Source organism: Polyodon spathula, chromosome 7 (assembly GCF_017654505.1).
Source record: "Polyodon spathula isolate WHYD16114869_AA chromosome 7, ASM1765450v1, whole genome shotgun sequence".
Classification (NCBI taxonomy): Eukaryota; Metazoa; Chordata; class Actinopteri; order Acipenseriformes; family Polyodontidae; genus Polyodon; species Polyodon spathula.
Window position 1 is genome coordinate 11,105,494 of NC_054540.1, and position 72,089 is coordinate 11,177,582.

The 72,089-nt window shown below is 36.9% G+C and overlaps 3 protein-coding genes across 5 annotated transcripts in view; 1 reads left to right on the forward strand and 2 right to left on the reverse strand.

Moving 5' to 3' along the window:
• The first annotated feature begins 13,244 nt into the window (after positions 1-13,244).
• On the forward strand, positions 13,245-36,842 carry LOC121318146. 2 transcript variants are annotated; one of them, XM_041254511.1, is made up of 11 exons: positions 13,245-13,453; positions 14,137-14,226; positions 24,239-24,323; positions 25,851-25,912; positions 26,236-26,427; positions 26,643-26,725; positions 28,146-28,258; positions 29,196-31,231; positions 33,338-33,413; positions 34,566-34,612; positions 34,854-36,842. In XM_041254511.1, the coding sequence occupies exons 1-8, from the start codon at positions 13,352-13,354 to the stop codon at positions 29,453-29,455; spliced, it is 987 nt and encodes a 328-aa protein (XP_041110445.1). In that variant the 5' UTR covers positions 13,245-13,351; the 3' UTR covers positions 29,456-31,231; positions 33,338-33,413; positions 34,566-34,612; positions 34,854-36,842. The 2 variants fall into 2 exon arrangements, with proteins under 2 accessions (XP_041110445.1, XP_041110446.1); XM_041254512.1 differs by lacking the exon at positions 26,236-26,427.
• An 8,304-nt stretch (positions 36,843-45,146) lies between these two features.
• Positions 45,147-57,608, reverse strand: LOC121318147 (transmembrane protein 168-like). Its single transcript, XM_041254513.1, has 5 exons — positions 57,562-57,608; positions 54,983-56,244; positions 51,580-51,722; positions 49,787-50,061; positions 45,147-46,730 (listed from the first exon to the last, which is right to left on the reverse strand). The coding sequence occupies exons 2-5, from the start codon at positions 56,117-56,119 to the stop codon at positions 46,183-46,185; spliced, it is 2,103 nt and encodes a 700-aa protein (XP_041110447.1). The 5' UTR covers positions 56,120-56,244; positions 57,562-57,608; the 3' UTR covers positions 45,147-46,182.
• A 2,862-nt stretch (positions 57,609-60,470) lies between these two features.
• The window catches only part of LOC121318148 (S-adenosylmethionine sensor upstream of mTORC1-like), a 58,518-nt gene continuing 46,899 nt past the window's right edge, over positions 60,471-72,089 (reverse strand). For both annotated transcript variants that reach the window (XM_041254515.1, XM_041254516.1), the window contains 2 exons: positions 67,595-67,709; positions 60,471-63,527 (listed from right to left, as the gene is read on the reverse strand). In XM_041254515.1, coding sequence (XP_041110449.1) covers positions 62,898-63,527; positions 67,595-67,709 — 745 coding nt within the window. In that variant the 3' untranslated portion in view covers positions 60,471-62,897. The remainder of the gene's footprint in view (positions 63,528-67,594; positions 67,710-72,089) is intronic.

A 72,089-nucleotide genomic window follows, 5' to 3' on the forward strand; every position in this document is an offset into this window, starting at 1 on the left:
CAATTGAGGAGAATTCTCCATCAGTGGAAAAAAACCAATGAAATACTGGTACTATATAAAGATAATGGAGAACTGTCTGACATAAATTCTCCTATAGATGAAATGCTCTAAGATAGCATTGCATAGTTATTCTTACTCCATCAGTACAGTGACCAGATATTTCAATGACATATACAATAAACTTGAAATACTGAGGACAGTGAATTAGAGGTGGTCTTACACTGTAAATTTACCATCATGGCCTTACTGCAAATTACCAAATTAATGAATTGTGAATTGAAATATCAAGGGAGGACAATATTACATTGTTCAAACAAACATTTAGTTAGTGTTCTACAGTATGGCAAACCATTGGCCTGTATCTGTAGCGCTCTCTCTCCCTTTTTCTCTCTCTCTCTCTCTCTCTCTCTCTCTCTCTCTCTCTAGAATCTATCGTATCTGTAGCGCTCTCTATCCCTTTTCTCTCGCTCTCTCTCTCTCATCCTCTCTCTCCTCCTCTCTCTCTCTCTCTCTCTCTCTCTCTATCTATATATATATCTAATCTATCTATCTATATATTATATATATATATATATATATAGGCAGATGCAGACACAATCATAAATAAGTACACAAACAGATAGTGCCAAGGCAGCGATGATTGGGAGCTATTAGGAAGGAATTACTGGCCAGTCTATAAAATGTATCTATTTTGTACCTGTTGAGAGACCATTTATTTGTGTAATAGTTGGAAGTTGTATTTTTTCAGTACTAGCAAACACATGTTGCAGATTTATAGGTTTAATATTTTCTACAGGGAGTTCTCAAGGAAAAGAATGTGCGCGCTAGATCAATATAAACAGATGCATTTGGATTACTCCGTTTACACAGCATTGTCCACACTGCTGTTGATACCTGTCTGTTAATGTCTACAAATAAACTATATTAATAGGACACAGGAGATAACATTGCATTGGTGCAGTAAAGCTGTCAATTAAAATATCAGCATTTATTGCAGGAGTCTGTACTGACAGAATGCAAACAGTTAAAATAAAAGGCTATGTTTGGGATATGGTCAAGAGAGCCCTGGGGCTTGATTCTTGCTTCACTGCACTTCTTATTATACATAAATTGTCTTCTGAGCATTTGTAATAAAAACTGAAATACATCTCTACGCTGATGATAGTGTTCTTTTATTTCAGTTTGAAAGGCACCGGCTGCAAAGTAGTCTGCTAACTAAATATATTGGTGTCCTAGAATAGCCAATTATCTCCTCTACATATATGCAAACAATATTCCTAACCAAAATGTAATGATCAAGCCATGTCACTAGTGCAGTTATCACCACTGCACTTGTCTGAGAAACGTTATTGTTCGTGGAAGCTGTTGGTGAAATGTCGTGTGCATGGGAGGGTGCTTTGGAAAACGTGCCATCCCACATCATTTCATATCAAGCCTCCCCTTTTCAAACAACAATTTGATAAAATCTTCTCCACCAAGCAGCTACACAAACAGAAATGTTTTGGAACTAGAGCTGTGGTTCAGTGTTTTATTTATTGTTTTTATTTATCAAGCTTCTGAATAATCTCAGTCTCACAGGTAAAAAAAAAAAAGTATGTGAACTGGAAGAGCAAATCACTTTGAACAGTTTTAATGACAATTATTTTTTTTTTCAATTGAGATGCCTTTTTGAAGACCTGGTGCTGCAGTAGTTTGGTTTGGGGCACAATTACTGCTTCATAGTATAGCGTGCATGGGAGTAGGGGTCAGGACTGGTAGGTGACGCAATCTAAAGACATAAGCCTGATATTTTCCTTTAATGTTACATATATTATGATCATTTCAGTTACAGAGTGATATTGCTGCCTAAAGGATTTGCATTTGTATTACAGATAAGAATGCTGTTATAAGGATTTTTTTCGGAATAGCTTTATTGAAATTCCTGTTTTTAACTTACTTCCATATGACTTGCTAGTGGTATATTTGTTTTACATGGTTTTCACAGTTCTAATCTGTCCCTCAACAGGATTTGTATGTGTCTCTCCTACAGAGAACAAATAAAGAGTCTTTCACCTCAAGAAATAGCATCTGATTATTGAGGCATAGCTACAGTACATTGGACACATTTTAGGATCCATTTTGCTTTAGGTTTAGGCATAGGGTTAGGGTTAGTGTGACAGGGTAAGGTTAGTTTTAGGGTTAGGGTTAAGGTCAGTGTGACAGGGTAGGGTTATGTTTAGGTTTAGGGTTAGGGTTAGTGTGATAGAGTAAGGTTAGGTTTAGGTTTAGGTTTAGGGTTAGGGTTAGGGTCAAGGTTTTGGGATAGGTTTAGTCTGACAGGGTGGCGTCACAGCCCAGGCTGGTTACCTAGAGACAGAAAGATGTAGTTTTAAAGCGCTGTTGCACACACACAAAATAAACACGGCACAACGGCCAAAATAAAAAGTTCAAACAAAACAAAACAAAACAAAACAAATAATACAGGCTGGGCATTTCCCTTCAATATAAAGTTTGTAACCTGTACAAAATCGTAGTATAAACAAACAAACAAGTCTGATTCCTTTTATACATGTTGCCACTCCCCAGTTAGCAACAATTACCTAACTGGGGAATGGCCATACCTGTGATTGCTGACAGGGATAGATTTAACCCCATCCCTGCCAACCTTGCCTTCACATACACACTATTTACAGCAGCAGGGCGCCTATTCTGCCACAGTTAGGTTTAGGGTTAGGATTACGGTTATTAATCTGATGTTACGAGTTCTTATTAATAAGGATTAATATTTCATTGGAAAAAAATAAAATAAATAATGGGACCTATTAGTTTTTCGTGTAATAAATAATGTATTTGGTTTCATAAACATCTTAGTTACATGTTCTTATAACACCTTTATATGTGCATTATTGATTGTTTATGTATTAAACTAAATTGTTATTACATTATCTACATGTTGGCAAGGTAGCTGTAATTAAATGCCCATTTTGTTCATGGCCAGTTATAAGCAGACAGTTTTCTGCTACAATGGGTGTCTGCGGTGCTGGAGAGAATTTGTTACACTGTTCAAGCCATTCTAAGTTGCTGCCTGGATGTTGCCTTTGGTTTTGTTTAACAAAGTGACTCATCATAAAAGATAAACATACAGTGATATAAAAAGCGAAACGTAGAGAACATGCTAAATTCAACATCTGCTTTAGATTTGAACCGTCAATTGCATCAATAATAATTGTCTTCATACTTAAAAAAACAACAGAACTAACAGAACAAAACAGAAGTCTATTTTTTTCAGTAACAATTGTTGTATTACTAGTTTTTGTGACTATTTGTCAAAAATACAATAAATAAGTATACCTGCAAATATATGCACTGCTTTAGTGTTATATTTATTTACAGGGTAAACACAATGAAAGCAATTACCCACACATTGAATCTGTTGTCCGGTGGAAATACTACCATTTAGAATCATGAAAATAGAACTCTCAGATGTCATACTCTGTGGAGTTCTAAAATACGCTTTTGTTCAATCACAGCCTTCTTTATATTCATAAAACAGCAGCTTTCCATTTTTCAGTTTGTTGTCAGATACCAAAGGAACAAAACTGGATTCATGTCTTTGAAGTTGCTGATTATACAAGCAGTATTGTGGAAACTAGTATCAATATGAATACTAACATGAATTTATTTTATACTTAAAGGGACAAGCCAAATTTTGAAAATGCTTTTCTGATAATCTTACTCAGTTTCAAGCCACAAGTCATATTCTGAAGAACTGTTCACCTCTCAAAAGGTACTTATTGTAGTATATATTTAGGACTAACATGATTCAGTGTTTATTTTTTACAAGTTCCCAGAATACTGGGATAAATCACTTGTTACACTTACTCCTTTTACCGGAACTTATTAGCTTTGAGACAACATGGGTTCTTCCTTAAAACATCACGCAACCTGTTAATTGTGCAACATGTTTCAGCAGTGTTTCAGTGTACTCTTTATATCAGCTGAATTGAACTGTGGCTGACCGAGAGGCCAGTTTAGATGTTAAGATCTGCCTTCTCGACATGTTTAACTGCTTATAGACAATCAGAAAGAACCAAACTGATTTAGTCCACAGTAAGTCTTTCTGATTTGCTAAGTACAGATCAATACATTGCACTGAAGAAAATAAAAATAGATTTTAGTGTGTTTTGATGAAACAAAGCTTTACAGCAGAGTGACTTTTAAAAAAAAAAAAATTGTAAAAAGCATTATTTTATTGTGATATTGTTCAAGCCCTAGCTTCATCTCCGGCTAGTACAGTTCAGTTTTCCATCCGTCCTTTCAAACAGAGACAAGACAATGAGATTGTGAATAAGGAATACATTTATTTATTGAACAGTGGTATGAATGGCAACAAGCACATATCAATAGGGATTAATTAAGAATGTGGGATAGTAAAGAACTGATGTCAAAGGGTCTCACCTCAGACCTCACAAATGTCTCAAGACCAGAGATGCAAGGAGACAAGGAAGAGTCTAACCCAGTCAGGTCTAGTCCCTAAATAACAACTTTAGTTTTGCATAATCTTTCATGACAGGTTACCTGAACTATGGTATAATGCAGTTGAGGTATGAACGTGGATCCTTTTCAAGTAGAGTGAAAGAAACAGGCACAGAAACACAAACAACTTCACCAGGAGAACATACATGTAAGTTTATAAAAAATCTTCAACATACCAATAAGATCGATTTATATAAGCAGTTTAGACATTGTCCTGCATGTTTAGCTGTAATGTTGTTATAATTACAGTATGCTATCAGATTGTGGTCCTAGGCTGTAATTTTCCAAGCTCATACTGTACATTACTCAGGGTAAACATGTTCAAAATTATAATTTTGACTATGACTGTTTTAGCTTCAATAATAGCACTATGTAACACAATTTTTGTTCCTGGGTAGTAAGTGTTATTTCCTAATTGCTTATGCCTCAAAAGTACAGAAAATGGTTATTATTCCCCACAAACTTTGCTTTTGTGACCAGGACAGTGATATTTCAAAATATCACTATTTCCAATGGGAAAACGAGCAAATGTGTGTCTTTTCATTCACATAAAGTCAGAAAAAAACAGCATATGAATCCAAATTAACATGTATTTATACTAAAGTAATACAAAAATGACTACAAAAGATTTAGAAGTGAGTAGTTTTTCTAGATTTACGATTATTTGTTACACGGTGTAATGTGTGTTAACTGCATAAGAGCCAAGATGGTTTCTCAAACACGAATCCTATATTATATTAGCATATCCATATATAGATATATATATATCTATATATATATATAGATATATATACTACACACACACACACACACACACACACACACACACACAATACAAGCAGAAATGGGTTATTAATTCATTTTTATGAGAGCCCAACATTTAGAATCAGGTTTTTATGAAGGAAAAAATAAACTGCATTGCACAAAAGCAGAGCAATCAGGCCTGAAGGAACATAAGGACTGTAATAGATAAAGGGAGAGGAGAGTTTCTTGTCACAGTTCTTAGACGTACAGAAATAAAAAGGTGATGGAGCTTCATATTGAAAAAGGAAACAAAGTAAGAACATTAACATAGCTATGAGGAGTGAAATGAATGAGCCTAGCGTTTGCATGCAAAGTCAATAGATTGCCAGAATTAAACAGCTTTTCTTTTTCAGAGGGTTATCTACGCAGTGCCCTCCCTGTAATGTTTGATATTATCAGCTTGTGAATGAACTACACAATTAAAATCAACACAATTAGAATAGTATTATTGCTTTTCAACTTCTTGATCATCAGTTAGTCAATTAACACCTGGTCACCTGCTGCACATTATGATTGAGGGAGGGAAGTCTAACATCTCAGCCGTGCCATATCTAGCACATACTTTGTTTACAAAAAAAATTGTTTAGTTTTGTTTGTTTAGTTTTTAAACCAACAAACCATATTTATACTATAAACCACCACCAAATATATTTTAATTTACAGGGCAGGCCTCAGCTCTGCCACAATAATATATTACAATACTGTGGTATGACAGCAAGTACCATGTGTTACATACATCCTGAAGACATTAAAGAGATATGAAGACATTACCAATCTGCATACTCTGATATTATCAAAATATGTAGGTACACAAGAGTGTTTTAAGCAAGTAGCATTACAATTGGATAAGCAGTTCTCTATGCTTATCCCAGCAGTCTGACCGAGGGAGACAGCCACCAACCACCTACAGATTATGATATCATTTGTGCTAAATAAGGTTCTTAGCCAGTTTCATTGCATTGATCAGTTGGTTATCCTGATTTTTTTTGCAAAACTAAAATATAATACATACAGTATATACGCCCACCATCCCATAAATTACAGCAATATTACAGTAGAGTCTCAAAGCACTGGTTCGGTATATTTATTACTAAAAGCTGTTTGATTCCAGTGTAAAGCAGCCTCATGCTACAAACAAGCCTGTTCCATGTTAACCTACTGAGCAAAGCCTTATCATAATCAGCTCAGTAAACTCAGTAAGCTCCTGTATAACTCTTTGTCTTGAACAAACATTTTGAAAAGATAAGGAACAGTTTCCATTTTTTACATGCTGTTCTTACAGCTGTTTACCATATTTCAAGCTTTCAAAAGTCTTTAGTTCAGCCAAATGCTTTGAACTGCCAGCTTCCAACAGAGATTAGCCTTTATCTTGAAACTCCTGCATTGGATAAAAAAGCTAGATAAAATAGTAAGTGTTTTACCCTGTTGATAGGCAAATTAAGAGTTAATTGCAAAAGTGTGTCTATAGTAAGCGGAACCTGTCCTGCACAGGGTTTCCACCCTATAGGTTAAAACATATTTGACTTTGGCTCTGGATATTTAGCTGCACAGGGTGGGTAAAGTTCTCTTCCTTGGCGTTCTATGGCTTAAATAAACCACATATAAGAAATATGTTTTAAATCAGCTGGATTGATTGGCCAATGAATTTTTAATTTTTAATTTCCTATAGTTTTTATTGTAAAGCACCCTGGGATGCTCCACCTGAACTATATAAAAGCAAATAGTATTTTGTATTGTATTGAACCAATCACAATTACAGAGTCGTAAAAAATCCAGTACAGTCATGCTGTGTACAGATGTCATTGCGTGCATGGAACATTTGCCATAGTACCGAAGTTAAAAACAACATTTCTTTATGATTAATAGCAGTTCTTGAGTACAATCTTCATTTTCAGGAAACTAACAGTATACTGTACTTAAATGCTGTTTTAAAAAGCTAGTTTTGATTAATTAAAAAAGTGGGTTTTTTTTACAATCATTTACATTTTAATGTGCTTATAAAACAAATAGTCGAAAGAGTCTAATAATTCACTTGCTCAATCAGATTGTATGAATGGATTATATGGATTTAGGAATGTAAGATTAGATTAACATTGATGTGCTTTATCGATACTCTTACCTTCACTGATAGAGGCATTTCCCCCGTGGTATGCTTTCAATATATCCCTCTGATTAACCACCTGCAAAGTATTTCTGTGCTTAATTATTGTACAAAGACCTTTCTTTTGACTATGAAAGTAAATTATGGTCGCTGCACTGTTCAGTGCTTAACTAATTAGACTAGATGTTTTACACAGTAATTCAAAACTGTAGCTGTCTTGCCCTTTTCAAATCTTAAAATTGTCCTGTACTGATTTGCAATTACTGTGCATACAGTCTCTGAATTGTATTTCAATCAGAAGATAAGCATACACAATTACAATTCAAGTTTGCAGAAACTTAGTGATTCAGATTTCAGGGAAAAAAAATTATAACATTATTCTGAAATACTGTAGGTATGACATTGAAACATATCACTAAAAATATGTTCATGAATCAAATGCTAAAAAGCATCATTTAGCATTGCAAGAACTGCAGCAAATAAATATCCATGACATTTTAGTTTTTTACAGCACATGTTAATTTTTCAGATGGTGTTCAGTCCTTTTCCTTATACCCTTTGTATCCAGTGTGACCCTTGTGATACTGTGCTCCTCTATGTCTTCATCTAAATCCATAGAAATGCTTGCCTTAGTTCACTGTCAGCCTAATAACTGCCCCCCTCCATCTGCAAAAATGCCTCCTCAAATAGATCCCCATTGACTGTACTGTGTATTTCTGTTCCTTTCTGATGCTTTCTAATCCCCAAACTCATAAAGGGCATATCTGGGCCTGGTTTGCCTGCAGTCATTACCTGTTCCAAGTCACTAAGCCACTCATTCACTAAATATGCCAACCACTAAATCCCATCACTGAGACAAGTGACCTTTAACTGTGCACCCTTGACGACCCAAAAGCTCATCAGAGTACGGATCACTGCAGCCTAAAAGGCAGATTCAAAAACTCATCATGTTATTGTGTTGAAGAGAGTCAGTCATTAAATGCACTAGAGTGCTGAGTGCCCATGCCAGCTGTCCTGATCAACCTCAAACACATAAGTGATTGCTCTTCCTTCTTTAGCCGATGTAACTAATTGCTTATGAAAAATCTCCTGATAGATTATATTAAAATAAACTCTTTGAGCATGTTGAGGTCTGGCTTAGGGTTATTCAGGAATCACTGCATTGTCATTTCCACTGCTCTGCCATTCCAGACACAACGTAGTAAATTGAGGTCACAATATGCCATATTTTCAAAGAGTTTACCCCAGACTTTAAAAAAACGATCAAACAATTTAAGAACGTTTAGAAACCATGAATTACAATATTACAGTATTAAATAGGGTTTGGCTCTAATTTGCTATAATTAACAATCTTTTTGCCTTTAAAGAAAAAGACTCCCCAAAGTGTCTTAATAATTAATCTGGTTTGTGAAGCAGGCAGGGAAATTTCATATCCATTTTTTTTTTTTTGTTCTGGAAACTATATTTAATTATATTACTTAATTAAATTTTATTCTTAGTTCCATCTCTTTAGCAATGCAGGCACAGTTAGTGAATGGCAATATTAAAATGTATCAATGGGCTTTCCATTGTTTTTCAACAGTGTCAAAATGCTGAACCATGCTAATGTGAAACTGTCTCTTGATAACCAGCAGTCTTTGTAAGATCAAGGCCCTCGTTGGCTGCTACTAAAAGCTTTCCGAATATGATTGCCTCCTTTTGAGAACAGAAACAATTGCCACTTAACCTTGGAGAATGGCTCTGTGAATAATGAAAGTGAGGATTCTATGTCGGATTTGGCTTTACCTTTTAAGGGTGTGTGGAATGGAAAGAGAGAGAGAGAGAGAGAGAGAGAGAGAGAGAGAGAGAGAGAGAGAGAGAGAGAGAGAGAGAGAGATGAGCACAAAAAGTGAACATGAAGGTCAATATCTGACATAATTAAATCAACTGGATACAGGTCTGTATTGACATTGTGGCACTAAAATGTAATAAAATAGTTTATGTCATATTATGGAAGTAGTAACCAGGCCTTTAAAGTTAGTTATATTCGACTAAACTTGTCTGACTTACAATGTAGTTAAATGATTATTTGATTTTTGTTATGTTAGACCAAGATAATATTAAAGGATAATGAATTAATTTGATTCATTATCATCTACCTCCCACTCTTATGGTATAGGGAGAGATAACACAGGAATTTCAACAGATCCCTGCTTTCATCATGCAGCTATCCCAATATTCAATAATAAAACTACTGATCAGAGCAGGATAGCATATTGTTAATACAGTTTGTTCCACTGAGCTGATTTCAACTACGTCAGATATACAGTAATATAGAGGACATTCACAAACATGTTAAAAGTCTGTCTTTACAGAATTTTGAAGTTGCAGGCTTTGAAAATGTGAATATTTTGAGATTCAAACCGTTTCTGTTTTTTTATTTATTTATTTATTTACTTTTGATATTGTGTTTGGCTCAGCTGCAGTATTATGGCTGTATTTAGATGGATGTATATGAACGTTAGGTTACTTACCGTAATCCTGATTCCCTGAACGAGAAGACGGCCACCAACAACATTCTATATGGGATATGCCTACCTATTGGTAGGTATTTCCTGAGATCTCTTGAGATTTCCTGAGAATATTCCCTTTCAATTCGAAGGCGACCACCAAAAACATTGCGTATGGGTAATGTATACCAGAGTCATCGCAATGAAGAAGGAACGGCCGCATACGAGGGACTGTGACAGGATGGCCTGTGTGGTGACGTCAGGCCAGAAGCAGGAACTGAAACAAATACTGCAGGTAGGGTACAAAGGCATTTGCGCCGTACTTATTTTCAAAAATAACAAAAGAAATGGTTTAAACAAAGCAAACATTTGCTCGCCAAGCAAAACAAAAACAAGTCTTGCACACTCGATAAACCTTGTAGGTCAGGCTGGGCAGTAGCCTTCTCTGGTCCTACGTTCTTTTCTTTTTTATTTTAATTTTAATTCTCCTCTCTTGTTCCTCCTCTCAAACACTTCACCCTTGTGCAGAGAGCGACAAGCTTTTATATGAGTGATCGAAGGATTAACTAACTATCAATTATCATTAATCCCTTGGTCACATTCTTCATGAATTTACTAAATTATACTGGCAGAGGGCGAGCTGCCAAACTCACCTCTGCCAGAACACACACATGGTTTTCGCCGTCATAAATATAAATACAAAATAATAACTGCAAAGGGGCGGAGGCGTACCCGTTATAAAATAAACAAACAAGATTTAACAGCAGGGCTTTTCCCTGCCCCCTTTCCATGTGCAGGGCTCCTTGTCCTATCACAGGGACGCATCAGAGCCGCTTAACCCTATTTTAGCAGTGAGAGCGTGCAACCTCAAGGACCCTCATGCAAATTGAAGGCAAGGAAGGATCTAACACATTCAAGTGGTAGAACCTGGAGAATATATGCGGCGTAGCCCAGCTAGCCGCTGTATATATATCGAACAGTGATGCCCTTCTGAAGAAGATCCAAGATGTAGTCAACCCTCTACATCCAAGTCCGCAACAGTCGTTGCTTTGAGAGGGGTTGTCCTAGGGTCCGTATACCGTGACAGACAAAGAGCTGGTCAGTATGACACAGCACTATTGTCCTATACACATAACAACTCAATGCCCGCACCAGGCAGAGGAAATTCAATCTCCTATCCTCCTCCGAAGCAAACAGAGGTGGATGGAAAGACTCCAATTCCACAGACTGATTTGTGTGGAAGGCTGTAATCACCTTGGAGAGGAAAGCAGGGTTTGTACGTAGTGAATTGATGGAGTGTATAGGCTCAAACAGGGCCTTCGTGAGAGCCTCGAGTACAACATCAAGGCTCCATTCGGGGAGAACGGCCTTTTAGAAACTGGGTAGATGGGATGAGCATCATGGCTGCCGCTAGCGAGTGCACCAAGCACTGTGCGCACTAATTGGCCCACCTTGCACAAAGTTGCATGTGCACCAGAGTGCTATGCTCACCGAGTACACCAAACAGTGTGCGCCCCAAGCGTACCAAGTGTGTGCACCAAGCTCCGTGAGCACCGAATGCACCGATCACCGTGCTCACCGAGTGGACCTAGCACTGCGTGCACAGAGTGCCGCGTGCACCAAACAACGAGTGCTATACTCACTGGGGTGCTTATGCATAGAAATACACCAAGCACTGATCACCATGTGCACCGAGTGCACCGAGGTAACGTAAGCATCAAGTGCACTAAGCACTGAGTGCACCGTGTGCTGTGTGCCGAGTACCATGTGCACCAAGCACCGTGTGCACCAGGGTAACGTATGCACCAAGGAGCTATACCAAAGCCGCGGTGGGTGAATCTGTGGACGGAGTACCATAAACAATAAACAATAATAGTGGGAACACTGCTGTTGTTGTTGTTCGATTTTTTTATTTTTTTTTTTAAGGCCCAACGCACCAAGGTGGGAGGGCCGAGGTGGCCAGCGCAGTCTACTCTACTGCTAGGCTAGTAAAAATACAGCACCATGGAGGACAAGGCCTGCAGTTGATTTTTCTCTTTTAGTAGCTGTAGCACAACACAGAGAGTTCCGCGGGTGCACTGCAGATGTGCCAGCAAGGTATTTTGTCAACAACAATATATATTTTATATATATATTAACTGCTAAGAGCAGCCAACAGAGTCGCTAAACAGTGGGGGTAAGGCGAAGTCTAGCCCGTTAGCGTGTTTCCACATGAGTGAAGGCTTGAAAAGACAACAACACTCTCTCCTTTATCAATACTGCACAGGCAGCTGACTCACGTACCACAGATAGAAAGCAGCAGCCTGCAATGCGTGTGCGTGCAGGTTGCTGAGGAAATATAGAAAGAAAAAAGGTTGAATCAGGAGTCACTGATTCTGTGAAAGCGGCAAGCCAGCTTTTAGCCTGAAAGGCAAGGGAACTGCAGGATACAGTAGATACCACACAGAGGGTCTTACTTTACTGCCTTGAGAGGTAAAAAGAGAAAAGGCTTCCCCGGTATGATGGTTTTAATCCCGCAGAGCTCGGAAAATACCTACCAATAGGCAGGCATATCCCATACGTAATGTTGTTGGTGGCTGTCTTCGAATTGAAAGGGATCTATTCTTCACATGTCGCTGCAGTGCTTAAGTCTGCTATCGTTTTTCATTTATACTTTTTATATTGTCTGATAGACATAGAAAACGAAACTTAGTTTATATTTACCAGTACTGTAGGTGTTGTTGACATTTGTGGCTTGTGTAACAAGCAGGTCTGTAGCATACAGTACATCCCCAGAGACTGTTAACTGTAGATTTTACTGTTGTGTTGTAAGCTATAGGTTTGCTGATTTTCACTGCTTGAACTTATATATATATATATATATATATATATATATATATATATATAGATCAAGTCGTAACAAAGTATTTTGATAGTGAGAGTAAACAGTCCCCGTCGACACTTGTCAGGGGCAGCTGTGATGAAGGGTCGGAAAATGAGTCCTGTCTGTAGGCGTCATTATTGAGAAATAGCACCATGATATTTAAAAAACACACACCGGAGTAACTCTTTTTAATTCTCCCTCGCATAACAAACAAACAAACAAACAAACAAACAAAAATCCTAATTCCAAACATTAAACTTTTTCATGTTATGTTTTTTGCTATCTTGTGGATAATTAAAGCCAAGTTCAATCTAATTTACATTCTGTCTAGTGTTGCTATGTAGCACAACAGCTACAGTGTAATCATTAACTGACAGTAGACAGTGATAATTTATTGAACTGGCAAGCTATACGACTTCTTTGGAAACAAACGTGACATAGAAAGTGTAAACAACTGGGAGTGCTTTTACATACTGTGCGTTTCTGTGTGGGTGTACGGTCCACCACAAGAAAAGCTGTAGGGTATTAATCAGATACATATTTATATTTCTATGAGAACAAGCAGCAGCAGTGATCACAATGACTCCAATTAAAATATCTGAAGTTGTGGAGATTCAGGAAAAGGCCCAGTGCTTTCTACAACAAGCTATAGCAAACGAACGTTCCCGATGGTGGAAGAAGGTATGTTCATGTAGAGACTGCATTATAGCATAGATTTCATGTGTTTTGGTAGTGGCAAAGAATGACAGAGCTACTTAAAAATCATAGCTGAAAAATAAACTATTGAGGTTTTGAAAGCTAATGTTTGCTAATGTCAGTTAATAGACTGTCTCAACTCTTCAAATATATAAAAAAATGTGATAGTTGTATTTAGCCAGTCTATAAATGCAATGCAAAATCCTATTTCAAATTTTTTAAATGTATTATTTCCTTTTTATTTTGTTTGAGGGAACCAGAGTCAGAGTTCACAGATTGTGTAGGCGTTTGAATGTATGAATTCATGTTTGTGTTTTCTTTGCTTCAAGCATTGCAATGTAGATGTGTACAGTAGAAAAATAAATACCGTATTGCTTTGAATTACCACCGCCCTTGAATAAGCGTTGTGCTCATATATCAGATTTGTAATAGACGCCTTCCTCGAATAATTGCAGCTCTCAATAATGGAACATGTAAAAGAAACATGTAAAAAACACAGTATGTCAAAGCATTACAATTAGAAACAAAAGTAATTCAATACATTTGAATAAAAAGAGTACAATTACCCACTGGAGCATACTGGTATTTTACTATAAAGTAAAGTTTATGGAATACCATAAGTTTTTTAAATGTACAATAATATGTTTTTCTTCTGCTCCTTATAACAGGTTGTAGGTAATTATTCTGACTTGTTTAAATTACTCGACAGAAGAAGTCTCCCAGTTACTTTTAAGCCTGGGCCACACTATGCACAACTGGTAAGAACATATACTGATTTATGTGTAATCATATATAGATATAGAGAGGGTATATTACAAGCATTACAAGACCTTTATTTAATGTGTGTAAACCTTTAGGTTGAGTTTCGGGGGGCACTGGTGAGTCGCATCTCTCTTTCCCCTTTCTTTAATCTCCCTGTCAATCACTCCCCTTCTTCTATATAAGTCTCCCGTTTCCACGTCTGCTGTCTCTAGCATTTGTTTGTTTTTCGTACAAGCCAGTAGGCTACCAGTCTATTCTTAGTCTCAGTCTACTTTAAAAAAAGTAAAAAAAAAAAAAATAATATATATATATATATATATATATATATATATATATATATATATATATATATATATATATATATATATATATATATATATATATATATATAATTTTAAAGCCCAAATCTTTTTTTCCCCCCCTTGCTCTTCATGGTGGATGACCACGTTAGGGTGACGGTCGATAAAGCCAAGTTATTTCGTACAATCAAGCATGGATATTCCACCCAATATCTCTCCTCTACTGGATTTCGGAGACAACCCGAGTCCCTCATGGTTTCCAGCCATCTCTTCTACTCTGGTTCCAACTGCAGCTACCACCATTCCTCAACCCCGCCGTGGTAAGAGATCTGCTCCGTTTAATCTATCGCCAAGCTGCCTCTTCTTCAAAAACTGGCCAACCAACAAGTTACTTAAATCATTGTTCGATCTCGGAATATCCATACAAGTATGATCCGACAGGAAATCAATGTTTCTCCTCCTGTGCAAGTCCCAGTGAGCAAATCCAGTCTTTCCTATCCCGGCAGCGTCAATAGCCCGTCCCTCCTCTTCCAAGGTGCTGCCCCACTCAGCGGCACAGTCCATCGCATCTATAGCCGTTCTAGCCACTGCAGCTGTTCCAGCTCTACAGCCCCCTACCCAATTCCTTTAATCCAGCACGAGGCTCCAGTTACTTTCTCTGTTCAATCCAGCCCAAATATCTCTCTCTCCCATAGCCTTCTCATGGAATGGATCAGCCTGCAGTTGAGCCTGCAGCAGTAGATGAGTTCAAGCCTGCAGCAGCAGAGAAATATGCAGCCAGCCTATCCATGCTCCACAGAGATTTTCAGACATCAGCCTTTTGCAGCCTCTCACCATGTCTGTTTCATCTCTCTCTTCCCGTCTTCAATCCATCAAGTCATCCAGGCCCCGTTCTCCCAGCTACCAATCCTGAGGCCCCTCATTACAACTTGGCCATAGCTGCCGCCGCTTCCTCATCTTTTCAGCCTTTTTCTTCCTTCAGACACCACTCCATCTCCTCTCATCTCTGTTGCTTAATCACCAAGGTAAGGATATCAACCTTGTATCCATCCTCATTGCAGCCTCCGAGTACCTCGACCATCAGGTAGTGGATTGCAACGACCTCTCCGTCACTCTTAAGTCTAGCGATACCACAGAGAGTTTGTCATCACCTTTTCAACATACTTGGATGTACTGTGCACAGCCTACCCTCACAGACCACAGACACCAGGAACTGGATCAATATCTCCTGTACGTTTCCGAGCTGTCCGTCAGATACTTGGGTACCATACTTTCTGATTATCATAAAGCTTTCCTTGGCAAAGCAGCCGCAATCCTAGAAGCCGACAATGTCATCATCAACTGGGCCACTCTGGATATGGATTAATTCAATCGGATTTTTAGCGGGCTGAAAGCCGACACCTGAGGGATCTGTGCATCGACAGCCCACTCTTCATCTCTGTGCCCCAGAGCAGCTCTCGCACCCTGCTGCTTTCTTCTCTACCCTCTACCGGTCACATTTCTTTCATCAATCCTGTCTACAGCTTAGCACCCCCATCGCTCCTAGGATAAATACGGCTGCTCTATTAAATTCTCAGGTGGCAGGCAGATCTGCAATAATTTCAATACTGGAACCTGCCTGGTCAAAGGCTGCCGCTATCTCCACATATGCAGCTTTAGCCCCAACACCCACTTCCAGTCCATCTGTCCCATGTTCCGCAAATAGCGGCCCTCCTTTCACTTTCCTTTTTGCTTTAGTTGAAGCTCTCAAATTATAGATCTGTCCACCCTGAGAGGCTGTTACATCAGCAGCATTAATTTACTGATCCCACGTGATGAGTTCTCAATTCATTATATCACTCTTTCAGGCGTTATTAAATCCATCAAGCAGGCAGGTCAATGAGCGTGGCTAACCAAAGTGGATATTTTGGACAGGTTCAAGGTGATGCCCATCCATCCCTCCCTCCGTCACTTATTTGTTGTCTGCTGGAACAGAGGATTCTATTTCGCCACCCAGCTCGCCTTCGGTTGCCGCGGCAGTCCAAAGATCTTCAATACCCTATCTGAAGCGTTATGTTGGATACTGCTAAACTCCTATCACGCTCCTTTAGTTCTCCACCTTCTCGACGACTTCCTTCTCATCAGCCCTCCTTCACATCCATCCGCCCAAGCCATAAACATACTCTGCTCGCTCTTCTCTTTGGTCAGCGTCCCACTCTCTGCTGTAAAACAATCAGCCCTGTTACATCTCTAGAGTTCCTGGGAATCACACTAGATACCATCACGTTCGAAGCACGCCTACCCCCTTCAAAACTGGATTGCATCTGTACCCTCATCAACATTTTTCAGTCATCACGGTCCATCTCAAAGTGGAAGCTACTCTCTCTGCAGGGCCACTTCAATTATGCCCTCCGCATCGCCTCCTCATGCTATCCATCTCTGCAACATTATTACTAGGCATTGGTTCACCTCTAATCTCTCCTCCCTCATCACCAAGGCAGGCCTGCCCTCCCAGTTCTACACACGCCATTCCTTTAGAACCGGAGCAGTGACGTCTGCAGCAAGAGCCGGACTCAGCCTCTCAGTGGGGGCACCCTCTCCTCCCGGTCCACCAGAGGTTTCCTCCTAAACGAAGGGCTTTTTTCCACTCCAAAATGCGGACGGCTTTCCTTTAGGTCATCAATACTAACCAGGTAATTTCAGACCTGTAAGCCTGACTTCTATTATATGCAAACTTATGGAAACTGTAATAAGATCCAAAATGGAAAATTACCTATATGGTAACAGGGTCCTGGGAGACAGTCAACATGGTTTTAGGAAAGGGAGATCGTGTCTAACTAACTTGCTTGATTTTTTTGAGGATGCAACATCGATAATGGATAATTGCAAAGCATATGACATGGTTTATTTAGATTTCCAGAAAGCTTTTGACAAAGTCCCGCACCAAAGATTAATTCTCAAACTGAACGCAGTTGGGATTCAAGGAAACACATGTACATGGATTAGGGAGTGGTAAACATGTAGAAAACAGAAAGTACTTATTAGAGGAAAAACCTCAGAATGGAGTGTGGTAACCAGTGGTGTACCACAGGGATCAGTATTAGGTCCTCTGCTATTCCTAATCTACATTAATGATTTAGATTCTGGTATAGTAAGCAAACTTGTTAAATTTGCAGATGACACAAAAGTAGGAGGAGTGGCAAACACCGTTGCAGCAGCAAAGGTCATTCAAAATGATCTAGACAAGATTCAGAACTGGGCAGACACATGGCAAATGACATTTAATAAAGAAAAGTGTAAGGTACTGCATGCAGGAAATAAAAATGTACATTATAAATATCATATGGGAGATACTGAAATTGGAGAAGGAATCTATGAAAAAGACCTAGGAGTTTTTGTTGACTCAGAAATGTCTTCATCTAGACAATGTGGGGAAGCTATAAAAAAGGCTAACAAGATGCTTGGATACATTGTGAAAAGAGTTGAATTTAAATCAAGGGAAGTAATGTTAAAACTGTACAATGCACTAGTAAGACCTCATCTTGAATATTGTGTTCAGTTCTGGTCACCTCGCTATAAAAAAGATATTGCTGCTCTAGAAAGAGTGCAAAGAAGAGCAACCAGAATTATTCCGGGCTTAAAAGGCATGTCATATGCAGACAGGCTAAAAGAATTGAATCTGTTCAGTCTTGAACAAAGAAGACTACGTGGCGACCTAATTCAAGCATTCAAAATTCTAAAAGGTATTGACAGTGTCGACCCAAGGGACTTTTTCAGCCTGAAAAAAGCAACAAGGACCAGGGGTCACAAATGGAGATTAGACAAAGGGGCATTCAGAACAGAAAATAGGAGGCACTTTTTTACACAGAGAATTGTGAGGGTCTGGAATCAACTCCCCAGTAATGTTGTTGAAGCTGACACCCTGGGATCCTTCAAGAAGCTGCTTGATGAGATTCTGGGATCAATAAGCTACTAACAACCAAACGAACAAGGTGGGCCGAATGGCCTCCTCTCGTTTGTAAACTTTCTTATGTTCTTATGTTCTTATGTTCTCTCTTTGTCTAGTTTGTTTTTTCCTCACTTAAGTCTATGTTGTGCAATGGCTGCAGTCTTTTCTTTTCTGCCCTGAGCAGACTGACTGGTCTCCTTAAATACCCTGCACCTCATTCTAATTTACAATGATAGTCAGGTGCAGTTAATAGTTAGCAATAAAACAATAATGAACAAAAACAATTAACTCATGTTTTAGGCAGGGAGGATATTAACCCCATCCCTGTAGTACCACTCATGGGGACATACATATATATATATATATATTATATATATATATATATATATATATATATATATATCATATATATATATATATATATATATATAAAAGTTTGTCAACCCCTTAGGATTTTCACATATTTCATATATTTCAAAGCTAAAATGTTCTTAGATCTTTATCTAAGTCCTAATAATAGATAAATTTAACCTGATTAAACAAATGACACAAAAACATGATAATTTTCAACATTTATTTGTCCACAAATTATTCAACATTCAATATCCATGTTTGAAAAAGTAGGTGAACCTTTAGATTCAGTAACTGGTGGCACCCCCTTGAGCAGCAATGACTTCAACTAAGAGTTTCCTGTAACTTTGGTCAGTCTCTCACATTGGTTTTGAGGAATTTTGGCCCATTCCTCCTTACAGAACTGCTTCAACTCTGTAACATTTGAGGGCTTCCTTGCATGGACAGCTCGCTTCAGGTCCTGCCACAACATCTTGCTACATGACCCACTTTTGGTTCAGCTTCAGCTCACGGACGGATGGCCTGACACTCTCCTCTAGAATCTTCTGAATCAATGCAGAATTTATGGTTGTGTCAATGATGTCAAGCCTTCCAGGTCCTGAGGCAGCAAAACAGCCCCAAACCATCACACTCCCACCACCATGCTTGACAGTTGGGATGAGGTTCTTTTGGTTTTCACCAAACATAACGTTTCTCATTGAGGCCAATCAGAGAACATTATTCCAGAAGTTTTGTGGATCATCTAAGTGCTGTTTGGCGAGCTTCAGATGGGCAGCAGTGTTCTTTTTAGAGAGCAGTGATTTCCTCCTGGCTATCCTTCCATGAACACCATTCTTGTTCTGTCTTTTTCTGATAGTTGAGTCATGAACACTGACATTAGCCAAGATGAGAGCAACCTGCAGATCTTTGGATGTTACTCTGGGGTTCTTTGTGACTTCCTTGATGATTTTCCAGCTTGTTCTTGGTTTGTTATATAGGGTGGGGCCCCCCAAACTCACCCCTGAAGATCTACCTAATTATTTAAACACCTGATTCTAATTATCCCCTTAATTGAGCTGCTAAAACCTGGGGTTCACTTACTTTTTTACATACCCTGAATCTTAGTTACTCATTGTTTCTTTAATTCATACATCATTTAGTTTCAAAAGACATGGAATTGGTTAATATAAACCCTATTGGATATTTAAGAAAATACTCAAAAAAAGATTCAAGAAGGCGATCATGGTAAAACTATGGAATTTCCATAATTATCATTGGGGTTCACAAACTTCACTGAAGCCCATCTGTGTGTGTATATGTTTGATGTGGAGTATATAGCCAGTCTAGCACAATACCTTGTAAGATTTCCAGATGAATTCTGACATTGTGCTGTTTCTTGAGAGTCCATACATCTGGACTGCAGTCGTGTGTCTGTCCCCTGTCCCCCGTCCCCCCAGCGCCAATGTTTATCCTAGTAGAGCATTTATTTTTTCAAAGACTTTTATAACTGCAGTTAATCCCAGCAATATTACTAAACAACGCTTGTGCATAATAAATGAATAAAAAATCCTTCATTGGCTATTAAATGCAACAGCGTTTTAAAGTGCTTTCCACAGGAATGTGTTTCTCTTACAAAATTACAGAGGCATTAAAAAGGATAAATGACTGCCACCTCCAGTGACTGGCCTGCACTATATCCTCATTACTCGAGTCATTTACATGCATCCATGGTTACTGTGTAAATATTAGATATCAAGTTGCAATTACTATGTCTCAGTTTGGTTTACCACTGCCATAATATGTCACTTCTAAACGTATTATTGTATTTTTCATGGCATACAGTTTTGTATATTTAAGCACACTGTGGAGTGTTAATATTAACCTATACCCTGCATGCTACAGCACTGGGGATTCATCCTGGATTGCATCAACTGTCTATATGTGGTTATCCTGGGATTGACACTAAAAATAATTACTGTTGTTGATGCAAAGTAGTTTAAATCTCTGGTTTACTAAATGTAAAGGTTGAGCAAATCGACCCCTTAATCAGCTCCACAATATAGTAGCGATGACACACGCCTGCAACCACACATGAAGCCCTGTCAGCAAAACTGGTTCACACTGAACTGACAAAACTTGAATGTATTTTAAATGTTCCCAATTCAGTCCTTGGTCAGACTAAAATTAAGATTTCTTAATGAATTTCAATCTTTTCAGGTCATCTACTCTTCATTTACTTTCTCTAATCCCTTTGTGGCATGATAAATCCAATTCCAAAAGCTGTAGTTTGAGCTGAACAAAAGGCCTAATCTTTATGCCAATGCTTTATATAATACAAACAACACTCACCTATTTTTATATATCAAATATTAATTAATTAATCCATGTCCTTTGTTTGGTACATCAACAGCTGTATGAGTGCTCTTTCCATTCGGGGATGGCTATGCAAAGTCTGAATCAACACAAAGAAGCTGTTCAGCAGTACACCAAAGCAATCCAAAGTGTATCAGTACGTTTCATATACTATATATATAGTATATTATATATATATATCGATAATATATATCTATATATATATATATAATATTATATATAAATGACTTGGAATTACTTTATGACAAGCATCAGATTTTACTATTATATATGAAGTAACATATGATTTTATCACATCATTGATTGGCAGTTGCTACTGTCTTTTGTAATAACCCTCTATTTACACATGTGGTTGTGTATATCTAATGTAATTACTAGATAGACAGGCAATTATAGTGTAATGACAGCTTAGTTGGAGACACTATGCAAAGCGTTACCATCCCCTTAACTAGAACAAATAACAACCTTTGCTATAGTTTTTTAAGGCTCTACTTCAGTGGTGCACAACTCAGGTCATGGAGGGCCAGTGTCCCTCCTGGTTTTTGTTCTAACCATACCCTAAATTAGTTAATTGGACCAATTAAGCTTCTAATAAGGTCCGATAAAGTACTTTAGGATGCAGTTGGAATAAAAACCTGCAGGGTCACCAGCCCTCCAGGAATGAGTAGTGCACCACTGTCTACATCATCTTCTCTAAGAAATTTAGCAAAGAGGTAGTTCAGGCAGCAAACTCACTTTCAAGATAGATTAAAATCCTCAATCATATTAGGCACCCTCATTACCAGAACGTTCATCAGTCAAATGGCAGGTATCTCATTCGTCATTCGACAAACACCTCATCCAACGATTAGCTGAAAGGGCTTTATAAATCACCTCAATTCGATGTGCAGGTACTCACATGCACAACCAGGTGTAAACATTAAAACAATTTAGACAATTGAAGTGCCAATGAATTAATATGTATACATTTTGCTACACACCTCTGTTTGTATCATTCAGTCATGTCCTGTAATATAACGCTTAAGTTAAACGTTAAATGACAAGCATTAAGAAATCCTACACTATGCAGTAACTGCTGTAGAGAGGAAGTTGTTTTTCAAAATATCCTAAAATAGGGATGATGTTATAAACAAATGGTATAGAAAAACAACTGTGCTATGAAAAAATGCTACAGAAAGATCTAAGTCAAACAATGCACACTAGGGGCTAAAATATCCCTCAAATGTATTATGTAACAGGCACTACTACAACTAATAATGTACTTGCCCATTTTAATCTTCATAGTATTCTCTGAAATCATCCCCATACTTTCCAGACCCTGGGTACTCACCTACAACAGGACCTGGCCTTGCTACAATGACAGCCTTGGATTAGAACATATATCTCTGTTTCTTTTATTTGTTTATTTTGTACTTATTACTTATCTTAAAATAATATGTTCTGTCTGTTTCTGTGTAGATTAATTACCATGATCTATTCCACAAAAGATTTTTTCAGGCAGAAACAGTATAAATTTTATTATTTTACTCCTGGCATTGTGGTTTCTGCACAAGAAACAAAGTGGCAAAAGACACATTTTCACAAGTAATATCATGACATTGGTTTACTTCTGCCTTTTCTTTTCTTAGATGTGCACACAACTGAAAATTCACATTTAAGAAAATACTAGGATCACAATGAAACAAAACGTTGATCACTATACTTAATACGTACCTTGCAAGTAGGGCCCGTGTTTGAAAAGCGTGAAGCACACCTCCATCTGTATCCCTGTTCTGACTCACTTACCAAATCTGAAGCAGCACTTTTATCCTGTTTTTTTTATGTTATTGTTAATCCTTACTGTCCCACACATCACTTGACATTTTAGAAAATTTTGAGCAAATTCTGGCAGTGTGTTAAATTGGTGCAAGGCAAAACATATTGTGATAATTATTTCTAATATTTATCAACTATGCAATTTATGGCCAACACTGACATGGATTTTTACCTTCAAATTTATGTGCTGCAATGTCCGTTTCAAATATTTCAGATAGTTTCTCCAACACACTAAAGAAAATAATGATTACTTCATAATATTGATAATTACTACACACCACTGTTTTCACGTTGCACTGCTAAAGTCTTCTCTCGTTGATCAACGAATGAGCACTGACACAAAGCGAAATGGGCAGAGATTTGTGACTCATGCCAAAATGAAACCTGATCAGAATGAAAGCTTGACCAATCAACATGCAGTGATTATACTGATGTTAATGGTGGCCAATAGCAGCTAACAGAAACAGAAGCAGTATGAGGAAACAGAGTGCAAGCAGCACAAACTGTGCTGAATGAACGCGCATTTGATAAACGTTGCGCTGGTGAACTGTATGAGTGGATGGAATGCATCAGCACCAGTATCAAAATAAGTCCCGGTACAAAGTACCGGCAGAATTTCACCCCTGGTTCTAATGCTTCTCATTGGTTCAAATTACTTTTCTTTTTTACCCCAGCAGGATTCTAAAAGATTATGGAATCCGGAGAATCGGCAACACTGTTATAGATATGATTTCTATTGTCACCCCAGGCTAATGTTTGCTATAATTGTATAGCTATAATTCTATAATTGTATAGGTTTAGAAAACATTAGATGCCGGAAGACCCGAACATAAAGCTGTGATATTAGTAAATCAGTTTTACACTATGAGAAATAAAGCACCGAGCTGCTAGTTCAGTCTGGAAAACAACATTTATTAAAGCTTACTTAACAAATACTACTAATAATATTCATCATTTTATTACATCTTTGGTCTTTGGCCTTGCCCTTTGCGGTACTCCTGCCCATAATTTAGTTTGCTGATAGTGGAGAGGCTGACTGTAGGGAAGCCATGGGCAGGGGGCGGGATAGGTGCCCTCCCCCTTAGACGAAGCCAATAAAACAGGTGGAGGCAAACTCTGATATACAGCGGGACGATGCTGAACATTGAAACCCTTTTATTGCTTAACTACTATGTTTATGTGTGATTATGTAGTTAACCACCTGTCTGCTTTTCATATTCATGGCATTACTGCTAATAGATGTGGCTCCCACTTCTCCCACAGAATGGCTGTCTGTCTGGCTGTCATTCCAGTTCCTGCCTTCACACGCCATTATTTACAAGGAGAGCATATGCATATGCAAAATGTGGTAAGGAAGCATACACCTCATTCAGGGTTACATGGAGTCAATTGCTATTGAACAGGCATGCCGTATTACCTACATAGAGAATTCAAATTTTCGTAAGTAAATACTGTACATTACATTTCTGTAGATTTTTACACTAACGTGATTGCAATAAAGAGTTATATTTTTCCCATGTGAAATACTAACTACAGTGATGAAAAGAGCAGGACAATGCAAATATCCTGCCAGACATGTCTGTATGAGTTAAAGCTGTACGAATAGCTTTTGTTTCTGCTTAAGTTTATTTTCCAGGCTAAACAATGTCCTTTTCTATCACTGGGTCAGTATCTGAGAGAATTCCTAAAGCTGAAGTGAGGTGGTTTAGAAATGAGTACAAGGAACAAGCAACTGTCATGTCTACTCCCGCTTAAATGCTAAGTTGGTAAATGAAAAATCTCTAGACAAAATCTGTTTCAGAGGAGATATTGCATTTGCACACACTAAAAGTGAATGGGTTGATCTACATTTAATGTGGTTATCTTTTCTTGTGGTGATGTACAGTGCATTCTGTCATACAAGTGTGGAAAGCTTTCTTCCATGACCTGACTTTCATGCTTTCTATGTGCCACTGCAATTGGTGTAGCACTTCCCTGTGGATGACGTTGGTTGTAATGTTATTTATCTGCAATGCTGAAAGACAAATTCAATTTGACATTTAAGCCACAAGCTACTTTTTCCAGTAGGGATCCCCTAGTTCCTGTCAAAGATAGATAGGTCATTTATTCAAAGCAAATTTTGCAAGGAAACTTGCTCTTTTTTCATTGGTGTCCTGGGAATGTGTATACACAGTGCACAATAGATTTGCAACATTTCACTTCTCACACAAATAAACATAAGATGATATTTTCATAGCAGCTGAAAAAGCATGCCATTTCTACATATTCAGTAAAAACTTTTTTTTTTTTTTTTGTCTTATAACTATTGGTAACTTAATACAAATAAAGACCTGGGACTTCACCTGCATCTGCTGTAGTTCAGATACATACAGTAAATACAGAAAGCTCAAAACGTACTATGGAAGGAAAAACCCTGTCTGTTTTGGCAGGTTTCACAGACCCTGATTAGCTCTACCTGCAATAAAGTAAACTACTCAGTACAAAGTGTAAAATAGCTTTGAGGACACCGAGGTCGTGTCCTTGGTTGTTTTTTTGCATCATCAATGCAGATGCTCATGTGAAAAATTCTGATAAAGTACAAAAGACTGTCATAAATATTGCCAGCTACAGCTTGAAACCTAAGTTTGACCTCGGTAGAATGTCAGCTCTGCTTAAGATGCTGAAGGCAGTGTACGATTTTTGTCAGTTAGACCAACCATCAATGTATTATCAAAGGCCACCTACTACCATCAGAAAACCAGGCAATGTTATCTGGAATATTACTGTAATTTGAAAATATAATTTACTCCCCATGTATATTCCGCCTGATTGATTGTGTGTGTGTGTGTGTGCATGTACATTCTAACAGTGTTTCTCTGTACAACACTATTTCTAGGGGAGTTGAAGAATGCCCTGAAAGATGCTGAAAAGGCTGTTGTTTTAGACAGTTTCAATCCTGTAGGTTGGTTACCCTTATTTAAATCTGATTCCCTGTTAATGATCATGCAGTCATTTAGGAATATAATATAATACACTGATTAATCCTTTTATAATATCTGGAATCTGAGGAGACAGTTGTTTTTCTTACCTTTCAATATCCAATGTGACCCAAAGCACTAAGTAGATTTGGATAGCTTAGATTTTGTCTGAAGAATAGTATTTTGTTCAACATGATGATTAAAGTTAATGTAAAAAAGTTTACAAAGGTAAATGCGTATAGTAAGTTTGCAGTTTGCCATGATTTCCACCAATTTAAATGAAATATTCTATTAACACCATAGGCTGTTTACTGTGTAAGAGCTCTGGTCTTCAGTACTATGGGAGAAATGAAGATGGCTATGCAGGATTTAAACTGTGCTCTTAAACTGAACCCTTCACATGCCTGCACACTGATATTACGAGGGACACTCACAGGACTATTGGCAGAAAGCAGTTGCAATGCATTTGATATGAAGAACAAAGATCACAAGAAGGTTACTCTTTTATTGAAATACTAGACTCATCGAGCTAGTGTAGTTAAACAGATATTACTCTGATTATATTCAGTATTGTAAGCTACTGCAGGTCTCTGTTGATTTTTATTCAGCATTAGTAAAACTTGTAACCATTTTGATAGCCATTTTGAGAATGAGGCCCTTGAGGCATTCAGATTTACATTCAGTTTAATCAACAAATCTCTTTTTAATAGGCTCTGGAAATGCAACGGGACGCATATGTTTTCCAGGATTTGGTGGATTTCAAAAGCCCAAAAATCAATGAATTCTACAACAGGTGAGCCTGTTTTGTATATCAGTATCTACCCAGTATGTACAATCTTACAGCTGCAATATGTTATGTTGACACCATATTATTGACTGTGGGGGTCAGAAAAATATACTATAACAAAAATCCTCTGCACATGAACGTGTAGAACTGCCCCATTTATACTTCAGACCTGAGTCATCACAGTGCCCCCCAAACAATATTAGCTACGTTACAATTCACTACAGCACCTTGAAATAAGTAAAAAAAAAAAAAAAAAAAAAGATAAATAAATAAAACCATTGTGAAACTGTTGTTGCGTTAGCTCCAAGATCACTGAATTATAGTTTTAAGAAGGAGAGGAACTTGAACAAGTATTGACACAAAGGCTTTTCTCCTTTGAATACCTTGTTTCCTAGTGTTGCTTAGGGACTGAGTAGAGTTTACAGTATGTTTAATTCTAGAATGTTTGCTGACATTTCTTTCCTAGGGAGAGCACTTAAACACAGCAAGATTAATTCAAGTAAACAATGCTTCAGGTTTTATCCTAGTTTGTTTGAAACAATCGTAAAGAAAACACTCCCTCCCCCAAGCAGTGATACATGCAGTTGAATCTTGGTTACCAGTATAAAAATACAAAGCTACAGTGAATTGACAGTGGCATGTGAAGTACACATTACTTTTAGCAGGTATACTGTATTTTACAAATTGCACATGGTAGTTTAAAGGAAGTGTACAGTATTCACCAGAGGGCCTTCCACACAAGGAATTCCGGCATGTGGATGATAATTGATCATGACATCGTCATGAAATTTTGAAGTGCTAAATTTACTTGTACCCACTCTTTTCTCATGATAAAACCGGTTTACATGTCACTCCCCCTGGCATGCTATTTCTGTAGAGCTTGCAAATTTAGCATATCAAGGATAAAAGCACATAAGATTTACCTTATCATTTCAAAATTTCACAACTGATTTTTTTTTTTTTTTTTATTGTCAAACATTCAATGCACAGCAACACATTTATGGGTATTTAAAAAATGTAAAGCGTGACCTACAAATCCCCTGCACTTCTATCGAGTACCTGGAATATTCAGGAGTACAATAATATACAGTATATGTATTTATTTATACAGATGATTTATCCATTGAGCTAAGGCCTCATTTACAAGGGGGTCTTAGACAATAAAACAATTACAAATACAAGACACGCAATAAATTCATGTGTGGTTTGAACTTAATTAGCAGCCTCCAAAAAACAAAACAAAAACAACATATATAAAAAAAAGACATAATTACAAAAATGGACAGCGACATTGACATTTTACAATGTTTCTGCAGAGCATTTCAGTTGGCATTGTTTAAAGTTTAAAGTATAGTAAAGCTCAGCCAACACACATTGCCAGTGTGACTAATTATAGTTTTCAATGTCACTTTTAAAACTGTGGTAGGTTCTTGTGGTGTTTGAATGTTCCCCACACTGTGATTGAGTTGGACTTGTTGTCTGGATCTTCTTTCAATACCAGCCTCCCAGGAAGACCCAACGGAACACCTTCTGCTTTGGGTATTGCTGTTTCACATTCTATTCTTCTAATACTGGCCCTTTTGACCGCAGTAACAGTGATAACATAGAAAAAACAACAGAGGCAACCTGACAGTGTTAGCTTTATGATCTTGGTTGATTAAATAAGCAAGTGAATTACATTCTAATTTATCCAGGTTATCAGAGAGTTTTTAAACTAAGATGGCTGGTGATTTATAGCATGTTGTTCTTATTAGAGAGACTTGATTCATTTGGGACTGTACATGATGGTCTTAACACTGAATACAGGGAGGTGGCGTAATTACTAATGATCACTTTATAGTGCTGTTAATAGGTGCAAATCAGGTCTGTAAAAAGTGGCCTTAGTTCTAAGTGCTACTGCACTGAGGTGCAATAGAACTACACTACCTGTACCTGTCTCATTGTAACATATGTACTCTGTGGCCTCCACACCAGTGTCTTTGAAATGTTACAGTGTTTACTGCACCTAGGCCATAAACACATGTGACAGAATCTGATTATTGAAACTGGCAGATGTTTTTATTTATTTATTTATTACTCTATGTAATATGAAAGACATTGAAATGTGTTTGTTATGAAAAGATAGCATGGTTGGGATTGTCTCATTTGTGAACACTAATGAATATTTTTTTAAGCATAGGTGCCCATATAAAACATATAGCAGCACTACCAACAATAACAATTATCCCATTACAAAAGTGCATATTGCAGAATTCACATTTGAATAATTAGAAACATTACTGTGGTCCTTAACTTTGTAAATGAAGGTAAACACAAGTACATTTTGGCCATGCATTAATGTTGCATTTATGAAGGACTATGAATGTAAGTGATACGTATTACCATATTAGAGCACTGTTTTATATTTCTTACATCATATAGTTTCTGTCGATTCACTTTTCCTTTTCTTTTTTTTTTCTAAAATATGTATTGGTAGTATTAAACAAGACTCCAAAAAATAGCTACAATCACAGCCAGCAGAGGGACCCATTTCGCTGTGGCACACCTGCCTGTTACCGTGACGATAGTAGAGTGGAAAGAAGATCAGCTTACGGATCAGCACTGAGGAAGTATTCGGCAGACATGAAAGGCAATGCACTATTAACAGAACCTTATTTTTGGGAAAACACATTTTTTTCCTTTAATTGTTCTTTAATTCTTTACATTTGCTTCCAGTCACTAATGAAACTGCAATGACAGTGGCAGACATAATTTAAGTAAACTGAAATTAACAACAGAGTGTAGAGAAATCTCCACACCAGAAGGGCCCCTTTGGCGTTGAAATGAATCCCTCGTACTTGTTTCATTATTGAGACAACAAAAGGCGTTTGTACATTGGTACTGAATGGATATCCAAAAGTGTTTAATGCACAAGTGTTTGATACCAAAAGCAGAACAGTGCACTGCAGTGGAATTTAGAACGCATAATACCATATCACAAGTTTCTCAGAATAATACAAAGAAGAATTGGGAAAAAAAAGAGATCCACAACCGTCTCGTCAATGACCAACTATTCCAATAGGAGAGCTAAAGAAAACCCTTAACTAGCACAACACATATCGGAGCATGTAAAAACAATTAATATTGGGACCTATATTACGGTATAGTAAATCATAATAAAGTAAACACAAGCAATGCTAAACTGATTAGGTTAATTAAAAGAAATGATGACTGGGAGTTTAGATGGTTCAGTGTGGGAGGTACGGTTTCTTGTAGTATATATGATGAAACGTTGAGCTTATTTGCTCTGCAGCTTATGAATAATAATATTGTTTTCTGCCAGTGCTAAATCCACATGAGAATGGGGCCGTTTAGATAATTTGTATCCATTTAAAAATAGATATAAATCACATTACTATCCATTTCATTGATATCAGACCCTTTTTACTATGTTTTGAACTTCAAATAGCTGACTGTAACACATGACTTGTTTCTTGGAATCAGCTGCTAACAATGTCTGATGAAAATATTTTAAACCGCCTGTGATGCAGAGGAATGTTTAACAAAAACAAAAATCTTTAATAATCTGGCATGGCTCATACTGCCTAATATAGTACTCAGTTGCCATGGATTGGTATGTATTTCTAAGATGCATGAAGGCAGCCACTCTACAGGAAGTGCAGCCAGTGGACATGCCATGGGGAATGGTGATCGCATCAAAGCTGTCAGCACCTCCCAGTGTGACACTGCTCACTGCCTAAAGAAATGCTGAGGAGTGGAAGTAAACAATAAATCGGTTGAAAACTTCTGTCAATCCTGCTGCCCTAGCTGGAGGCCGGCAGCATGCTGTGGGTGTAAACCACTATGGAACACCCCAGGGGCCTGGTTTAGAACATTCACATATTACTGACCATGTCTTATGGGAGAGCAATACCCTGCACCAACCAGAACTCACAACATGCCACTTTAAATCAGTGCATAGCAGTCATTTTTGTTTTTCAACATAATATAAAGAAATAAAGAGACAGAGTAAAAAAAAGTTTTACAAACAAGAAAGATAGAAGTCCAAATCTGAGTTGTCTTAGGATGTGGTCAATACTTATTAAAGGCAATTACAGTCAACAGTCTTTCAGGGAAGGGCCAACAGTACCCCAAATCGAACAAATACCTGCAAACTGCAAGGCCCTGTGAATTGTGTTACAGTGAAAATTTACAACAGTATACATTTTAAAGGCCTTGTCAAAACACACAAAAAAGAGATTGACAAGGAGTTTTTATCAAAACATTTTTGCAAACGTATTCATAAGTTTCTTCCTAGTCCTGCTGTGTATCTTATGATTGAGTGTTAAAGGTTACAGATGTAACTATCTGTATTCTGTCTCTAATGTGATTTGTAGATACTGGGATATCTGACAGAATTCTTCAGTTGACCAAAAGAGCTGCTGCTTGGTCTGAACGACGTGCGGCTTCAACTTCTGCTTACATGGAATTTCAGACCAACACAAAACCAGAACCTGTGGCATCTTTAAGAAGGTATGAAACATTTAAATGGCCTATTCTTTATGTTTATAAAACAGAATAAATCCTTGCAGTCTAAGGTTTTTGTGTGTGTGTGTGTGTATATATATATATATATATATATATATATATATATATATATATATATATATATAGGCAACTGTATAAGTTAGTTGAACTCATGATCTCACAGTAGACCTCTTTGCGGTCTTTGGGTAGATTCCCGTTGCCCAAAGCTTGTTTTCTGTCACAGATAAGCAATTGCAGCTTTTTCTTGAGACATACCAAGATTTGTAGGGTCTGGGCAGTATATCATCTTCAGCTGAGGGAAAAACAGGGAATTTCTCCCTGCTGACAGTATGACACTGAGTCACTTGTGCTGAGATATAAAAAGATAAATGCATTGTATTAGCTGTCTCAATTTATTCTAAAACTCAAAACATCCTGTGTATAAAACTGTGATATGAAGGTGAGATATGAACACTATGAATAGAGCACAATTTACAGGTGTGGTTTACATATGAAATATCATGGTTTACGTAAGTCTGTTATACTATTTTATATGTATTGGGGAAACTAAAAGGCATTTAGCAGACCGGTTTGTAGAACAATTAAGAAGCATTCACAATAACACCACTGCATTTCCAGTAGCTCATCACTTCAATTGGGGTGATCACACACTGCTGAAGAGATCAGTCTGTGTGATCAATCAATGCAATGGAACAAATGTTTCTCGGAAACAAAAGGAACGAGCGTTTATCTTCAAACTGGGAACTTTGGAAACTCTGGAAATGAACATTCCATTCTAATAATCATTACACCATCCACAGAATGTTTGTATAGTTACAAGCCTTGAACAACAACAAGCTTACTGCACTGTGTTTACTTTTCATTTTAAAAAGCTGAAGAAGGGCTTTTGCCCAAAACGTCCTGAAAATAAAAGATTTTTTAATCTTTTAAACTTTTTGTGTACATTTTTAAAAAAAACTTTTCTTTCATATGCCTTCAATTTTGTACACTACAGTTTTATATATTGTGTGTGTGTGTGTGTGTGTGTGTATGTATATATATATATATATATACACACACACACACACACACATTTATCTGGAATGTTATTAATCTGAACATTTTAAAGACTAAACATGAATTGTGTAAATTTCAAGGAAAATGTAATTTGATTTAATGAGCAACTGGTTTTATATGAATGATGATGGACTTTATATGTGCACCCTGATGTTGATATTATTTAAAGTTTGGTGTTGTTATATTGAAGAAAAAAATTAAATACGGTACAGCAACACTCTTTAAAGGTAATCTTTCAGCAACCACTCTTTAAAGGTAATCTTTCAACTGAGAGAATTAATGGTCTTTAACTATTAGCATTTGTCTTCTGCCATTTAATATAGTGTGGAAACTAGGCATGCTAAATAAATTAAAGCTCTAATATGACCATTGAAATGCAGTCATGAGTGATAGTCAATTTGAACGATATAAGCTAATGGGGTCAAAGGCAGAAAAGTCCTCACAAATAGTAAAGCTAGTTAAATGCCACCGTCATTGCAGGTTACTGAAAAATAAAAAAACAACCCTGCGCCACGCATCCTTCACAAGGAGAATCCCTGCTCTGTTCACCCTTTCAAAAAATGAAGGTCTTTGGGCTGAAGGATTGATTTTACCTTGCTTTCTGTTTCATTGTAAGTGATAACTAACAGACACCACAAGCGTACAAGGAAAGAAAAAATATTGAAAATAAGCAGAAGTTTATTTCCAAGGATTCCTGTCAGGGCTGTCAGTTCCAGTAATAAACAGCATAGCCGGGACAATTAATGACCTTCAGACCCTCTTAAATCAGTCAAACAATTAACCGTTATGCTCTACATAGAAGCGTTTCATTCCTTTCTTGCATTTTGTTGTACATGAGAATGACAACCTACTATTTCAAAATAATGCCCAGTCACATCAAGGGAACTGTCTCGTATAATTACTTGGCATGGCTATCTTTTATTTGTCATCAAGCAATAATTTTACATATTGAAGGAAGCTTATAGCAGTGTTCTATAACAGACATTTGATTCTATGAGAAGGAATCTAAACACGTGGAATACTCTTGGCTTTCAGGGGAACCGGCTCTTCCGTGCAGCAACTAAGGAAACAGGAAGTTCAGTCAAAGATATTATCTGAAGTGGGCATAACAGTAAGTTACAAAAGAAAAACATTTACCATACTCTGCTCTGCTAACACTATATGCTAAAATACCAAGTCTGTATATTTTCATATTCAGCCATACTAGTAACAAATATGTTTTCGACTATAAAACAGTCTTTTTTATTTAAAATATTTAATAACACAAACTGTTATAGATTAGATATAAGTCTATTATACATTTTTTGTCATTGCTTTATTTATTTATTTATTATTTTTGCTGTTGTTTATCATCGCTTATAACCACTTGCAACGGATCCCTAAACTATAGTGTTAATGCTACATGTCCTTTAAAAGGAACATTGAAGAAACATTTTTCAAAATCTCACCACATTGCATTGTTTATATGCAGATCTTCTGTTTTCTATCTAATTTCATATTTTGGTGCTATATTAAAGTATAAATACCTATATAAATGGTATATATATTTATATATATATATATTATATATATATATATATACATATATATATATATATATATATATATATATATATATATATATATATATATATAGATATATAATGTTTTATATATTTTTAACTGTTTTGGAGTTTTATGTAAATTGCTTCCCCCCCCCAGGGCTTTTGCTTTTATGAAATTATTGTTTTTGGTAACTTTCCAAAATTCTTGGGCATTTTTTGTCACAATATGTATAGTAACTTGACAGTACTTGCAACTGGCGGCAATTTGTAATTCTGTTTTAAATTCCATGAGTGTGTAAATCAACCCTATCGAACTGTAATATAGTTTTAAGCAAGAACAATACTGTGTATTAAATTGTAATCTTCTTTCAGATCTGGCACACGTGTACAATCGTCCAATAGAAATGTAGGAATTTGCTGCCACTCAGTAGTTGGGGTCGGTTTAAAGTATTCAGAACAAATCAATGTGAGATATGTCAGGAAGGTGGGACATCGCTCAAGTGCACTGGGAAAGTATTTATTTTTGTAGGTTATTTTAATTCATAGGAAAGGAGTCAAGTCAACGTGAATCAAGTAACCATTTCCAATGTTTTTCAGGTGTTATTGAATATACACCCATTTCATTTTTTTGTAATGGGGTTGTTTTATCAGGTTTTATCAGTTAAAACCTAAAATCTGAAGTCCTATTTATATGGTACTAAAACTAATTGCTTTTGCAGGTTTTTCAAGCTGTTAATCTCTGTGATGCTCCAAGGATGTATTATAAGTAAGTTTTTAAGGTCTGTTTTAAGGTGTGCTTTGAAATAAATACATAACTTAATAAATAGTTTAATTCAAGGATGAATTACCATAATTGTTACTTTTGTATATATTACATGAAGACACTGCTAAATACTTATATAATATATGTATACATTTTGTAATATAATTCATACAATGTTTCTGTTTCATTATATTTATTGTGCTAAAGAGCTGACTTACAGTTTTTTTTTTCTTTTCTGCTACAGACCTTGGAAAGGAGATAAGCTTCCAGTTACTGAGTTGCCTATAAAGCTACCAATGAAAGTGTTTAAGGTCTGAGCAATTACTTGTAGACAGAAATGTTGGAATTGTGTTCATTGCTAAATATGGTCTACAGTGTCCTATGTACTGGACTTTTCTATATGTCCGTATAAAAAGTTTTGATCATTATTAGTCCACGTTGAAAAATAATTCAACTCCGTGTAACAACTACATATTTTGAAAAACATAAATAAGAAAAGATACATTTTGAAAGTTTGTTTCCTGACAGCTGAAACAATTAGAATCCCAAGACACACGACTTCACAAAAAACATAGGTACGTGTTGATGAATAGAAGGAATTGTTAAATTTGCAGTATCATGGCACCCCCAGTGGACAGAGAAGATCCCTGCCCTTTTTTAACATGAATCACACAGGCTGATCACCCAAGCATTGCAATGAAAAATGCATCCCAACAAGAATTAGTATAAGCGAGCAGTAATACACGCCAAGGGTGTTCAAATATTGTCCAATATCATGTCTACGGGTGTTCGGCATTAACCAAAGGCTGTTAAACAGTCTAGGGTGCAGATTTTTGACCATATTTGAACACCCTGGAGTGTGGTATTGCTCTTGTAAAGAACGACAGCTGTGTGCATGAGTATGTGTGTGAAATGCAGGCATAGCTAGAAGAAAGGATGTATCTGAATGACTGTGCTGATCCAGATCAAGAGAATAGCAAATGTCCCGGTGTAGAATAAGAAAACAAATGCATTTAATTTTAACTTACCTGAACTACATAAAGACAATTTAATTGCATTAAAAAATATAGACTAAAACTTAGTTAGGCAGAACAGACTCAATCAAAGGAAAGAAAAACAAAATCTTGAAGCAGATACAGATTTGCGGTTAAATGTCCTGATTCAAGATTTTGTAAGGAAACAATATATTCAGTGACGACATCCCAGTTCAAATTGGGAAACAAAAAGCTGATAGAAACACTGTTAATCTGTTACGAAAAGAAAAAAAAATAATAATACAACATTAACGGCACAAACATATACAGGGGTTTAGACAAAAAAAAGAAATGCCTGCAGTAATGTTGAACACATGTTTAAGCAGGATGTTCCTTGTAACTGACTCCTTTAACGTGATGTTTTCTGTTTCATATAATTTAACTATATCCCTGTTTCAAGTCAGACATATCTTTGAGTCAGTTGGCCCGTTTATTTTCACTTTGGCACCCATACAGTGTAATGTTAATTTTACAGCTCTATAAATGGTTACAGCTAGACAGCAAGAATGTGGCGTAAGTGTTATTATTTCCACAAAGGAAACCCGAGGTTTGCATGGGTAAGAGCCAGCAGCAGAAGAAGAGTACCCCTCTAGGCCTAGCATTGTACTTTAGGAAGAACAGAAAACCCTCTGCTGTCTAGTTTCTCTGTGGCGTCAGCTGCAGACCTCTGTCTGCAAGTGCATTTCCTGTTGCTTAATTCCCCACAGTTCAAATGAAATGTACAGTATCTAAGTGGGGCACACACACATTAATTGCTTTGCTCTAGGCATGCGCTAGATGTTAAGCTGTGTTTGTTTGTTTTTTTTTTTTTATCACAGTGTTTCATGTAAATTGATTGTGGCCATGCACATAGGTTTTCCTTGCTTCCTTCTACAGGGACACATGACAGGCACTGCTTCTTGAAAGTGCCAAATGATCTGGAATAATCCTTCCTGAGGCCAGTGCTTCCCTTGTCACCATGGAGTGAAAACAAATGTACTGCTGCTGAGCCATGTCTCTGTTATACAACATGCTGGTAATCCTGGCCATGTTGTTTATGACTTTGGTTTAGGCAAGTACAGTATATAGATCCTTAAAGAGCAACTGATACAAATAGGAAATATATCAGATATCTTAACTAAGGTATTCTTCTTCTTGTTTGACATCACTTTGTATTATTTTCAATTAGTTGGTGACTTTTTTTGTTCTTAATCATTAACCAGCTCCCCCTGCAACACTCTGCACCTAGTGTATATAATATAAAACATATTTTCTGTATTGTATTTCTTACTGATGTATTTCTTTCATCCATGAGTTTTGCAAGTGTGTTTAATGACCCTAAATAGCACTAACTACCAATCTTAGGTATCATTTGGCAGTCAAAGACTATTGGCAGCTGTGAAATATGAGTTGGTGGCACCAGTACTATACAGCCAGAACTCAATATAATGACTTTTGTATTTTGACATAACCAGAGATTAAAATAAATGAAGAACTATGTGACAGGGTAGTGTCACGGCCCAAGCAGGAAAGAGACCCAGAGACAGAAAGCTTCAGTTTAAGCGCTGGTGCGCTCGTTTATTAACAAAACAAACGCAAATCAGGAACAAAATAAACTGGCAAGTGGGCCAAAATTAAATGTTCAAACAAATGAATAAATCACTTGTAGGCTGGGCATTAGCCTTCACTACAGATACAAAACAATACAAAAAACACAGCACAGACACTCTCCCCCAAACTCCTCTCCCCAGCAAAGGATTTCTGGCTCCTTTTATACATGTGACCAATCCCCAATTAGGGGAATGGCCATAATTGTGATTGCTGGCAGGGACTGATTTAACCTCATCACTGCCAAACTTACATTTACCACAGACACACACTATTTACAGCAGCAGGGTTTGTGCCCTGCCACAAACTACAACATATAAATAGACACATATCGTATGCTGTGGTTACATTGCCACTGATGGTACAACAGTATTCCCTTCTTTTCCATGCTAGTTTTTTTCTCCACTTACTTTTTTTTTCAGTACCGCCAGTGCACATGCCAAAATATGTCAGAGAAGGAGCTAGGTAAGAGTTCAACTAATGATGACAATGTAATCATAATGTTTAATTAACACATATTAATTCTTGGACACTTCCTATGACATTTAAAAGGCACAGTAAAAAAGCTGACCTGTCACTCATTTGTTTAAAGGGTAATGACCAAGTCTTTCAAATAAATAAATAAAATAAATGCATACCTTTCATTAGCACATGAAAATTTATTTATAGCAATGTGCTGCAATATATGTTTTGTCACCACAATGCCACTGTGGGCTAAGATCACGCAATGCACTCAAAACAACCAAGGGAGTCTGGTAATCTAATAACCATTCTGTACCATGGAGTTTGAACAAGGTGGATAGAAGTACTACTGGACAATTCAGACCATGAATTGTACAATATGAATGTTTCATATCATTGAGATCACTACTCAGTCATCCTGGCAAATGATTCATCTTAAGTCAGCTCACAAACACACTATTGTCTCTCCAATATCTGTACCTTATCCATTTTTACTCTGGGGCACATTTTAGAAAAGAAAAAAAAACATTATGGTGAGTTAAGTTCTTAAGACAATCTACAATAACTGCATTGTCCTTGTTTAAAAAACAAAATCTGGACAAAAAAGATTTGATCAATAGGTGTCAAAATGGTACTTAGTTGACAGAATAAGCCAGGATAAGAAAAAAAGTGCATTTTATAACCAACTGTTCTCATGAATTGCCCTAGAAGGGTACTGAAAAGTTTAGGTGCATAGCGTGAGACAGCCCCATCGCTCACAGTCTTCATATAAACATATGGGACAGTGAGATTGTTCCTCTCAAGTCATTGTGATGTTCAGACACTGACACATGAACAATTCTGAAAATCATGGAGGGGATTTTAAAAAGCCTGCTACTCAGGCTCTACTGTCGCTTGTCACAAGCTATGGCATGTGTCTACAGGCTCAATCCCACAGCTGTTTGTGACCGGAGTCACGCTTTCCGATGGTACCTGTCTACAAACGTTGCACTCTGAAACCACTAGGGAGATTGTTTTGTTAGACCCTTCAGTCAAAGCATCCACTGCGTTGAGGGATGACATGCCACATGCTCACAGAAACTTGCATGTATTGCAGACTAGGGGAATTTCTATTTTTACTTATATTCTCATTTGTAGGGCTGTCACTATATATGTTAGTGAATGTCTTTCACTAATACCTTGACTCAATCCAGCAATGCTCAACTGGATTAATAACTAAGCTATGGAAACTTGTAGTTTCACCCCAGTGTTAGTATACATGGCTGTATTGTAGTGAGTTAGTCAACAGTATGCTGCTCTCAGGGAAATAACAGACATTATTCACAAGGGTGTCAATACTACAATTCAGCTGAAAACTGTTGACCAATGTGAACAAATCCACAGCAGTCAACTGCAGCTTCAGTAATTCATTATATTAGAAAGTCATTTGCAAACGTGTACCAGCAAGTAATGTTGTTGAATTTTCAGTAAAAGTCACAATTTTTAATGCGTTAGAAATGTTTTACAGTGCTCTCAATATTGGGTGAGTTCAGTACTTGTTTAACCCTTACTTACTAAATGTTATTGAATGTGTAATTCCTGATGCATTTCAAATCCTGTACCTTTGCAGGGGAATGGAGATTAGGCACTGCTGAAGAGTTCAGTCCATACACAGAACAAACAGAGCCTTCTTCTGACTAAGAAGGGGGCTTGTACTCAATAATCCAGTGTGTCTGTCTATGGCATACAATATATATATATTTCAACGGCATTGATTAAAACACCAGTGCTTTTTTATACTAAAGCTACCTATGAAGGATACAGATAACATTTTCCATATAATTATATACACACACATGTCGTGTAAGAAAATGTCTGTGGTTTACCATTCCCACAACTAGTCTATACGTGTTTTATTAGAGCTAACCGAGGTTGTTAAATACATTCTCTTACCTTTTATATGTATTAGTAACATTATCACTGGCCTCCCCATTGTCTTGTGTCGGAAGATTCTTTTGTTCCAGAACTTCACAAGTCCTCAGGGTCAACACTCGTATACCCTGACAAGTGTTTCTTCTCACCTCTGCTAATTAATTCACAGAAGAATCCTTGATGTTGCTCTCCTCCACAGTTAACCTTGTCCAGATCTTGTTGGATACAAGCCATGTAAACAAGGAAACAAATGTGTATCCAAAACAGACAAACCTGTCAACAGTTCTTCACATCCTAATGCAACCAGTTTGCTCACACTCACTGAGTGCTGGATTTCAAAAAGGGGTCAGGAGGAATAATGAAATCTACCAATGCACTACAGTAAGGTAGCCTTTAGTACTTTATTCAGCTTTTAAGTAAATCTGGAAACCACTGGTATCCAGTTGCGACACTTGACTTTAAAATCACCTTAATGCTACTGTATGTAATGTACCCAGATTGGTGTAGAATTAAATGAATACCATATACGTTTTCATATTAAATGTCTGTCCTATTTAATATCAAATGGTGTGTTCTGTATCATTCTCTTGTGTTGTTCCTGCTTAGATCATTATTTACCCTGTCCTGTACCATTTGATGAAAAATTACTACTAGTGTGTGCAGCTGTAATATCTCCATTATTACATAAATCTCTTTCTAAATAAATGAGTCCTCCACTCTGTCCTAAATCAGTCTTCACTCACTTCCCTACTGACTAGAGACACATTTGTTTTAGGATTTTAAAAATGTCAGAATCTGATATTATTAATTATATACTCAATGACTCAATATCTGAAAGAAATATTGTGGTAAAGCATTGCGGGAACAAAAAAAACCCATAAAAAAAAACACATTGACAAAAGTGTAGGAAATAGCTTTATATAGGAAAATATCTTTCTTGGGTAACAATGATACATTTTCCTGTTCATAAACAGTATCAATAAATAAACTCACAGAACCATTAACTATTAGATTAAGAAAATCAACTCTTAACTAACACACATCCTTAGAAAAAGCTCCTTCCCATGACAGTGCAGGCAAATTGTCTGGAAGTCATAGCAAAAATACATATAAACACTTTTTGATTTAAGTATAAGTGAGCGAATGCCACAGTTTTGAGGGGTATTGTCCTCTCCACCAACCCTGTACCATGTGGCAGTCCTCTTTTAAAGCTGTCATGTTGTAATGTAAATTAGCTGCATTTAAGATGTCCTTTCAGTGAAACAATAATTATTATTTTTTAAATTGGTAACCTTTAAACATTTTCTAAAAATAAGCATTACTTCCATAAAAGCGTAATCTTTGAAACTGGATTAGTATTGCATTTGTGTGAATCATTTATGAGCATGTTTTTAGTAGTTGAGATCAATGGTCTTTGTAGGGAAGTATTTTGCATAAACTGGCTGAGGCTCAATGCATGCAAAATACATTTTCTTATGTTGTTTCTTGTGTAGTATAGTATACAGCATTACAGCATTAGAGATCAAATCAGTCCTAACAGTTTTTTTGAACAACACCACACAAAAATTCCTAATAGAACATTTATGTTGGGTATTTTTTTTGGTGCCAATTCCACCTTCCCAGTCTCTATGTGAATCCATGCTGACATGCAGTGTGAACACTTTCTTTTCAAATCAAGCACCACTAATATAAAGGTCTGAAAGGTCGGCTGCTAGAAAGGACATCTTGAACAATGTTTAAAAAGCATAGGTTACTTAAGGTACTGAGTAATCTTACAACAGTTCATCTTTAGTTTCCACACTGTTTTCCATTTCCATTTACACAAAATAAAAGCAAAACTTCACCCAGTTGGAAAAATCCTCTAGATTGAAAAAAAATAATAATAATACAAAATAAAACCAAATCTGTACCAAAAAAAAACAAACTATGTAGAGCTTTTTAAGATTTAACCAATTTAAATCCTGCTCCTGTGTCTAGCACAGTTGGAGGGAACCACCTCAGTTTTAGCCTCCTGAAACATCGGAGACAGAAACTACATGCCCAGAAGAGGTGCAATCCACCACACCAGTTAGCCAAGTGAACAAGGGGATAGGTAACACGGGGGAAGTTTGTCATCCAGTGCTTTGCAACATCACTTCCTGTTGGCAAGTGGAGTGTATAGTCACTCCAGCGTTTAGATACACCATACACTGGGGTTATAGTCCGGCCTTTTTCAGCCCATCTGATGTTGTTGTCTGGGTTACAGTTATACTCCACCCATTCCGCAGTAAAGTCACCCAGCTGTGGTGGATCTGCTTCCTCAACATTTACAACTTTGGCCATTCCTGCACCCTGGACTGCAACAAAGAGGTCACAAACCTTCTTTACGTCTTTAACCCAAGGAAGGGCATTTTCAGTGTCCAATACAATGATCAGCCGTGAGCAGAAAGTGCCATTCTTCTCCGTCCACAAGCCAAGGATGCTTTCAAGTTGCAACGTTTCTCCACCTAAAAGGAAAGTTGTGAATAACTCAAGATTATTATTACCAACACCTGCAACACTGTGATCTTAAGAGGGGAAAATGAATAGAGTCAAAACAATCAATTATTACAAAAATCAATTAGGATACAACAACATGTTGATTGTAACCAGGATTTAGGTCGCACACAATATGCAACTGCATCTAGTATAGCTAAAATTATATTTAAAAAGGGAGTTACTCTGGGATCTATACTCAGACCAGTCTTGTTTACACTTTACATTAACAACGTGGGCATTATTATAGAAAACCCTCAATTAAATGTGTATGCACATGATACTCTATTGTGCTCTAATGGTTCTTTGCCTGCAGGAAGCATTCAATACTATTCAACAAATTTGTTGGGTTTTAAACTTGAATTAAACTCCAAAAAAAACAAAAACAATGATTCTTATTAGTGGTGGGCAATAATATAGATATTTTGATGATATTAATAGTAATTTCCATATTGCAAAAATTCACGCACGATGCACAAACGCTGTATAATTAAGTTTATTTTATATTAAGATACAACAAACCCTATGCATACCAATCATTGGCACTTTTGCAGGCAAACAACACACACTAAAGTATTATCTAACCATTTTATTCCATCGATTGGCGTTTAGGTACCAAAAGCTATTAGCATGCTGCATTAAGCATTCATCTTAAGTCAGCTCACAAACACACTATTGTCTCTCCAATATCTGTACCTTATCCATTTTTACTCTGGGGCACATTTTAGAAAAGAAAAAAAAACATTATGGTGAGTTAAGTTCTTAAGACAATCTACAATAACTGCATTGTCCTTGTTTAAAAAACAAAATCTGGACAAAAAAGATTTGATCAATAGGTGTCAAAATGGTACTTAGTTGACAGAATAAGCCAGGATAAGAAAAAAAGTGCATTTTATAACCAACTGTTCTCATGAATTGCCCTAGAAGGGTACTGAAAAGTTTAGGTGCATAGCGTGAGACAGCCCCATCGCTCACAGTCTTCATATAAACATATGGGACAGTGAGATTGTTCCTCTCAAGTCATTGTGATGTTCAGACACTGACACATGAACAATTCTGAAAATCATGGAGGGGATTTTAAAAAGCCTGCTACTCAGGCTCTACTGTCGCTTGTCACAAGCTATGGCATGTGTCTACAGGCTCAATCCCACAGCTGTTTGTGACCGGAGTCACGCTTTCCGATGGTACCTGTCTACAAACGTTGCACTCTGAAACCACTAGGGAGATTGTTTTGTTAGACCCTTCAGTCAAAGCATCCACTGCGTTGAGGGATGACATGCCACATGCTCACAGAAACTTGCATGTATTGCAGACTAGGGGAATTTCTATTTTTACTTATATTCTCATTTGTAGGGCTGTCACTATATATGTTAGTGAATGTCTTTCACTAATACCTTGACTCAATCCAGCAATGCTCAACTGGATTAATAACTAAGCTATGGAAACTTGTAGTTTCACCCCAGTGTTAGTATACATGGCTGTATTGTAGTGAGTTAGTCAACAGTATGCTGCTCTCAGGGAAATAACAGACATTATTCACAAGGGTGTCAATACTACAATTCAGCTGAAAACTGTTGACCAATGTGAACAAATCCACAGCAGTCAACTGCAGCTTCAGTAATTCATTATATTAGAAAGTCATTTGCAAACGTGTACCAGCAAGTAATGTTGTTGAATTTTCAGTAAAAGTCACAATTTTTAATGCGTTAGAAATGTTTTACAGTGCTCTCAATATTGGGTGAGTTCAGTACTTGTTTAACCCCTACTTACTAAATGTTATTGAATGTGTAATTCCTGATGCATTTCAAATCCTGTACCTTTGCAGGGGAATGGAGATTAGGCACTGCTGAAGAGTTCAGTCCATACACAGAACAAACAGAGCCTTCTTCTGACTAAGAAGGGGGCTTGTACTCAATAATCCAGTGTGTCTGTCAATGGCATACAATATATATATATTTCAACGGCATTGATTAAAACACCAGTGCTTTTTTATACTAAAGCTACCTATGAAGGATACAGATAACATTTTCCATATAATTATATACACACACACGTCGTGTAAGAAAATGTCTGTGGTTTACCATTCCCACAACTAGTCTATACGTGTTTTATTAGAGCTAACCGAGGTTGTTAAATACATTCTCTTACCTTTTATATGTATTAGTAACATTATCACTGGCCTCCCCATTGTCTTGTGTCGGAAGATTCTTTTGTTCCAGAACTTCACAAGTCCTCAGGGTCAACACTCGTATACCCTGACAAGTGTTTCTTCTCACCTCTGCTAATTAATTCACAGAAGAATCCTTGATGTTGCTCTCCTCCACAGTTAACCTTGTCCAGATCTTGTTGGATACAAGCCATGTAAACAAGGAAACAAATGTGTATCCAAAACAGACAAACCTGTCAACAGTTCTTCACATCCTAATGCAACCAGTTTGCTCACACTCACTGAGTGCTGGATTTCAAAAAGGGGTCAGGAGGAATAATGAAATCTACCAATGCACTACAGTAAGGTAGCCTTTAGTACTTTATTCAGCTTTTAAGTAAATCTGGAAACCACTGGTATCCAGTTGCGACACTTGACTTTAAAATCACCTTAATGCTACTGTATGTAATGTACCCAGATTGGTGTAGAATTAAATGAATACCATATACGTTTTCATATTAAATGTCTGTCCTATTTAATATCAAATGGTGTGTTCTGTATCATTCTCTTGTGTTGTTCCTGCTTAGATCATTATTTACCCTGTCCTGTACCATTTGATGAAAAATTACTACTAGTGTGTGCAGCTGTAATATCTCCATTATTACATAAATCTCTTTCTAAATAAATGAGTCCTCCACTCTGTCCTAAATCAGTCTTCACTCACTTCCCTACTGACTAGAGACACATTTGTTTTAGGATTTTAAAAATGTCAGAATCTGATATTATTAATTATATACTCAATGACTCAATATCTGAAAGAAATATTGTGGTAAAGCATTGCGGGAACAAAAAAAACCCATAAAAAAAAACACATTGACAAAAGTGTAGGAAATAGCTTTATATAGGAAAATATCTTTCTTGGGTAACAATGATACATTTTCCTGTTCATAAACAGTATCAATAAATAAACTCACAGAACCATTAACTATTAGATTAAGAAAATCAACTCTTAACTAACACACATCCTTAGAAAAAGCTCCTTCCCATGACAGTGCAGGCAAATTGTCTGGAAGTCATAGCAAAAATACATATAAACACTTTTTGATTTAAGTATAAGTGAGCGAATGCCACAGTTTTGAGGGGTATTGTCCTCTCCACCAACCCTGTACCATGTGGCAGTCCTCTTTTAAAGCTGTCATGTTGTAATGTAAATTAGCTGCATTTAAGATGTCCTTTCAGTGAAACAATAATTATTATTTTTTAAATTGGTAACCTTTAAACATTTTCTAAAAATAAGCATTACTTCCATAAAAGCGTAATCTTTGAAACTGGATTAGTATTGCATTTGTGTGAATCATTTATGAGCATGTTTTTAGTAGTTGAGATCAATGGTCTTTGTAGGGAAGTATTTTGCATAAACTGGCTGAGGCTCAATGCATGCAAAATACATTTTCTTATGTTGTTTCTTGTGTAGTATAGTATACAGCATTACAGCATTAGAGATCAAATCAGTCCTAACAGTTTTTTTGAACAACACCACACAAAAATTCCTAATAGAACATTTATGTTGGGTATTTTTTTTGGTGCCAATTCCACCTTCCCAGTCTCTATGTGAATCCATGCTGACATGCAGTGTGAACACTTTCTTTTCAAATCAAGCACCACTAATATAAAGGTCTGAAAGGTCGGCTGCTAGAAAGGACATCTTGAACAATGTTTAAAAAGCATAGGTTACTTAAGGTACTGAGTAATCTTACAACAGTTCATCTTTAGTTTCCACACTGTTTTCCATTTCCATTTACACAAAATAAAAGCAAAACTTCACCCAGTTGGAAAAATCCTCTAGATTGAAAAAAAATAATAATAATACAAAATAAAACCAAATCTGTACCAAAAAAAAACAAACTATGTAGAGCTTTTTAAGATTTAACCAATTTAAATCCTGCTCCTGTGTCTAGCACAGTTGGAGGGAACCACCTCAGTTTTAGCCTCCTGAAACATCGGAGACAGAAACTACATGCCCAGAAGAGGTGCAATCCACCACACCAGTTAGCCAAGTGAACAAGGGGATAGGTAACACGGGGGAAGTTTGTCATCCAGTGCTTTGCAACATCACTTCCTGTTGGCAAGTGGAGTGTATAGTCACTCCAGCGTTTAGATACACCATACACTGGGGTTATAGTCCGGCCTTTTTCAGCCCATCTGATGTTGTTGTCTGGGTTACAGTTATACTCCACCCATTCCGCAGTAAAGTCACCCAGCTGTGGTGGATCTGCTTCCTCAACATTTACAACTTTGGCCATTCCTGCACCCTGGACTGCAACAAAGAGGTCACAAACCTTCTTTACGTCTTTAACCCAAGGAAGGGCATTTTCAGTGTCCAATACAATGATCAGCCGTGAGCAGAAAGTGCCATTCTTCTCCGTCCACAAGTCAAGGATGCTTTCAAGTTGCAACGTTTCTCCACCTAAAAGGAAAGTTGTGAATAACTCAAGATTATTATTACCAACACCTGCAACACTGTGATCTTAAGAGGGGAAAATGAATAGAGTCAAAACAATCAATTATTACAAAAATCAATTAGGATACAACAACATGTTGATTGTAACCAGGATTTAGGTCGCACACAATATGCAACTGCATCTAGTATAGCTAAAATTATATTTAAAAAGGGAGTTACTCTGGGATCTATACTCAGACCAGTCTTGTTTACACTTTACATTAACAACGTGGGCATTATTATAGAAAACCCTCAATTAAATGTGTATGCACATGATACTCTATTGTGCTCTAATGGTTCTTTGCCTGCAGGAAGCATTCAATACTATTCAACAAATTTGTTGGGTTTTAAACTTGAATTAAACTCCAAAAAAAACAAAAACAATGATTCTTATTAGTGGTGGGCAATAATATAGATATTTTGATGATATTAATAGTAATTTCCATATTGCAAAAATTCACGCACGATGCACAAACGCTGTATAATTAAGTTTATTTTATATTAAGATACAACAAACCCTATGCATACCAATCATTGGCACTTTTGCAGGCAAACAACACACACTAAAGTATTATCTAACCATTTTATTCCATCGATTGGCGTTTAGGTACCAAAAGCTATTAGCATGCTGCATTAAGCACCACTGGCCATCCGTTTGGCATTATTTTGAGATATGCACATGGGTCAACGGTTCATTACTTATGTTATTATTAATGTATTTTTAAAATGAGAAATTTCTGTATTATAAATGAGATGTACTTTTAAAACATCAAAACACACCTCAAAATAATACAAAATTCGGCATGCCGCTGTACTTAATACTTTTAGAGGTGTCGTGAATCAGCATTTACATGCAGCAGCTGAAGATTCAATTACTTTTGGATTGGGTAGTAAGTTGGTGTGCAGTGAAGTATAAAAATATTTCGGTTTTGTGGTGACTGATGATGGAATAGTAAAACAACAAAACAAGGCCTTGTTTTTCTCCATGGATATTGTGAAGCAAAGCACCACTAAGTTAAATTAAGTTATTGCTTTTCACAGGTAAATATCTGTTAGCATCTGTATATGTATATATGTTTGATATTGCAATTGTGTTATTATATTTTTCTGTGTTTTGCAAGACTTCGGTATTATCGCTATCGATAAACAATTTTCATATTGTTGCCCACCACCACCCCTAATTGTTATAAATATCTTGGTATGTCAAACTTTAAATTGAAGACTGGAAGGGTCCTGTATTAAACTAGTAAATAACTACAAATACCTGGAGCATGGTTAGATAGGAGTTTCAATTATAAAACACACATCAATGTGCTCTGAAAACAACCAAAAACTGAAATCGGATTATATTTATAGACATAAACTCTGTTTTTCAGACAAAGAAAACAACTGACCTTGAGTACATTATTGCTTATGACTAATATTATTTATAGAGTATCTACTGCCACAGTCTATTCTGAGTTTTTCAGTTCCTAAAGTTCATACAGAATTTGGAAAAAAGGCAATCCATTTTCTAGCTATATGGGCTTGGAACAAACTTCAAGAAGAACTGAAACTTACTGCCTTGACACCTTTAAAAGAGTCCAAACAAACAACGTACCTCTATGTAGCCAAGACCTGTTTTTGTTTTGGCCGGTGCTCCTAAATTGTTTCTTGTAATTTTGATTAAGCTTGTTTGTATTGGTTGTGCTCATTTGATGTAAAACGCTAATTAACTATAATCAAGATAACATTTACTACTTTTTTGGTTACTGTTATGTAAACAGTATAAAAATTAATCAAAAGGGTGTTTCAGGAATATTACATTCATTAGCCTACTTAATTACCAAGGTGCTGCTGCCTGTCACCTGAAGTCTCTGTTAAACGAGTGTGTTATTTGTAATGCAGTTACTGGGAATATGAGCCGCTCGTGGTGTTTTTTTCTATCACCCAAAATAAGCCAGTCAGGATTCACAAAGCATCCCCCAATGTGAAATACTCTGCACCATATTTATTCATGAAGTTAAAAAAAAAAAATCAATGAATCTAAACCGCTAGCTGTTTAGATTCTCATATTGTATGCACGGTCTACAGTTCCTCATTCACCACTCTGATTCTTCTTGATTTGTGAAACCTCAAACACCGAGATACAGCCTCAGTGATGCAGTATCTCCTGTAAATGTACCCTAAGGATATTGTGATGAAAAATTTCAGAAATTACAGTACTAATGCATTACTGAATTCCCTTAATACTGCTTTGCCATTAACAGCTGCGGGCAAGCGCTCTGTGGCGCTGTCTTTTTTTAATCCTCTTTTAAGGCAGCGAGGGGATGAATTACAGAAGCTGTTCACAGTCTGCTCCATCTGTCACCAAACATCACCACCACTTTAAATCTGTCTGAGTCATAACAGAACATTCCTGCTGGTTTACCTTGAGTCTCCACATCCCCCTTGGTATACACAGCCAGGATAGATCCAAGAAAAATTAACAAGGAAACTTTTTTTTTTTTGTTTATTGCAGCCCCATGATCAAACATCAAGGCACGCAATCTCCTTCACAAGGACGAAAATGTATTCCCCTCATTCTAGTCTGAAAGCCAAGTTCCTACAGAGGTGTGCAATTCAGCCAAGTTATGAACTTTTTTTTTTTTTTTTAATGAAAAACAAAATGGAAAAATGATAGAATTTCCCTGATGGGCTGGATGTGTTGGTCTCTAGATACTGTATATATAAAAATAGGAAGTGTAACACTCAAGACAGATATAGTGCCTCCAAATATCCAAAATATCCCTAAATTCTGATACTGTCAATGGTGTGCTAAATAAGCAAATATACACCACACCTTTAAATGTAAATATTAAAAGGCTACCAAAATTACATTTTTTGACAAATATGAAAAAAATATGAACACAGTATCTTAGTGTGCTGTAATGCTATACCACTTAACCTCTTCTAACACACAGTTGTCTTACTTAGACATATCCATAGACAAGATGCAAATCTATATTACCCATCTTTAAAAGTGGGTGGAATTATATTGTTACCTGCAAGAGCCCACTCGCCAGAACTGTGAGAATGACCACTGTAATATATAACATAGGTGTCATGTCTGGGGCCATCTGGAGTCCGCAGTTCAAGAAAAGACTTGAGCTTGGACTGGAGGGTATCGGAAGACAAGCCACTGGTAGAGTAGTCACAGCCATAGGTCTCAATCATGTGGTAGGCAAAAAACCTCTGAATACTGTTCAGCATGCCAGTCGACCTGAGATTCAACTCCTGCACATGCTCAGGAGGAAGAAGTGTTGGTTGGCCATCAGGGCTACAGTATAAGGAGAAAGAAAGAGAGTCACGTATGTTATCTGTCTATTAAACACTTAACATAATTTCACAATTCACTCCTGGCTGTCCTCCAGCAGAAGATGGGGCTGCACAGCCATTCACTGGCCCCTGTGATGATCAGGTCCAATCCAAGGAGGATTTATCTGTCTTTACCTGCCCAGCTGCCACATGCACTCATTTTATAATTCTGTCTAGGTTGACTGAATCCCAAACAAGAACTGAACCAATTATCTCGAGCTAAAGAAGCTGTGTGTTAACCACTGGCTAGACCCATTCACTTGGGTCATATTATCAAATCTGATTTACACCTCTAAGTAATTAAATCATATCTAATACCATAGTTCAGCATCAGGCACAGCCTTCTTGTTTCCCAAAATTAGAGCCATCAGTAACATGAAAAAGTGCATCACCATGACTGACACGTAAGGTCTGACATACTGGCAGACACACAGGTACAAACAAGTTCACGCTAGATTCTGTTGCTGTGAGACTGTCTAAAAAAACAGAACAGAAGAACAGAACAGAAGTTTAATCTAATGGTATTATTAGAACAGAATATATATTATCAACTACTGCCTCCTATTTAATTTTTTACAATCTTTTGCGATGTAATATGCTGTCAGTCAGAAACCAAATTATTATTATTAATTCATATAGAAAAAAAAAAAAGATTCAATATAAATAAAAAATGGCCAGTGACACATAACACGTAAAACACATCCAGAATTTAAAGACATTTAATATACTGCACATTTACTACAGATTAAGATTCATAACATTATTATTATTATTATTAAACAATCATTTTATTAATTCCTGATTTTCTCCCAATTTTTGGTGAGTTGATGATGAGCAAGCGCACCCTCTGAAACAGGTGCCATCTGCTTTTTTTCGCTCTGCAAGCCCGCCGTGCAGCCATCTTAGAATTTACAGCGCAATTCTGAATTGCATAGACAGGCCTGCAGGCGCCCGACCAGCCACAGGGGTCGCTGGTGTGCAATGAGCTCCTCAGCTGTCCAAACCCCTTCCCCGCCTGAGCAGCGCTTGGCCAATTATGCGCGCGCTCCCTGGGAAATCCCCTCCATGGTCGACAGTTGCATAGCTTGGAACTGAACCAGCGATCTCCAGGCTATAGGGCCACTCTGGGTGGAGTGCTTTCACCGGATGCGCCACTCGGGAGCCCCTAATTCATAACATTACTGAAGTGAGTATAGACTTCTTCAAATGAAACATTAGCAATAGGATTCTCTACTGCTCCCACTTAGGTAGCCATATAGTTTATTTATTAATCTATTTCCAAAACTGTAAAATGTAGCAGTTTTAAAGTATTTTCTATGTTTTGCCAGCCCCTGAAAAGCGTACATTCAGTTTCCCAATTCACAGACAGAAGTCCCCAGTTAAAATTAAAATTCTGATATTATTTCTCAAGTGCTATTGTCCATCACAAAATACATCTCTATCGAATGAGTAATAAAGGAATTTTAAAGGAATTTATTACCTGCAGTAGTTGGTGGGGATTACAACTGCGTATCCCACACAGGTTCCTCCCAAACAGTTTCCCAGTTCATGGAATAGACCGTGAGTAAGCGACTCCAAAGGCAGGACCACCAAAAACACACTCATAAAGATTCCATTGGTAGGCTGTAATAATAAAAAATAAAAATGATAAAAACACTTTATTGCACCCATAATACCAAAACACGATCAACAACATCTGTGAGCATATGAGAAAATCCAATTGTTTGCATGCCTCCCTTCCCTTCTTTCCTTTGGAAAAAAAGTGGTTTCCTATTAGCCAATCAGGTGTTTGTACAGTCGGTGCTGCTTTATGGGAACACCTCAGAAGAAGGAAAAACATCCCAAATACGCGGCTGTCCCAATTAAACGAGAGGCAGTTGAGATGACCTTAGTGCCACTTTTTTGTTTCTTAATGAAAAGAAAAACAATTAAATCACATCCCATTATGATTAAATGTTAAACACATAATTTAAATTACAAGTCAATGTTTTTTTTTTTTTTTTTTTTATTCCTAAACAAAATGAATCACTGTTTTTTTATTTCTGCATGAAATGAAAAAGAATGAAATCACATCTTATCACAAGGCGAGGCACCTGCGATGTTGACACAGCAACTTTGTTTGCAACAGCCACCTGAAAAACCACAGGAGACTACTCCTCCTTCGAGTCCAACGTGGTTTACACAATTTACAGAAGTCAGAGCGTAATCACGCACTCGCTGCACTGGGCTGCGCTGCCTGTCTTGCTCTGAAAAGCGATCTCGATAGAGTGCCATTTGTGCCAAAACTATCTAGCTGTTAGTTGACAAATAAATTGACAAATTAGAGAATTTGTCAATTTGTGAATTAGTCAAGTTGTCCAGGAATTCGTCCATAAATGTGTTAATTCATACAGTAATTCATAAACGTATTTGTTAATTCATCTAAAAATTAATTAATTAATTTGTCAATTCATTAATACGAAAGGCTGTATGGATCCAATCAACCAGACAAGCTTGCAACTGTCAATCTTGCACTGTGCCAAAAACACTGCAACCTTTCTAGCCAATGGGAGCACACACTAATATTTTAACAATGAAAATCCTCACTCAAAACTGCTTCAGCCAATAATATTTAGAAGGGCATTTCAAAAGATATTTTATTTAACAAGATACTCGACTCTGCTGATTTTCAATGGAGACTTCTGTCTCACAGCACGCAAAGCATTGTGGTATATTGAGAGTTAGGCAAAAAAATTCTATGGAGAGTCAATGCAGACGTAAGAAATGTTACTGGTTTTTGCCATGTTTTTAAATTTATAACGCAATGTTTTAACACCATGTCACCAGATTTTACCATAGTCTTATACAAATGCACACAAAAAAAAAACAAGTGAAATGCCTAATTGACAGCTCTCATCAATCGACAATTCATGCCTTCTTTAGACAATGACACAAACTGTTTCGTTCCAGTTAATGATACAAAACATAGTTGTCCTGTAGTACACTATATGCATCTGTTTAAATGTAAAGAACAACTTAATGTAGAGTATTAAAACATTGCTCTTTAATTTAACTCTGGAGGAGGCTGTGTGGTCCAGTGGTTAAAGAAAAGGGCTTGTAACCAGGAGGTCCTCGGTTCACTGTGTCATCCTGAGCAAGTCACTTAACCTCCTTGTGCCTCGTCTTTTGGGTGAGACGTTGTTGTAAGTGACTCTGCAACTGATGCATAGTTCACACAGCCTAGTCTCTGTAAGTCACCTTGGATAAAAGTGTCTGCTAAACAAATAATAATAATAATAATAATAATAATAATAATAATAATAATAAAGTAATAACAATAATAATAATTCACGGGTCATGATATAAACCCAGTTTATATCATGACCTGTTTTATATCATGAATTATGACTGCATGGCAATCATGATATAAAGCAGGCTCATCTGTATTACATTTTCCAGAATAAAACACCTTTCTCTGTTTCAACATGGGCATGCACTTTTGATGAGAAGACTGTGGGTTGTTCTCGAACACAAACTAGACAATGAGAGTACTGTATGCCACAAAGGATATAAATAAAAAAGTAGGTACTGTATGTATAAGTAGACCTAAAGGCTTCTCTCCTGTGGTGCTACTGACAGTCTGCAAGAGCCTACAGTGTCTTTTTATATGTTTCTCATGTGCATAATTATAAAATGGAGATTTTTTTTGTAACAAACAGAAGTGTGTACTGTAGTAATATACCCTTACAAAGGATTTAGTACATTATACAGTAATCATATTTTTTAAATACCAAGTTTAAATGCACACACATCCTTCACTTTTTTCACCTGGTAATATAGTATTATTACTGTATTAAAGGGCTCTACAGTACGCCCAATTTGATCGCATATGTGACCAAAAAGTTGTTGGAGCAACAATCAATTTTATTTTAGACGCACATGCAGCGTTCCCGTTAACTGGTAACTATCTGTCAAAGATGGTTTCAAGAGCTTGTTGATGGGCAGAGATCGAAGCCATCAATCAGTTTGACGGGCAGCTGGAAACCCTGCTGTCACTAACAAGAGCGACTGAGTGAGCCTCTAGACCATGCCCTTTAATGGCACAGGCAATCAAATCAGTGATTGATTCGGCAATTCCTGCCTTAGAGCATGCTTGTTAACAAAGCAAATCACCAATAGGCTGATTCAATCCACGCCCCTTCCTTTTGTTCCTCCTGGAGGCAAGGAGTTATTTGTTTTTATCCATGATTCTGATTGACTGTGCCTCGTGTGTTCATTGAAATGAAAGTAGAAAGCAAGCGCAGTTTATTTTTATATTTATGTATGGTGTTTGCGTGCTCTCTTTAGTCTAGACATGTCAGTCTTGTCTTATGTAAGTTTGTGCACCTGCCTATTTTTTCAGTACAAAACTCTTTAATTCACGCTGATATTATACCTGTAGTTTTAAGGTACGCTAAGAACTAGTGTGTAAAGTATTTGAATTTCTGAAGCAAAATATTAATGTTAAAAAATAAGCAAAAAAAGTATTTCAACAAGTTTTGAAAACAAATTATTAGAAACATTAGAAACATTAAAAAAAAAAAAAAAAAAGGGGGGGGGGGGGGGGGGGTTCACATAGACCTACTTCTTACTCCATAACTATGTGTATATCACTAAGAGTGGACAGGTGTCAAACGAATAATGACGACATTTTGTGACATGCAGTCTATTTAGTGACCAGTTACTGACTGGCAGCAGTTTTTCCTAGCGGAAACGCCAACATATGCGACCACTGCTTTCACAACCTGAAGAACTTACATAATTAAAAGTCTCTTCTCCCTTTTAGCTCACTTAAAATATAAATAATTTCTACATTAAAAATGTCAAAATCATAATACGCATTTTTACTATTATCCAAGTCCTACCTGCCACGATACTATACCCAGAATTGCTGTTGATAAGAGACTGAAAAACACCAGCCGTTCTGAGATCAAACAGAAGTGTCGCATTCCTTTGGAGGCCATCACCCTGTCCAGGTTTCTGCTGTCAGTACGTTGTGTGTAATAGACATTATGACAGTCGTTTAATTTGCTGTGGAAACCCCAGACTGTTATGATGAAAATAACATGGCAGACAAACCAAAAGATCCCAAAAATGGAGAACCCGGGGATCACAAAATACCACAGATGTAAATCCCCTAGTTTAAAGGCAGCCAGGATGAAGAAGGTGATCTCAACAAGTCCCAGTGGAAGAACGGAGAGCTTCCTGCACAGGCGGCCGCGGTTCAGAAATGGTAGCCACCTCTCAGTGACAGAAAGCCCACTAAAATAGACGTCAAGTAGCGGGTCACAGATCAGACGGCTAAAAAAGCATGCAAGGGCAAAAGGGTTGGTGGGAATATTTAAGCTGGGGAAAAACAACATGGAGGAAAGCAGAGCAAAAGTAACTAAGTTTGGAATTGCTAGGAAAGACTTCATCCGCAGGTCAATAATCAGCATGGCCAAAGAGGCCACCAGAAGGATGATACTCATGGACTTCTCCAGCAGCATGGCAGTGCTGGCAATTGCAAAGCCAACAAGTTCCAAAAACTCTGCAGAGGTCAGAAGGGCTGGCCGATAGCGAACACAACCACAAACCCTCTCTACCAGAGCCCACAACGTCCTGATGATGATACTGGTCAGCAGAAGGTACTTGGTGGCTTCCTCCTTTACATTACTTTTGAAGGAGGGATTATTTAAGAAACACAGCAGCCCAAGAAGAAATCCAAACCAGAGATGGGAGAGACTCAAACTTGCTGCCTCCATGGAGAAGTAGTAATACAATATGCTGGCGATGCCTAAAACAAACAGTCCCAAGATAAAGATGACTAATATTATGGTATCTGCTGTCTTCTCCCATCTTACATAAAGGCCCATGCACAAGGCCACCATTAGGTTCAAACTGGCCAGGTAGCCAAGATAGCGCACTGAGGAATGCATGCTGACATCTTTATTTGCCTCTTCCAGTCGAGTCATTGCTGCGTAGAGACAGTGACTGACACAGTAGCGTAAAGATCTACACATGTACTTTAATATATAAACAGGCTCCTCTTAGAAATGATGTCCTTGTAAGGTTCATCCAGAATATGTGGTGAAGCTCAAGAATGCGGACAAGGTAATTCTTCTGTTTTCAGGCTTTCACAATTGAGCTACAGAAAAAGAAAAACAAAACAGTTAAGAAATTAAGGAAGTCATTTCCAATAGCTTAGTGTAACCTAGGCATATTTTATAATATGTTAACTTTCATGATACATGGGTATTTAATTGATTTTATTGCAGTAAATTGATATGTGGTGGTTTTTAATTATTACTTCGACTATTAATTTCTGTAGTTCAAATCTTAAGTTCTAACTACATAATTTCAGTGAAACCTTGCTATTAAGTACAGTCAAGGGATCACAATTGTGGTCTACAAGGGGGTAGCCATACTACTAAAGGTATAGTGCATAAAATTTCTTATAACAAATTATTACAACTAGATTGACAATTGAATACATTTGTTAGGTAATGTATTTAATTAGTTATGACTGAACACTTTAACCATTTCAGATGTTATTCGTTTTTCTTGTATGCAAACTGTTTTACATTATTAGTCAATTTTAGATTCCCATAGGTTTAGCTATTTTTAACCCCCGCCCAAAAAGGTTTTTCAAATTTATTTATTTTTTTAAGGTGAGTTTTAGCTTATTGCACGTTTGGTTTACTTTAGAGTTCAAATTCACAGTTTAACATATTTACAAATGGATTTTAGGCGTGCACAAGACATCATAGAATTTGGCTCTGCTGTTACTTGCTCCTTGAACCGGCATGCCCAGTTGTACTGTGCTACCAGCTACATGACCGGGATAAACCAGTGCTGGTCAATGCTGGGATTGCATACTTCAATAAAGTTTTTCTGAATATAGTGTATCATCCGCACACTCCCTCTTTACGGGGATAACATGTATTACTTTGAAAAAAATAAAACTTACTTAAACTGACACCAAACTGAAAATGCATTCCCCCTACTTTCACTTCCCGATCGCAGAAATGCAATACCTCTGGGTGATGGTAATCTTTGCGTTGAGAAATGCGAACAACACTGACTAGAGCACCCCCAGCCCAGTCAAACTCCACTGTGCTGTAACTGTTTAGTTGAATCCAATACATCTTAACTGTTTGCCTAACATTCTAGATTTACAGTGATAAACAAATATTATTTTTTTAAAAATAAATGAAATCAGTTCACATTTTGCCAAATACAAACACATCTGAAACGCAACGGATACTGTTGAAAAGATCAGATTACACTTGTATTAAACATCAAAATAAAAAAAAAAAATCATCACTACAGTATATTGGTGTTACAAAAAAAAAAAAAAAAAAAAAAAACAGATCATAACATCACCAAAACATTTTTTTATTTCACGGGTACAAAGCATTTCCTGTTCAGAATGAAACGGACAGTTTTACTACAACGTACGTACCTTTTTTTTAATGACTTTCAACAATAAAGCCTGAACACAGAATGCCTACGTACTGACTGACAACACTATAGCCTGAACACAGAATGCCTGTTGTGACGTAACTAATTCTGATTTTATAAGGTATATATAGTTATAATATATATATACTTGTTTCCCGTCCAGCGGGATATATATACTATTAATATATATAATTAATAATTCCAAAGCGATTATTTAAACTTCCTTGTTTAATTTCACAGTTTGAAAAGTTTCACTGCTGCAGACGCCATGTTTGCACCGTGTCAAAGTACGGTAAATATTCTGGTTCAAACTACTCAGGCGAGGGCGAAGTTAGTGCAGAAAAAAACACTGCGCATAGTTGGAATACCACTACTGGCATGGGGTATATAACCCTACAGAACACTTTCCTTATTCGTTTTCCAATCTTCTCTTTCATGGCTAGTGTAGGATTTTCCCTAACTTGGTATTACAACATAATTTCCTAAATCCTAAGTGTCTCATCATATCCTAACATTAGTTAGGAAATCCTATCTAACGCCAATCGTATCTGTAAACGACTGATCGAGTGAATAGAGCAGGTTACAGCTCGAGCTGCAGCTCACAACAATATACACGTTTTTAAGTTAAGGCGTATAAACTCGATTCATTCTTGTTAAGCCACAACTGTTCACTGTTCCTGCTGTCAGTTAGATCTGGCTTCACTGCCACTAGCGTTAAAGGTGCAGGAAAAATCCATTGATTTTATTGCAGGTAGAATTTGGGTTAACGTCTCAAACGATGCAGTGCCACTTAAAAATGTGCTTACTGTTTTAAAAATAAGTTTCGTTTTAGCTATATTAACATTATTACTGTTTTTTTTTTTTTTTTTACTTTAAAGCAAAATATGAAAATATTACAAACACACTGCTTTCATTTTGAGGGTTTCTCCTTTTTAATTTCAGAAGCACAGGTATGCAGTCCAGACTGGGCTATAGCCCATTGTCCTATACATCAAAATACATACCATCTGTCACCAGCATTGGCAGCAGTGCCATCCATTCCACATACCCTCTCCTTATGTATTTATTTTTTCTGTCCATACATTGGTAGTTATTGTGATTTCTAGAAGGCATTTGTTGTCCATGCCATATTTTTTTCTTTTGTTTTTTGTTCTTATATTAGGTTATTTGATATAAACCTCCTGGATAAACATAAAAAGGACCTCTACTTAAGGGGTTTATTTTAAAAAGCTGAGTATATATAAGTACATAAATCCCCAGAAATAAACACATTAAAAAAAAACAAAACTAAACAAAAAAAACCTCACTTAAATAAGCAAAGAATATCATGCATGTAAAGTCTAAAAGAAAAACAGATTCATACCTCTGAGACTCATTTTACCAAGTTTCAAAAATAATCCCCAACACTCTCGCAACTGAAGAAGACATGGTCATACCTGTAGAAATGCTAATGGATCCCTGCTGAATCAGCCTCATGCTAGAAGGTAAGATTTAAAAATAAAAAGATTCAAAATACTGTGAAGAGCACCTGGAAGGTGAGGGAACAATAACACTGGTTACATCCGAGCAAGGTACTGGGGGCTAAACCAGCCTCCAAATGCACCTCGATCCTGAGCGGATACATTGACCGCAGGCAACATTCGGTCATCATTTCTAAAGTTGAGACCCAAAACTTACTTCACCTGCCCTACATGAAATTCCCATTTTGTGTACACACAGCTGCAGCTGTAATCATACTGGCACATGCAGAACCAATAACAATGAAAATAAGACAAGTGCTTTTTAAAACATTACAATTGTCTTTTGTGTTTCTAAAGTGCTTGTTAAGAGCAACTTTCACCATTTACTTTTTTTGTGAAATGAAACTAAAACTGCTATTAACTAAGTTTTGTTCTAAAATGAGAATCTTGGGGGTCATTTTTGACCCTAGCTTAACCTTTGAGCTGTATGTTCGGAATATTACCAAGTTGTCCTTTTTCCATCTAAAGAACATTGCTTGGCTGTGCCCTGTCTTGTCGCTGTCTGCTGCAGAAAAGCTTGTTCATGCGTTTTATCCTCCAGGCTTTACTATTGTAATGCCTTACTTACTGGGGTGTCAAAGAATAACTTTCAAAAGCTCCAGTATGTTCAGAATTCTGCTGCTAGGGTGCTGACGAGTTCTTGGTCTGGTGGTCACATAACCCCCATACTGGAATCATTACACTGGTTACTGATCAAATACTGCATTGACTACAAAGTCCTGCTGCTGACTTTTAAAGCCAATAGAGGTACCTCTCCCTCTTACATTTCTGAGTTAGTTACCCCCACACTCCTAGTCGTGCTTTGCGGTCTTCCCATGCCGGCCTTGACTAAACTGTGTACACTGGGTGACAGGGCTTTTCCTCCTATGCTCCTAAGCTGTGGAACACACTTCCTTCTGAGATCTGTGATTCTAAGTCTCTGTCTATTTTTAAATCCTGCCTCAAAACTCATTTGTTTAAATTGGCATTCTTATGACTTTTACTGTCATTGCATTTTTAATTTCAACTGTTTTAATATATTTTGTATTTTTATTTATTCTGTTTTCACTTTTGTTAAGCACTTTGCGATATTTATTTATAAAAGGCGCTATATAAAATAAAGATGCCATCATCACGCATCATTTTTTAAATCCCATTTCTTTTATATCATTCAACAATGGGAATAATGCAAATCAAATAATACTATGTACAAATACCTCCCAAAGTAAAGGATATTTTAGTGAATTGTAAAGCACCACATTGCTGTACGTGTTTTAAAGCTAAATTAAGTTACTGGACTGCCTTAATGTTCTGTCAAACACATACTGTCGGGGAAGCAACTGAGTAATGCTAAACCTGAGTAAGGCAGTGGAAATTAATAACCACCTTGCTGTCTTGACCCATCTAGCAAATAAGTAGATACAGCATGGAAGAACAGCTTCATCTTTTTATTGCTTATACTCGTTTAGGTTTCCGAACAAAGATAGTTATGAGAGACAATAAACCACACAGCAGGATTGCATTAACATTCATGTATAAAAAGAAAAAAAAAACATTGAACAATACAAGTACTTCTGTGCCCTGTGTTAGTCAAAATAGATATCTTATACAACGAAAGTGAATTAGGTCATGCACAGAGATATTGTAATACAATAAAAAAAAAAAAAAAAAAAAAAAGAACGGTACATATACCAAATTGTCTTAATAAAATATTATATCCAATATCAATAGTTTAGGTTTTCCACAATATCAGGAATCCTTTGCCTCCACAGTAAAAATCTTCAGTAAGTATTTTGAAAGATATTGAAATATTGAGCTTACTGGAATATATGAGAGTGTGCTGACGTCTAATGCGAGTCCAAAATACTTCATTCAGCATGGTTTCTATGAAGGAAAAGGAAAAGCTTGCTTTCTTCAACCCCTTTGCTTCCAAAGTAACCATAACAGAAAAAGATGACTGGACCTTAAATATATTAAAACATTAACCCCCATCGAAATGGGGTAATTAAGTGAATAACCTAAGAGACCAGTTCTGCTCTAATTATATTTAAGAAACATAGCCTAGGAGATTCACAACTTATTTGGCAAGCCAGTTGTAGTGCATACTGGCATACTGTGCAACGTACACTGCATTAACAGCAAACCTTCGTTCTCGACGGGTACAACCTTCTGCAAAGGTAAGAAGGCACCTTAAAGAAAGACTTTTGTTGTAGAATGAGGGGGGTATACTTTACTGTGAACTCTGCACATAGCATACCTTGTATCTGTAACCTGAGGGGCAAGACTAATGTGCTCTATAAGGTAAATACCTCTGTGCACCAATTCACCGCAACATCTTATTAACAATAGGAATCAACTTTGTATTGTTTTTTTCTTCTTTGTTTCCCTTTCTTAAAAACGTACCTATTACAATAATACTAGTTAAAGGTTTTGACACTCGAGTTAATTAATACCAAATAAAGTGCCATGAATGAAGACCAAACAGAAGGTTCGACTAGCCACAGATATGAAATTAATAACAAGTGCAACATATTACAAGCTAAAATACTAGTGTTATTTGGAACTACAACCAAACTCTTGCCACAATTGTAAATTACAGTACTTCTTTTTAGGTCACAGCAAGCTACAGCAGAAATAAACTCAAAGAAAAAAAGTAGCTATATCTGAGACCAAAGGGTATTAGTGCAAAACCTCATTATGAGGTAAATCATTTTCAAGAAGTACAACACATGGATCACTCCACACTGAGGCATTTCAAAATTACTTTTGTCCCAAATAACTTTTGGCAGATACATCAAAGAGCTGCTTGAAACAATCAGTATTTCCAAACTGTTTCATATTGAAAGTGTGCAGAACTATTAAAAAATAATAATAATAATAATTCTTACATTAAAATGTGCCATTTTATAAGCATTTTTTAATGCGATTTTCAGGGGTTCAGTAAATTAATACTTAAAAAAAGTGCAAACTGGCTAGTAGCTACAGTGGAGAGGAATCACATTCTAAATGGTTTGCATTGCAAGTACCATGAAAACTTATACTGTACAGTAATCACATTAGTACAATTAAAACCCACTAAGCACCTCTGCAGGTGCCTGTAAAGCTTAAAATGTTACATCAACTTATTTAAGAAACTACTCCAACAAAAAAATAGTTCCCAGTGCTAGCAGCCAAAAGATGCTTTGTTAAAATGGCATTTGCCTTTAGAAAAGGCCAATACCAGTTTGTTCAAAAGTGAACAGATCAAATTGTTTGTCAAAAAAATATAACAAAGAACTATATCAGACTAATTATACGTTTACACACACAAGTGGTGCAAATTACAGCCTGGCTCTAGACTGCAAGCAAAACTTCTTCCATAAGGTTCTGTTCTGTTTCAAACATCTTTTTCACAAACAATATCTTGGGGCCAAGTTCAAAGAATTATACACTTATGTCTCCAGGTTGCAATATTTTTTTGGCATTAAATGTTAATTAAACTGAACTTGCATCTGCCTATGGCATCACAACCAGTATCACCAACAACAAAACATTGGTTTTGATTATTCACCTGTAATGAAATGAGCAGAAACGATAACATTTATATTGCATCATGAGAGCATTTGGTTACAAATTCTTTTAATAAATGCCCCCCATCTACAGACATATATTTCTCTTTTCTTTTCATAAGACAGATGTAGAAAAAAAAATAGCCAACTTCTGTAAACTTGTTTCTATTTTTTCTGTGCAAACAGCATTTTCTTTGTTGTTGTTACACACCGAGAGCATGTTAATACAGCAGAAATATATTGGCAGCACAGCAGTACAGACAATAAAGGCATTTGTGTTTTGAAGTGGATTAGCTTTGCAGTAAGATGGGGTCCTCCAGCTCCTGGAAAGGTGTCGAGCTTGTCTGGCTATCCCCAGAGTCCGAGTCATAAGGTGCGTCAGGGAGTTCCATAAAATTGTAAGCCATCTGGTCATCCTCGAGATCCGATCGCACTTGAACCGCTACGTCCGAGTATTCTTCCTCTTCTGCGTTATTAAAATCCTGGGGAATATAGAGCATCTCCGGGTAGTTCCTGCTGACGAGATCACTGGTAGTCTTTAAGGAGACTTTCCTAAAAGCAATTAGATGCATGTGAGAGAATTTCACATACTTGTACCTCTTGAAGCCCAGTGACTCTATTGCAATCTTCCAGCTCTTCATCATCATTGCGTGCCTGTTCTGGTGAGAGGAATCGGGTGTGATTATGAGAAGCAGACCGTTCAGAGCCAGGAGTTCATGTGCTTTCTTGCAGCAGATCCATCGCTGATAGGGGGACGGGAAATAGGAAAGCAGGAGAGAGAACACAACTACATTCAAGAGCTCTCCAGGGAGGGCGTCAATGGGGTTTTTTAGTTGCTTGAGGAAGGCATCCACGGCATCTTGTGCTAACTGGAGAGGCTGTTGCAACTGAAGATTGAGGAAGTCACATTTGTACACACTCTGTGGAGAAAAAAAGAAAGAAGAATTGAGCACTTCATCATAATGGTAGTTCATTGGGGGGGCATGTTGGACATGTTCTATAAATACTTGCTGAGTTTGGTTCTAGTGGCTTTTAATTGAAATATGTAGGTCAGTTTTTAATCACAACTGAAAACACCAGTTCTTTGTAAAGCACACGCCTAACATAACCATTTTGCTTTAACAATTTAAAACCTAGAAGGAAACCAGAAATTAGCTGTCTACAATTATGATAAAAATAGGATTCCTTAGTTACAAACATACTTAGTTATAAAGCTTTTTCACTTTAAAAAAAACGCTGCATGCAGCATCTGTTCTACAGAGATTTTTCAGGATCTGCAGTCGAAAAACCCCTGATCAAACCTGGAAGTTAAAAACGACTGATACACAAACTTTTACCCAAAGATTAATAAAAAATAAACATATCAAAAGCCCACAGCATTAGAGTTTTAATGAACCTTAAACTTAAAGTGTTTAACAGGGTACTGTTCAATTTGTCAGGTATCTAAAGACGAGACACTTCATTATACTCTACTAATGCATTTATTTTACTAATTTAGCACTTGGCAGCACGTTTGAGGAATGCTAAAGGGAAATAAAAATGCAAATAGGAGTAAATTGCTTGCATTTACCAAGATAAAAATCGGTCAAATTAAAATCAGATTTTACCTGAAAAAAAAAAAAAAGGACCAAAAATGTCAGAGATTCAAACTTTTAAATGTAAATGTACATGAACCCAACAGGCCAGCACATGAGTATTTGTTTCTGTAACAAGTTTGTATTTAAGTAATGTTTAAATACACTGAGTATGTTCTAGTTTTGTATGGATACATTTGTTTTTCAAACATGTATAATTATTATTACTAAGCGGTCTGATGTGGCTTTGGTATGGATAATTACAAAAAAAACAAAAAAAACATTTTGAAAGCTTGAATACATACTGTCCGATTGTTGTACATCAAAATATATACATTACGTTCACAAGTCCAAAAAATACTGCACTTGTGAAATAGTTTATCTTCATGACAGGTTTTCCATCAAAGGATAAAAGAACAAATAAAACAAATTACCGGTAGCAGGCTGAGGTATGAGTTTTATTTAAAGCAACAAAAAAAAAGCAGAATTAATGCAAAACAGTCACTGTAAATTTCATGAATATCACCGATGCAAATCAAAAGAAAAAAAATAAAAGGAATTGCAGAATGACTCACCTAGTTATATAACCAGATTCAATGAAAATTTCTTGTTTAAAGAAAGTTAAAGACTATATATATGTGTATTTCTGGCATATGTCACACTAAGTTTTTACATATATCCACAGAAGCTCTAATTCAATTGTAATGCAGCTTGGTCTGGGCATATTTAAAAATCTGGGAGTATATGAAGGCATCTGTCTGTATGTCAAACTTACATTTGTACATGTGAATGCAGTGGGTATATTATCTGGGTATATTGCTGTAGCTTTCCCTTGAATAACATGTTTTATCACCTGGTGTTATGATTACTGCAATGAGTGGTTTAGTGGAGATGTTAAGCCTCTTGTTGACTGACCTTAATTGACTGGATTTATCATTGTTAAAAGAACTGCAGTTCTAGCTTTTTCAGTACGACACTTGGAACCCTGCAAAGCAGCAAACGTGGTCTTTATGCAGATCTAACTGAATGGCATAATGATTTACAGCTTCTTCAGTCTCAATCCCCTCTTGAAGATTTAACAAAAAAAAAAAAAAAAAAGAATTGTTTTGTTCCAAACAGAAATTCTATTTATATAAAGAAGGTTGGCTGAAGTCAAACTGGAAACATGAAAGTCTAAGGCTATTTCCATTGTCAAGAACATGAGTAACCTATGATGTGACTCTCAACCATTGCTCACTGCTTTCAACTAGAATTGTTTTTCAATGTCTTTAGAGCAGCATGACCTACACCCACAGTATGTACAATAAACACTTTGTAACAAATGTTTGTGCATTCTGTTCCAAAGATACAGCTTTCATAAGATCAATCTATTAGAAGTCAGAACACAAGCCAAAGCAAGTCAACATTACAGATTTGAAAAACTTAAAAACCTAATGCCTCTGCAAAGTTTGAACTCAACTGGGTTTTTCTCAATACACTGTTATAATGTCAGTGAGACATTCACATTGAAAAAGCTCCTTGTGCATCACTTTGGAAGACTGTGCCATGATTCCAACCACAACACACACTGGCACATAGAACATGTGAGCTATTTCAGGGCATCAGTGAATCAGCCACCATGATTTGAACTCTTGGCACTGAAAACATCCAAGAATTTGGGAACCAACATTAAAACGAGCTGCAGAAATACCAACCTCATAGTTATAAAGCTGGGGCTATTTCATCTGCAATATGTAGGCAGATAAATATAACAGTGTGACTACAGATAATTTGCATTTAGATGGAGCATTAGACTAGAAATTATCTCTATAGCTGCCTGACTCAGACTGCAATATCCCTCCTCAAAGGGGCCATTGGTATAAATGGACACAGAATTGGTTGCAAATTCACATTTCACAAAAGCTACCCACATTATAATTATGAAGTACTGTGCAATTACATTCTCACTTCAAAAAAGTTTACTATAGTACACTATAGGCTACTGTAGTCCTTGACATTGAGAACCCACATTTGTTTTTTACTTTCTATGCGAGTGACTGGATTTCCAATCTTCTTGATTAACTGAATTCAAGGCTGTCTTACTGCGTGTCTCTTACTGTGTCAATTCAACAAGTCAACATCTGTTAACAAATGCAGCTGCCAAAAAAAAAAAAAAGCCATCATGGTGCAATGAGAAGAGTGGCTTGCTACCAACACGCAACAGCTGGGGACTGGGTATACTTTCAACAGCCGTATTTGTATCACAGAAACTTTTGCAGTGTCACGGCAGCCCTTTAAGACACTATTTCAAAAGGACATTTCCGTCCAAGCAAGTCTGAGAATCCATCAGCGACTACTTAAACATTTCCCATGGGAGATCATTTCTTGTCCTGAACTTGTGCTCCACTGTGTTTAAAAGTCAGTAACTCTGTAACATGTTGAGCAATGTTTGAAACGACACAGAATTTGAGAAAACGTTACTGTGTTTTTAGGGCTAAAATTTGGACAGTCACGCTCGTAATATTATAAATGTAGGTAGGTGCAAAATGTATTTAAACTCCACAGGCACAGTACTGATTGCCAACAATCCCCATAGATCACAGAGGTAACAAGACAGAGCATCTGCTCTGCCATTTGAAACTCAGCAGACGATTTATCTTTTCAAAAGGCGCCACAAAATGACTGCCCCACAAGATCTCAAAATGATGCAATTTATCTAGTTTAGGGGGTTAACTGCCTGGGGAAAGGGCCAAATGAGATGATCCTGTTTCCTGTAAGGTAACAAATGGAAGGCATACATCTTTTTTGGAAGTTATATTTTCACAGGAGAGATTACTGTGTTTTTCGCATATGAAAATAAACACGGAAACATTTTTGGCACGACTACCAAATTCCACTAACAATATTGCAACAGTTCGCCAACATTTCAGTGTTTTGTATTTTATCTATGGGATACATTTGGCTTGATAAATGGGTGTGTATAATACACACACACTGGTGTATTTACAGTATAATTGTAAATCTCGAAAAACTACTCACTTCTAAATCTTTTGTAGTCATTTTTGTATTACTTTAGTATAAATACAAGTTAATTTGGATTCATATGTTGTTTTTTTCTGACTTTATGTGAATGAAAAGACACACATTTGCCCATTTTATCAATACAAATGTTCATTAAAACGCTGAAGTTAAAATGACATAATAAATGATTAAAATGAAAGCACTGTGTCATTAAAAACAAACCAAACCTGCACTTCAGAAAAAGAAATACAGTGGTTACTGACTGCTGAGTGTTTAGGTAATGAGTATTAAAATCTATTAGATTTCTCCTTATCTCAATTTCAAGTGGCATCAAATAACATTCTAGAAGAAGACAAATCTTGTTTTTTTTTACCTCTTAATTGACATTAAGGAATCCTGTGAGAACCACATACCTGAACTGCAGGCACAATGTCAATACCGACAGTTAGGAATTCATCAAACTTCAGAAATGGGTTGAAGCAGCTGCCAACATCCAACAAACGAATTTTTCCTGATAGATGAGCCAACCTGGAAGACAAGTGGATGAAAAATCTGAACAATGCTTACAGACTGTATAATAATAATAATAATAATAATAATAATAATAATAATAATAATAATAATAATAGAATAGTAATATAATATACAATTACTGACATATCCAAAGAATGTGTACATGTTGAAAATTCATAAAATATTTAATTGAATGCTTTTGTAGATATTAACATTTAACCGTGACAGCAGAGCACGGAGGAAGCTGCAAGTTACTTATGTGGATACCCCCCCCCCCCCATCATTTTTCCGAACATTCACCTATAAATAGAAATCTGATTAATTTATCAACTCTTTGTGAGGGAATTATGATCTGTTCATGCATCGCTAAGTGTACATCATTGCTGTAATGAAATGCCAGGAGAATATTCATTGCAGGCAGCAGAGATTACAAATAAACCAAGTCTTGGAGGGCTGCCTCTACGCATTGCCTCTCTTGTTGTACAGCTGCCAGAAAGGACTGTTTACCAAGCTTTGTTAAATAGAAAAAAAAAAAAAAAAAGTCTCTGGATTTTGATCCCGTAATTTTATAAACCGAGCTGACAAAGTGTAAGAATAGTACATTTGATGTTGCAGTATACAACTAGTGTCGTAACAAACTGCAATCGTGTTTTAGGTAGTTCACCAAGTCAGACATGTCTGATAAGTGCAATGCAGCGTATATAATATGACACGACAGATGTACTGTCTAATTGTGGGTTTTCAAATGGGTAGCAGATGTTTACAGTAACTTTAAGCTGTGTTGTGAAACCGACTGATATTAAAGCCATATTTTAAGAAAGTAAAAATATACCAATAGCGACAAATATATATAGGGTGTATTTAATTTAACTAAAAGCTACTAGTACTTTAGGTGAATTTCTCTTTGGGTTACAAAAGAGGAAAGATCATTTGAAAGGTGGCTGATCTATTGATTACAGCGGCGGTTCTCAATCTGTGGTCCATGGACCACTGTTGGTCCACCGGCTCCCTTCAGGTGGTCCGTGGAGAGGTTACATAATTACGGAAAGGAAGCAGCAGCCTGGTTTATAGATCCCATTGCAAACCCAAGACCTTAAAAACTCAGCTACAGAAGCAGGACGAAAATGCATACATGGAGAATATATCCAAGTTAAAAAGGGGTCTAAACTCTTTGTCATATATAGTGGTGGAGTGCCTAAAACGTATTCTTTACAGTTTTAGTGTACTGCGCTCACGTAAGGGTAAGGGATAGCATATGCCAGGGCGTGCAACACAACACGCAAGCCCGGCAGCGTTGACTTGTTAAATCTTTGTGTCCTGCTTTTTTTTTTTTTTTTTTTTTTTAAACTGAGGTTTTGCTTCTTGCAATTCTATCCATTGTCTACTGTCATGCCTCTGAAAAGAACAAATGAGTGAAAGGAATTTCACTCATTTTTTAAAACTTTAGAAAGACCTCTCGCAACACTATATTTATTGTGAGTTTAATATGTTGCGTATTGATAATGTATTAATTGAACTGTGCTTCGGCAAAAATAAGTTCTGCAGCGCACTGTACTATTTTGCACAGTAACAAATCCTCAACAGCCAATCAGAGTCCAGACATTCTGTTTTAGAAATAAAGATTATAGATTCTTTGCTCCGACAGTGCTGGTACCTCATGGATGTATTGTAACTTTCTTAGCCAATTTCTGCTGTAATTATCAATTTAATTTTTCCCCCTCTGCAAATTTGTGTTAATGAAAAGTAAACTAAAACCATTCTTTAAAACTCCAATTTTAAAATAACTTAACTTGCTCACAGAAACAGGCCCATCCATCGCATTAAAACAAACACAGGTAAGTCTACGGTTATTCTTAGCATTATAGTGATTTGCTTATTTTTCAGTCAGCTATACTCTTTATTGTGTGGTCCACCGAGATAAAAAAAAAAACAAAAACATACATGCAGGTGTTCTGTGAACAAAAAAGAATGAGAACTGGGCTACAGCATTACATTAAACCACAATTACTGAATCATCTAAAAACCTTGCTTGCGTTAGAGCCTCGTCATACCCCACACACCAGCTGCCAATCTATTTGTATTTGGTTTGGAGTGGATTTTTATCTTTTCCCCTTTCATGAATATTAATATCCCAGGCAGATGTAGTCCTATAATCAAGATTATGGTCTTGCTACAGAAGGGTAATTAAAATATTATGACACAGATGTTTAGTATCTTCATAAATCAAATGTTTTGAGGAAATTAAAAATGTTACTGTTTGAGAATCAAAGCCCTAGCTACAGATAGCCGGCATCATCCTAGACAGCTGGCTAATGAAAGGCTTTTTAATTGGTTATAATGAGTCATGTATTCCAAAGTTTTAACATACTACTGTATATACCTTAATTTCAGAAGTCAATTATTTTTAAGCTCAGCTCACCGCTACCACCCCTACGTTGACTCGGGAGCGGCGAAGATGAACACACGCTGTCCTCCGACGCGTGTGCCCTCAGCCGTTTTCCTTTTCATACTGCAAAACCACCATGGAGCCATCTCAGAGCTACAGTGTCAGAGGACAACGCAGCTCTGGGCAGCTTACAGGTAAGCCCGCAGGCGCCTGGCCAGACTACAGGGGTCGCTGGTGCGTGGTGAGCCGAGGACACCCTAGCCGACCTTTACTCCTAATTGTCATGAGCGTAATTTTTTTGGAAAAGGAAATAAGACCAAAATTTAAATGTCGGAGATGTTTACTTCTGGTATGGTGCACGTGTGACCTGTTTATCAACAGAAAGCAAAATTTCACATACCCACAATATGACCGCCATCATGGGTCATAGGTTAAAGGGAAGTGCGCGGTTACAACTAACCAGAAGACTTTCCATAATACTTAAAATGTGAAGCCTGTATCTGAAATGGAAATGAGATCTTACAGTAGCAGTTAAAGTAGTGCCTAAAACAACAAGAACTATATAGAAAAAGGATCTATAGCTAGCAAACATTTACCCTCTCTAAAGGCTTTCCTCAAAAAACTGCAAGACGTCATTAGGAATGGGTTTCAACAGATTATGCCGCACTTGTCTGAGAAGGGTAGACACATTGATTCATTCAGCACAACACGTGTGCATTCGTGGTCATATAAGAGCATCACAGACCTGTCATTGTAATATCTTGTATGGTGGTGTTAAGGGTCAAATAGCAAGAAAGTAGCAAGACACTTTATCCCCCCCCCCCCCAACAACTGCATATTTTTTGAGCTACAATTACAGTATTTATTGAAGGCAAACTTGTTAGAGAAATGCTAGTTTCAGTTCATTATGCACTGTTATAAGTGACATTATAAACTGTTGTCTTGACTGTTACTACAAGAGATTGCCTTTTCATTCTGAAGAATCAAAAACAAAAATAATTCTGTAGCGTTACGCAAATCACCAAACTGTTGTGTTGTTTCAGAGATGACGTATGCTTGCTACATTATTTTTCCACAGATGTCTACAGTAATGTAAGCTGACAGAGACTTCTAAAGTACTCTGAGTCCTATTGTCAATGAGGCAGGAAAAAACAGAATAACTACCAATCTTTTAAGCACAGTCACAAGGGAACAAACCAACAGCAATAAACAAAACAAATAAACAAACAAAAAAGCCGATGACTAAAACTAGCCAAGTGCTTCAGTACGTTACAAAGCTGAAGAGAGCTGCTTTTACTGTTCAGCAGGGCATTGCTAGTATTATACCGGCATAGACTGCACAGTTTTGTGCTGTGTAAATGGGTATTTTAAATAATCCTTTAAGCATCTGAGGTGGCTCAGTAGTGGCATTTATGTGTGGAAGGGGTGAAATGTAAAGTTTTATATGTCATTTGGACAGAATATTTATAAAAAAAAAAAAAAAAAAAAAAGGTTTTCTCTTTCACTGAATTGTATGCAATCCAATTACAGCTGTCATAAAAAATACCACAATCTATACAAGTGAATAGGCAGATTTCGCATAATATATTTTGTTTAAAAACAGAACGAAAAAAATAAAAAAGAACCTTACTAAAGGTTACAAATGAACCAAGAGCTGTTAACTGAAGGACAAACTGCACTGCAGCACACAGAAACGTGTATGTGAACTGTCACCATGACAACCTTCTTATACAAGATTCCTACAACAGCTATTAACTATCCTGAATGATTACAGCAAGTAGTCTTGGCTGCAGGACACTCCTTTGTAGAGTGGAAAATATCACTCATTGCCACCAGGGACTTGTGTGGTTACACTAGAGTGCACTGTTGGGGCTTCATAGTGAATAGAAACAGGACGGGAATGAAATTCGTCACAGTAAAGTGAAATGCTAGACAAATTATACCACCAAGGGATGCTGAAAACTGCGTAACCCAGAAACTCCAAAGGCTTTGCTGCTAATGAAACAACT

Bases quoted from the DNA above. Each gene is read 5' to 3' on its own strand.
- LOC121318146 (XM_041254511.1), top strand. From the start codon at position 13,352: ATGACTCCAATTAAAATATCTGAAGTTGTGGAGATTCAGGAAAAGGCC. The intron at 13,454-14,136 runs GTATGTTCATGT...TCCTTATAACAG, and splicing joins GTTCCCGATGGTGGAAGAAG to GTTGTAGGTAATTATTCTGA. The intron at 26,726-28,145 runs GTGAGCCTGTTT...AAACTGTGGTAG, and splicing joins ATCAATGAATTCTACAACAG to GTTCTTGTGGTGTTTGAATG.
- LOC121318147 (XM_041254513.1), bottom strand. From the start codon at position 56,119: ATGTGTAGATCTTTACGCTACTGTGTCAGTCACTGTCTCTACGCAGCA. The intron at 51,723-54,982 runs GTAGGACTTGGA...TTATTATTACAG, and splicing joins TGGGTATAGTATCGTGGCAG to CCTACCAATGGAATCTTTAT. The intron at 46,731-49,786 runs GTAACAATATAA...CTTTCCTTTTAG, and splicing joins TGGCGAGTGGGCTCTTGCAG to GTGGAGAAACGTTGCAACTT.